The sequence below is a fragment of the Nicotiana tomentosiformis genome, chromosome 5 (genome assembly GCF_000390325.3).
Source record: "Nicotiana tomentosiformis chromosome 5, ASM39032v3, whole genome shotgun sequence".
NCBI classification, from domain to species: Eukaryota; Viridiplantae; Streptophyta; class Magnoliopsida; order Solanales; family Solanaceae; genus Nicotiana; species Nicotiana tomentosiformis.
Window position 1 is genome coordinate 100,438,473 of NC_090816.1, and position 72,089 is coordinate 100,510,561.

The window sequence follows — 72,089 nt, forward strand, 5'->3', positions numbered from 1 at the left end:
ATGAAAACAAACATAATTTAAAATTATGACTAATAAGTACTATTATTTACATGACTAACCACTAAAAGAAAAATTAGTTATACATTTTATCTAAATCGTGGAAAAACTAAAAAATAGATATTCAACACTATTTTCATTCATAGTACAATTGAATTGAATGTCTTTTATTAGCATTAGTATTGATTTGATTTTGGTTTAGGATTTATTTGAGTTACTAACATTTATGGGCTGTAAAACTTATTGGAGCATACAAAAATTATATGCTCAAGCTTGAAATAATACGTTAAATGATAAAACTATGAAAAAGCTTAAGAAATATTTATAAACTACACTACTATAAATATTTTTATGTATAAAATTTCTATACATATAATGTCAGGTTGGTTTGGTTTTAATTTGACTTTTTTTAGTTAAAACCAAACCAAACCAAATATGGTCGGATTTTTTTTTCAACACCAAATCATAATCGGGTTTTTTTTTCTCGTTTTGACTCGAATTATCAGGTTGGTGCGATTTTATTTGTACACCCTACATGTTAGGTAGCTAACGTAGTAAACTAGGTAAAAGGTTAGAAGATTAACAAAATTTAGTACAATAAGTACATGAGCTATAATAAAAAAAAATTATATTGTCTTTTTCTTTTCCTTTGATCAGTTCACAATTAAGGCACGTGGCAATATGGAAAAAATCTGTTTTTCTTTCGTGGTGGGGGAAGAGGGCGGTGCGTTGATGAGAAAAATGAAATGGAAACACATGCGCTCTTCCGGCCTATGACCAATATATGCGGCATCGACATTCATTAGAAGGGTAACTTGTTTGTTTAATTCTTTTGTTTTCATCTTATAGACTAATTAATAATTAATGTTGTGCCACGTCCACATAAGACAAAAGATAGGCTGCTATTGACTATTGTTTAACAAACTTCCCTCGTTTTTCATCCTCCATAAGTGTACAATTTTAACCATATAATTGTAGGTCGTAAATACTACGTTACCCCGTTCCCAGGATGAAGAACTGAAAGAATAGTCGTGTATTGCGATTTGCTTGAGTGGGTTTGGTTTATTAGTTTATACTTTATACTGAGTTGTTGGGCTAGTTTAGTTACACGGAATACCTGTATATATAATATTGTTAGATTATATATCCATCTCATAGCTGATGTTCTCATCCTATATATGTATTCCTCCACCTATAAGTAACACTAGTGACAAGGCAATTGTCACGATCCGAAATTTTTACCTCCGGACCGTGATGATGTCTAATATTTTACTTGCTAGGCAAACCAACGTTAGAATAACATTATTCATTTTTAAAATAATTTTTAAATTTATCAATAACAAGGAAGCAAATGCGAAAGCAATTTTGAAATAATTCATAATAATAACGATGTCTAAATAACATCCCAGAATTGGTGTCATAAGTGCACGAGTTTCTAGAATAAATACAAATAAAGGTCTGAATAATATAAAGCTGTCTGAAAATAAACACACAGCTAAAGTACAATAGACGGGGACTTCAAAACTGCAGACGCCATACAGTTATACCTCAAGTCTCCTCCGAGTAGCTGAAATCCGAGCAAAATTATGGCACGCGCTGGGACCATCTCCAAAATCTGTACAAGAAGTGCAAAGTGTAGTATCAGTACAACCGACCCCATGTACTGGTAAGTGCTGAGCCTAACCTTGACGAAGTAGTGACGAGGCTAAGGCGGATCACTTACATTACCTGTACGCAATATTAGATACAACAACAATAATAGAAATAAATCAAGTAACTCATTTATAATAATTGAAGCCAACTCATCAGTCATAACCAATTATCATTTCCATCAATTCAGTTTGCAGCGTGCAACCCGCTCTCACCATATATTCACATTCAATTTTGTTGCAACGTGCAACCCGCTCTCACAATATATTCACATTCAATCAAGTCTGTTGCGGCGTGCAACCCGATCCTCCAACATGAACTTTTTAATAAGTCTGTTGCGGGGTGCAACCTGATCCTCCAATATATTCATTATAATCAATCCTGTTACGGCGTGCAACCCGCTCCTCCAACATATTCATTTACCAATCAATTCTTATAGAAGAAATTTTCCAATAAATGCAACAATTAATATAAAATCATAAGATAACAAGCATACAATAATTATGATTTAATTATGAAGAAAATAATGACAAATAGCAAATTATTATGGAAATCAGGGAGCAAATAGGCAGTTTAATATTTAATATTATAAATGTCAAATAACAATTAAGGCACATAATTCAAATAACACGTAACAATTAATGCAGGAATTCAAGAATTAATATTTGACAAAGAATAAGAGAGAAATAATTATTATAATAATTAATTTATGATTAAAAATAATTTATGATTTTTCAAATATGCAGGCAAACATTTAATTTGACGACGTATAGACACTCGTCACCTCGCCTATACGTCGTTTACATGCAATTCACATAATAAATAATTTAAGGGTTCTATTCCCTCAAGTCAAGGTTAACCACAACACTTACCTCGCTTTGCAAATTCCAATCAATTATTCAACCACAACTTTTCCTTTTAAATTTGCCTCCGAAAGCTTCAAATCTATTCACAAATAATTCAATATATTCAAAACTAATCATAGAAATTAATTCCATATGAATTTATAAAATTTTCGGATAAAATCTAAAATTTATTAAAATATTCGACAGTGGGACCCACGTCTCAAATCCCAGAAAAACTCGCGAAATCCGAACACCCGTTCCGATACGAGTTCAACCATACCAAATTTGTCCAATTCCGATATCAAATGGACCATCAAATCTTAAATTTTTGTTTTTGAAAAGTTTTACAAAAATTTCAATTTCTTCCATCTAAATCCGAAATAAATGATGAATATAGACATGGATTTGTGAAATACAATCACTTTATGATAAAGAACACTTATCGAGTTCAAAGTCGTGAAAATCCCCCTTGAAATCGCCCAAATCCGAGATTTAAAACTCAAAAATGAGTAAAAATCGCTAAGACCCGATTTTATGTATTCTGCCCAGCATTTTTGCATCTGCAGTGCCTGGGCTCGCACATGCGTGCTTGCATCTGCGAGAAAAATCTCGCATCTGTGAAAAGGGGTTGCCAGGCGAGGTTCCGCATCTGCGGACAAAATATCGCACCTGCGACGTCCGCTTCTGCACACAAGGGCCGCACCTGTGAAGGCCGCATCTGCGATGGATGTCTCGCTTTTGCGAGCTCGCACCTGCGGTCAAAATTCCGCAGGTGTGATTATACCAGAACCCAAATTTCAGATTTTTGTTTAAGTTGAATTCTTGTTCCGATTTTAATCCGTTTCACTCTCGGGGTACTCGGGACCCCGCTCGAATATACCAACAACTCCCGTAACATAATACGGACTGACTCGAGGTCTAAAATCACATCAAACAACACTGAAATTATAATTTACACCCCGATTCAAACTTTGAGTTTTAAACTTTTAATTTACAAATCTCGTTCCAAAACATATTAAATGAATCCGGAATGACTTCAAATTTGGCACACAAGTCATAAATGACATAACAGAGCTGTTCAAATTTCCAGAATCGGATTCCGGCTCCGATATTAAAAAGTCAACCCCGTGGTCAAACTTGAAATATTTAGCCTTTAAATTGCTAGTTCCGTTAAATGGTCATAACTTGAGCTAGGGACCTCCAAATTAAATTTCGGGCATACGCCCAAGTCCCAAATCACGATACGGAGCTACCGGAACTTTCAAAATACTGATCCGGATTCGTTTGCTCAAAATATTAACTAAAGTCAACTTAGTTGAGTTTTAAAGCTCTATTTCCCATTTTAATCCATTTTTTCACATGAAAACTTTTCGTAAAATTTTACGGACTGCGCACGCAAGTCGAGGAATGATAAGTGGTGCTTTTCGAGGTCTTAGAACACAGAATTACTTATGAAATTTAAAGATGATATTTTGGGTCATCACATTCTCCACCTCTAAAACAAAACGTTCGTCCTCGAACGGAGTTAGAAAAAATACCTGAGCTGGAGAAAATGTGTGGATATTTACTCCGTATGTCCGACTCGGACTCCTAGGTAGATGACTCTACCGGCTGACCTCTCCATTGTACCTGAACTGAAGGATAACTCTTTGACCTCAACTGTCGGACCTTCCGGGCTAGAATAGCCACCGGCTCCTCCTCGTAAGTCAAATCTTTGTCCAATTGGACTGAGTTGAAATCTAACACATGGGACGGATCACCATGATATTTTCAGAGCATAGACACATGGAACACCGGATGAATCGCTGATAAACTAGGTGGTAATGCAAGCCTGTAGGCTACTTCACCCACCCTTTCAAGAATTTCAAAGGGTCCGATATACCTAGGGCTCAACTTTCCCTTCTTTCCGAACCTCATTACACCTTTCATAGATGAAACCCGAAGCAATATTCGTTCTCCAACCATGAATGCAATATCACGAACTTTACGGTCGGCATAACTCTTTTGCCTAGATTGAGTTGTGCGAAGTCGATCCTGAATAATCTTGACCTTATCCAAGGCATCCTGTACCAAATCGGTACCCAACAACCGAGCCTCTCCCAGTTCAAACCAACCAACTGGTGATGGGCATCGCCTTCCGTATAGTGCCTCATATGGAGCCATCTGAATGCTCGACTGGTAGCTATTATTATAAGCAAACTCCGCAAGTGGCAAGAAATGATCCCAAGAACCTCCAAAGTCTATAACACAAGCGCGAAGCATATCTTCCAATATCTGAATAGTGCGCTCTAACTGTCCGTCTGTCTGTGGATGAAATGCTGTACGCAACTCCACCTGCGTGCCTAACTCACGTTGTACAGCCCTCCAGAAACGTAAGGTAAACTGCGTAACTCGATCTGAAATAATAGACACGGGCACACCATGAAGGCGGACAATCTTACGAATGTAAATTTCAGCTAAGCTCTCTGAAGAATAGGTAACTGCCACTGGAATGAAATGGGCTGACTTGGTCAACCTGTCCACAATGACCCAAACTGCGTCAAATTTTCTCTGAGTCTGTGGGAGCCCAACAACAAAATCCATAGTGATACGCTCCCACTTCCACTTAGGAATTTCTATCTTCTGAAGCAAACCACCAGGTCTCTGATGCTCGTACTTAACTTGCTGACAATTCAGACACTGAGCTACATGTGCAACTATATCCTTTTTCATTCTCCTCCACCAATAATGTTGCCGCAAATCTTGATACATTTTAGCGGTACCTGGATGAATAGAATACCTGGAACTGTGTGCCTCTTCGAGAATTAATTCACGAAACCCATCCACATTAGGCACACAAATACGGCCCTGAATTCACAGAACTCCATCTTCCCCCATAGCAACCTGTTTGGCATCACCGTGCCGCACCGTGTCCTTAAGGACAAGTAAGTGAGGATCATCATACTGCCTTTCTCTGATGCGCTCATATAAAGAAGACCAAGCGACTGTACAAGCTAGAACCCGACTGGGTTCTGAAATATCTAACCTCACGAACTGATTAGCCAAAGTCCGAACATTTGCAGCTAATGGCTTCTCACCAACCGGAATATACGCAAGACTGTCCATACTCACAGCCTTTCTACTCAAAGTATCGGCCACTACATTGGCCTTTACGGGATGATAAAAAAAATGGTGATATCATAGTCTTTCAATAACTCCATCCATCTTTTTTGCCTCAAATTAAGATCCTTTTGTTTGAACAGGTACTGGAGGCTACGATGATCATTAAATACCTCACACGAGACACCGTAAAGGTAATTCCTCCAAATCTTCAGCGCATGAATAACGACTGCCAATTCTAGGTCATGAACAGGATAATTCTTCTCGTGAACTTTCAACTGCCGCGACGCATATGCAATTACCTTGCCATTTTGTATTAATACTGCACCAAGCCCAATGTGAGATGCGTCATAATATGCCGTATACGATCCTGAGCTTGTGGGTAATACCAATACTGGTGCCGTAGTCAAAGCGGTCTTGAGCTTCTGAAAGCTCAACTCATACTCGCCTGACCATCTGAATGGAACACCCTTCTGGGTTAGTCTTGTCAATGTGCTTGCTATAGATGAAAATCCTTCCACGAACCGACGATAATAACCTGCCAAACCCAGGAAACTCCGGATCTATGTAACCGAAGTAGGTCTAGGCCAATTCTGAACAGCCTCAATCTTCTTAGGATCCACCTTTATGCCTTCTGCCGATACAACATGTCCCAAAAAGGAAACTGAGTCTAACCAAAACTCACATTTTGAAAATTTGGCATATAACTGATTATTCTTCAAGGTGTGAAGCACACTTCGAAGATGCTGCTCATGCTCCTCTTGACTGCTGGAGTAAATCAAGATATCATCAATGAATACAACCACAAAAGAATCCAAATAAGACTTGAACACCCGATTCATCAAATTCATAAATGCTACTGGAGCATTTGTCAACACAAATGATATCACTAGGAACTCGTAATGCCCATACCGAGTCCGAATAGCTATCTTAGGGACATCAGATGCCCTAATCTTCAACTGATGGTAACCAGATCTCAAATCAATTTTCGAAAATACTTTGGCACCCTGAAGCTGATCAAATAAGTCATCAATTCTTGGCAGCGGATATTTGTTTTTGATAGTGGTCTTGTTCAACTACCGATAATCTATACACATCCGCATCGAGCCATCTTTCTTCTTTACAAATCATACTGGTGTACCCCAGGGCGAGACACTGGGTCTAATGAATCCTTGATTAAGCAAGTCTTGTAACTGCTCTTTCAATTCTTTCAACTCTGGCGAGGCCATACGGTATGGTGGAATAGAAATAGGCTGAGTACCCGGAGCCAAATCAATACAAAAGTCAATATCTCTGTCGGGTGGCATCCCTGGCAGATCTGTGGGAAATACTTCTGAAAATTCATGAACAACTGGTACTGAGTCCATAGAAGGGACATCTGCACTGGGATCGCGAATATAAGCCAAATAGGCTAGACACCCTTTCTCTACCATACGCCGAGCTTTCATATAAGAAATAACCCTTCTGGCAGAATGGCCAGGAGTTCCTTTCCACTCTAATAGAGGTAACCCCGGCATAGCTAGGGTCACTGTCTTGGCATGACAGTCCAATATAGCATGATAAGGAGACAGCCAATCCATACCCAAGATGACATCAAAATCTACCATATCAAGAAGTAGAAGATCCACACTAGTTTCAAGATTACCAATAGTAACCACACACGAACGGTAGACATGATCTACTACCACAGAGTCTCCCACCGGTGTAGATACACATACAGAAGCACTCAGATAAACACAAGGCACAACCAAATATGAAGCAAAATAGGAGGACACATAGGAATAAGTAGATCCTGGATCAAATAGAACTGAAGCATCCCTATGGAAAACTGGAATAATACCTGTGATCACAGCATCAGATGACTCAGCCTCAGGCCTAGCTGGAAAAGCATAAAATCGGGGCTGGGCCCCACCACTCTGAACTGCATCTCTAGGACGGCCTCTAACTGGCTGGCCTCCACCTCTAACGGTCTGACCTCCACCTCTAATGGCCTGACCTCCACCTCTAATGGCCTGACCTCCACCTCTAACTGCCTGACCCCTACCAAAATTACCCCTGCCTCCAGACTAGGCACCACTATAACCACCGAACTGACGAGACCTCTTATCAGACCTCTGCCCTCTTTCCTGTACAAGAACCATCTCAATCCTCCTTGCAACATTAGCAGCCGCCTGAAAAGAAATCTCACTTCCGGTCTCCTTGGTCATCTGAAGTCTGATAGGGTGAGTGAGTCCCTCAATAAACCTCCTTACTCTCTCTCTCTCTGTAGGTAGTAAAAGGAGAGCATGACGGGTGAAATCCACAAAACGGGACTCATACTAAGTAACAGTCATACTGCCCTGCTGTAGACGCTCAAATTGCTTGCGGAATTCCTCTCTTAGTGTGGTAGGGAGGAACTTCTCCATAAATAGCTAAGAGAACTGCTCCCAGGTAAGTGTAGGTGATCCGACTGGTCGGGTCAATGTATAATCTCTCCACCACCTCTTGGCAGAACCCGTCATCTGAAATACAACAAAATCAATACCATTGGTCTCAACTATACCCATGTTCCACAACACCTCATGGCAGCGTTCAAGATAATCTTGTGGGTCTTCAGAAGGCGTACCACTAAAGTGAACTGGAAAGAGCTTAGTGAACTTATTCAGTCTCAATAAGGCCTCAAAAGACATGGCGGGCCTATCGTCGGTCTGTACTGCAACAACTGGCGGGGCTGCTGGAGCCTGATTCTGGGGAGCCATCTGCTCCGGGGCGGGAGTAGTGGGAGTTTGTTCTCCTCCCCCAGCCTGTGAGACGGCTGGTGCCATTGAAAATGTACCATTCTGGGCCACACCCTCCATAAGACTCACCAATCGGACTAGAGCGTCCTGAAGCACTGGAGTGGCTATGAATCCTTCCGGGACCTGAACTAGTCCAACTGGTACATTCTGAACTGGGACCTCCTCCTGAAGGTCTACCTGAGGTTCTTCAACAGGTGCAGCTACTCGAGCTCTGGACTGAGCTCTACCTCGGCCTCAGCCTCGGCCTCTAGCACGACCTCAGCCTCGACCTCTACCCCTAGCCATAGTTGCCACCGGGGGTTTTGGTCCCTCTCTATCGGTAGAAGTATTACGTGTTCTCACCATCTGCGAGAGAATAAGAGTAGAATGGTTCAATCATCGATGATAAAATAAAATCGCATGACAAAATAAGAAAGAAGTGATATTGTTCCTAAACTTCATAGCCTATGAGAGATAAGTACAGACGTCTCCGTACCGATCCTTCAGACTCTACTAAGCTTGCTCGTGACTCGTGAGACCTATGTAACCTAGTGCTCTGATACCAATTGTCATGACCCGAAGTTTTCACCTCCGGACCATGATGGCGCCTAACATTTCACTTGCTAGGCAAGCCAACGTTAGAATAACATTATCCATTTTTAAAATAATTTTTAAATTTATCAATAACAAGGAAGCAAATGCGGAAGCAATGTTGAAATAATCCATAATAATAACGATGTTTAAATACCATCCCAGAATTAGTGTCACAAGTGCACGAGCTTTTAGAATAAATACAAATAAAGGTCTGAATAATATAAAACTGTCTGAAAATAAACACACAGCTAAAGTACAATAGACGGGGACTTCAGAACTGCGGACGCCATGCAGTTATACTTCAAGTCTCCTCCGAGTAGCTGAAATCCGAGCAAAATTATGGCACGCGCTGGGACCAACTCCAAAATCTGCACAAGAAGTGCAGAGTGTAGTATTAGTACAACCGACCCCATGTACTGGTAAGTGCTGAGCCTAACCTCGACGAAGTAGTGACGAGGCTAAGGCGGGTCACTTACATTACCTGTACGCAATATTAGATACAACACAATAATAGAAATAAATCAAGTAACTCATTTATAATAATTGAAGCCAACTGAGCAGTCATAACCAATTATCATTTCCATCAATTCAGTTTGCAGCGTGCAACCCGCTCTCACCATATATTCACATTCAATTCTGTTGCAGCGTGCAACCCGCTCTCACAATATATTCACATTCAATCAAGTCTGTTGCGGCGTGCAACCCGATCCTCCAATATTGACTTTTAATAAGTCTGTTGCGGCGTGCAACCCGATCCTCCAATATTGACTTTTTAATAAGTCTGTTGCGGCGTGCAACCCGATCCTCCAATATTGACTTTTAATAAGTCTGTTGCGGCGTGCAACCCGATCCTCCAATATTGACTTTTTAATAAGTCTATTGCGGTGTACAACCCGATCCTCCAATATTGACTTTTAATAAGTCTGTTGCGGCGTGTAACCCGATCCTCCAATATGGACTTTTTAATAAGTCTGTTGCGGGATGCAACCCGATCCTCAAATATATTCATTATAATCAATTCTGTTGCGACGTACAACCCGCTCCTCCAACATAATCATTTACCAATCAATTCTTATAGAAGAAATTCCCCAATAAATACAACAATTAATATAAAATCATAAGACAATAAGCATACAATAATTATAATTTAATTATAAAGCAAACAATGATAAATAGCAAATTATTATGGAAATCAGGGAGCAAATAGGCAATTTAATATTTAATATGCTAAATATCAAATAACAATTAAGGCACATAATTCAAATAACATGTAACAATTAATGCAGGAATTCAAGAATTAATATTTGACAAAGAATAAGAAAGAAATAATTATTATAATAATTAATTTATAATTTTTCAAATATGCAGGCAAACATTTAATTTGATGACGTATAGATACTCGTCACCTCGCCTATACGTCGTTTACATGCAATTCGCATAACAAACAATTTAAGGGTTTTATTCCCTCAAGTCAAGGTTAACCCCGACACTTACCTCGATTTGTAAATTCCAATCAATTATTCAACCACAACTTTTCCTTTTAAATTTGCCTCCGAAAGTTTCAAATCTATTCACAAATAATTCAATATATTCAATACTAATCATAGGAATTAATTCCATATGAATTTATAAATTTTTGGATAAAAATCCAAAATTTATTAAAATATTCGATAGTGGGACCCACGTCTCAAATCCTGAAAAAACTCGCGAAATCCGAACACCCGTTCTGATACGAGTTCAACCATACCAAATTTGTCCAATTCCGATATCAAATGAACCTTCAAATCTTAAATTTTCGTTTTTGGAAAGTTTTATAAAAATTTTCAATTTCTTCCATCTAAATCCGAAATAAATGATGAATATAGACATGGATTTGTGAAATACAATCACTTTATGATAAAGAACACTTATCCAGTTCAAGTCGTGAAAATCCCCCTTGAAATCGCCCAAATCCGAGACTTAAAACTCAAAAATGAGTAAAAATCGCTAAGACCCGATTTTATGTATTCTGCCCAGCATTTTCGCATCTGCGGTGCCTGGGCTCGCACATGCGAGCTTGCGTCTGCGAGAAAAATCTCGCATCTGCGAAACGGGGCTGCCAGGCGAGGTTTCGCATCTGCGGACAAAATATCGCACCTGCGACGTCCGCTTCTGCGCACAAAGGCCGCACCTGTGAAGGCCGCATCTGCGATGGATGTCTCGCTTCTGCGAGCTCGCACCTGCGGTCAAAATTCCGCAGGTGCGATTATACTAGAACCCAAATTTCAGGTTTTTGCTTAAGTCCAATTCTTGTTCCGATTTCAATCCGTTTCACTCTCGGGGTACTCGGAATCCCACTCGAATATACCAACAAGTCCTGTAACATAATACGGACTGACTTGGGGTCTAAAATCACATCAAACAACACTGAAATTACAATTCACACCCCGATTCGAACTTTGAGTTTTAAACTTTTAATTTGCAAATCTCGTGCCAAAACATATTAAATAAATACGGAATGACTTCAAATTTGGCACACAAGTCATAAATGACATAACAGAGCTGTTCAAATTTCCAGAATCGAATTCCGGCTCCGATATCAAAAAGTCAACCCCGTGGTCAAACTTGAAATATTTAGCCTTTAAATTGCTAGTTCCGTTAAATGGTCATAACTTGAGTTAGGGACCTCCAAATTAAATTTCGGGCATACACCCAAGTCCCAAATCACGATACGGATCTATCGGAATTTTTAAAACACTGATCCGGATCCGTTTGCTTAAAATGTTGACCAAAGTCAACTTAGTTGAGTTTTAAAGCTCTATTTCCCATTTTAATCCATTTTTTCACATGAAAACTTTTCGAAAAATTTTACGGACTGCGCACGCAAGTCGATAAATGATAAATGGTGCTTTTCGAGGTCTTAGAACATAGAATTACTTATTAAATTTAAAAATGATATTTTGGGTCATCACAACAATACTGGTTTTAAGGATCATAATTGCGTCATTAATTGCTCATGGTTGTATTATTGTATTTAGTATTGATATTCTAATGGGATTAAGACTGATCTCCATATTTTCCCATTTTCTCTTTTCCCGTTTCTGGGTAAAGAAAAACCGTAAAATCTCTTGCACGGCAAAGAGTACCGACAAGTCTACAATCACATAAAACCTCACTTAAGAGAAACTGGGGAAATTAAATGGCCCCTAGAGACTTTTGAAATTAAAATATAATATCTTTTTGCGGAACTGATATATATAAATATAAAATTTTGACTGAAATGGTTTTGCTTATTGGGAAAAAAATTAATTGCCCAAGTACAACAGAATTTCCTTTTATAGTAGCTTTTAAGTTTATCCGAACTATTATGAGTTGCAATAATGCTTTCAATTGACTGAGTACACACTACATATTCAGCCATACACGAATTAGTTTGGCATATTAAGTATATATATAAGGATTGGAAAATGTTCAAATTTTCCGTTGTACTGATCGCATTATTCATTTTAAGTTTATCTTATGTTACACTTTTGATTTATTCATATATAGTCTTACTTTTAGCAAATTATCTCACATTTACCCTTGCTATTAATGAAGCTCTAGCATAAAATGAGTGTCTTCATTTTTTTGGAGATAAAAATATACAATTTTATCCTTCAACTTTTCATTAAGGTTTAAAATAACTTAGGTAGGAGCTCTGTCAGCAGTGGCGTAGGCAAGATCTCCACGAAGGGGGTTCAAAAAAAAAAAATTAAAAAAATATTATAGCTAATGAAAATTGAAACTATGACTTTACAAAGGTTTTAAACCCACTTTTGGTTGTGTCAAGGGGACTCAAAACTATATATATATAGGTAAAAATTAAATTTTTCCTTATATATACAGTGTAATTTTTGAGCGAAGTGGGTTCGTAAACCCCTTCCGTCCCCTAAATCCGCCCTTGTCGGTTAGGGATTAGGGTAAAAACGATATCTATTTCTAAACGATTGAAAAATATTAGATTGAAAGTTTAACCATGGTCAAAATGGTTCAAATTCTAACGGTGCATGAACAATTGAACCTTTTTCCTATACAAAGATAAATTTTAAAATAAAGGTTTTAGATGGTCAATCGCACGTGATTTATTATGTAGCATGTAGAGGAGCTTGCCCCTTTTCTGTGACCAAACTTTTCAAAAAAGCCATTATTTAGCAGTATATATGTGCAAAATGCCAAAATCCAACTCTTATTTCCACAGATGGATCCAAAGCAGTAATTGCAGATAATGATGCTTATCTGCCAAAAACATTTTTGCTAAGTCCACATGACATTGCCCTCTTCAGTCCACCCCTTTTTACGACGAAAAAGACGTTAGCAAATATTTACATTTTTGGTTTGGTCTATGGTGAGGTTGTCTTTCAAATGAAAATGACTAGGCGTTTGGACATAAAGAATTGTAAAATTCGAAAATATTGCGAATTTTTTTTCAAGTGAAAATATTATTTAAAATTTAGAGTTGTATTTGAACATAAATTTTATTTTGGTTATTTTTGAAGTTTTGTGAGTGATTTGAGTGAAAATTTTGAAAAATAGTTTTTTGGAGTTTTTCAAATTTCTTTAAGTGAAAATTAAAAATTTTATGAACAAATGCTGATTTCGAAAAAAAATGAATTTTTTTTGGAAAAAACTTCAACCAAATTTTATGTTCAAACGGGCCCACTCTTTGTGGTCCATTTATCTTTTTAGGGAAGTTAATATCATTTTTCGGATAAAGAAAACCTAGATATTTAACCAAATACAGAAAAATAAATGTATATTTTTAGCCGCTTCCAAAAATAATATAAAATATATATTTTTTGTATATATATATATATATATATATATTATTTTTTGGCTCGCAAATATAATTAGTTTCGACCGACCGACTAATTTTGTGTAAAGAAAATCACCATCAAGTTACAGGAAATTGCATGATGTGATTCCATAACTTCAGATAAATATTTACCATGTGAAAATACCTATATGCTCCATCAATAGGTAATAATTCACCACTTTAATTTAATCTTCTTTTATATACTTTATATAGTTACTCGTCCTTAACAAGTTTGTCAATGGTGATGAGACCAAAAAAAAGGAACCAATACCAATCTCTTGAAGTAGATATATATTTAATCGAAGCTAAAAATCTAAATTAAGTTGCCTTTTAATTTGTCACATTTAACACCAGATGAAACAAAAACCATATATATTAATCACCTCTTATATACCTGTAACTGCAGATGCACATATAGCAGCCACAATGTTTGATAATTCGATAAAAATAAGGTAGACGTTGAATACCTCACAACTAACGTATTGTGTTTCAAAGCTCATTTATTGCAAATAGATTATCAACACTCGTATCTTCAAGACCATTGGTTAACTCATGCTTTAGGAATACAATCACATATATACGTTTACAAACACAATATCGATAACATAACATATAAATATATAAAAGTCGACTTAATTAGTATATAAATGTGACACTGAAAACACAAATCTACTGTAAGTTACACGAAGCAAACTCTAGAAGGTAAGTATAATTCAATTGTATCGAAATAGAGGCAAACCATAAAAAGTTACACATCCACGTTCCACGAGATAAATAAGAAGCTAACCATAAATGGACTACACAATCAACTCTCTGACTTTAACAAAACTTCAAATCGTGGCACTATCTATTCAATAACCTTATTATTGCAGCGAAAGATTATTTGGAATAGTCTATTAATTAAGACTACAGTCAGCTCCCCCATTGATTTATAACGTTAATGACGCTTGTCACTAGGGTGTACATGGACCGGATTGTTTCGGGTTTTATCAAAATCAAACCAAACAAATTATATTGGTTTGAATTGGTTCGATTTCGTCGGATTTTTCGGGATTTTCGGATTTTTTTATTAAATGAATATTATTCATCTTGCTTTATTAAAGTTATAGATAAAAATTTTATAAGTGAATATATGTTTAATAAAAATTAAAAAAAAATAACAAACACATGATCTATTAAAGTATTCTCATAGTTGAATTTTCTTAGTAACACAAAATAGTTTATTTTCTTAGTCGTCTAACAATAATTTTTGGTTGATGTACTCTTTCAAGGTTAACCGAATTTAATAATTAAACATAAAAATCAATATGACACCTAAATAATGATGTGTTTTATGTAATTTTAGATTATCGAAATACCACTTCAAACTCGAAAAAGATATAAGAATTTTTGACATATGAATATGAAAAAATAAAGAGATGATTGATGAATTTCAATAATACTTAATAAGAAAGTGATACAATCCATTATTTAAAGTAAAAAAAAAAATGAATGCACTTTATAGTTCTATTAAGTATTACATCCCAAAAGAGGATCTCAAATATTTCTAGACATCTTTTAAATAAAATTCTACATAAAGTCTTAAAAGTATATATAAAAAATTATATATTTATATGTCGGTTTGGTTCGATTTTTTTTAAACTAAATACCAAATCAAACTAAACCTAAACGGATTTTTAATCGGTTTGGTTTGACTTTCGGTTTGGTGCGGTTTTTTGGTTCGATTTGAACACCCCTGCTTGTGACTATTAGAATTACCACGATCTTGCAAATACTTTTTAATTACTAGTTGGACAATCTTGGTTTTACTTTAACATTTTAATTGTACGCATGGTAATAATTTACCCAAATTTAATATTTATATCAATCAAATAAATATATGATATATATTTTCACTTGTCAATGAGAATAATTTTCAAGTACTTGGTTTTACCTTTGAAAATTGAATAGAAGTATTCTATACACCATAGATGAAACTGAAAAATAGGCCATACATTGGGATCAATTGTGGACACTGTCATTAGACCATTAGTGGGTCAAGCGGTAGAGAGTCTAATTGGCAAATTTTTGGGGCAAGTGCATAGATAGTTATTCCGATGGATGCTATTTAGAAATTAGCTAATACTTGTTTTATTCAGAATCTCAATTTTTGGACAACTCAAGACATTTTTGTCCTGAAAATTTGAACTGAAAAACTAAAATTAAAGATGCACTAACTAATTTCTAAATAACAGCCCTTTAGAGTGGTTACGTGGTGTCATTTCTACCAAATTTTCCAATGCTATATTTTAGACCGTGGCCTATAAAATAGACTAGCAAATGAGGTTGACAATGAAGAGAAAACAGTAAAAAACTTGTGCTCTTAATTTATGTGACATAATTTTATTAACAACAATAATAACAAATCGGTGCAATCCCATAAGTAGGGTGTGAAAAGGGTAGAGTGTACGCTGATCTTATCCCTACCTTGCGAGGGTAAAGAGCTTGTTTCCGATAGACCTTCGGTTTAAGAAAAATGAGAAAGAAGCAATAGTAAAAGCAACAAGAAGTGAACAATAACACGATAGTAGATCAACCGAAGCGAAAGAAACAAGAATGAAAATAAGAAAGAGATACCGAAACACCAGGTAGTAAAAGAGAATGAAGGATAAGAAAATACAGAGCAATGTTAATACTACAAGTATGGGAAAGAAATAAGGGCTACTACCAACTATCCTTCTACCCTAATCCTTGACCTCCGCATCCTCCAGGGCTAACTTCTCACATCCCCCCACTTGGTGCAGTTGTATCCCTCCGCTTCACATGCCGAACCATTTTAACCTCACTTCTCGCATCTTGTCCTCCACAGAGCCACTCCCACTTCCAGAGCCTGTCTCCAAACCTCCAGTCTCGCATTAACACCACCTCACATTTTGTCAATCAGTATTATGTCATCAGCAAATAAGATGTACCACGATACCTCCCCTTGAATGTGACGCGTCAAAACGTCCATCGCCAAGGCAAATAATGTGACATAATTTGATTAAGTTAAAAAAAGATTGAAACTTGTGGTCATATATACGTCATAACAATTGAGTGAATATAAAACTTTTGAAACATGTGATCTTAAATATGCTATAATATTTGCGTGGCTATAAAAGTCTCTTAATATGAGGAGATTAAATTAAAGTATTTTCAAATATAAAAATATATCATTCTTTTTAAAACAGACCAATAAATACATAAACCGAAACAGAGAGAGTAATAAACAAAGGAGGACTGTGCAACAAGACTCAAATCCTTATAGTACTTGAAGAATCACAGTAACACACGGACAAGGGAGGGGCTACAGTATGACTTATTTGTTCCACGAAGCCTAGTAGTTGTGGTCCCAATTATGTATTATGTTAAAATCCACTTAATATATATATAAATAATTTATTCAGAAGCCAACAAGCTACTTTTCTAAGAATGTAGAACCATTCCTCAGAGATTTTTGTGTCTTTGCACCACACTTGTAACATAATCAAAACATGTATTTGAGCTGTCGAAAACATGGCATTAATAATAGGAACTACGTTGTTACCGGTGGCTATTATTTCCATAGGGATCATATTTCTTAAATCCTTATGATCAACATGTACAATTTTACGCTTAATGCAGCACAAAACAAAGTCCTCTTGCTTATTGTAAACGTACTAATAAGCATTACATTATAATCTAAGATTTTCAAACCTAGAGGATGCATAGTTATTCCGATTTAATTAACCCTCTAGTAGCAAGCTCAAGTTAATCTCCTCTTAAGTTGGTTAAGAGTGTAGACAGTAAGTGGGAATAACAAGCAAATTTTGAGCTCTTGGAGCTGCAAACCCAAACTTCTCAGTCATGTCCAAATCACCAGGTAATATACCTTCAGGCAAATCCCAATTGAAGCAATGCACTAATTGTGCAACTATCAACTTCACAGTGATCAACCCCAGATTCATACCTGGACAACTTCTTCTTCCATATCCAAATGGCAACAAATGAAAATCATGTCCACGAAGATCAAAGTTCTTGCCAATAAACCTCTCAGGAACAAATTCCTCAACATTGTCCGACCATATCTTAGGATCATGTCCTAACGCCCAACAATTTATCATAACTCGTGATTTTCTAGGTATATAATACCCGTTTATGACAACGTCTTCCATTGATTCTCGAGGAACTAAAAGAGTCGCCACAGGATGTAATCGGAAAGTTTCCTTGAGCACCAGTTCTAAGTATTCCAACTTAGGCAAATCTTGTTCCTCAACCATTCTGTCCAGTCCTACTACAGATATCAACTCTTCCTGGAGTTTGTTCATTACTCTTGAATGCTTAACAATTTCTGCAAACACCCATTCAATCCAAGTGTGGGAAGTATCAATAGCTGCAACAATCATATCAGAAAGGATGGCTTTCATGGTTGCACGATCAATCGAGTAGGATTTCGGACAATTTTGATGTGATAACATGACATCAACAAGATCCTTGCTACCTTTGTGACTACCATCCCTTGCATCTTCTTCATGCTCATTGATTATGGTATCAAATACTTTCTGAACAGCCTTTCCAGTTTCCTTCAATTGCTTATTCAAGCCCTGAACATTCATTGTTTCAGAAATCATATATCACGAACAATTTTTTAGTCCAAAATAGAATCCACCAATTCATCTCTTGGATATCAAAAGGTAAATCTTATTCATCGCATGTTGAGTATTAATAACACGTCAGTTTAACCATGACGATTTTTTTTCTAAAAACGGAACTAGCTACTATGTACCATACAATCATACAGTACTACTTCACAAGTATATCCAACCATTACGTCGATAGGAAAAGCACAAACTTCACTGTAATTTGTCGAATAATCAAAAGCATAAATTGCGTGTAAGTAAATGTTGAATATCAAATTTGATACCACATAGCATTGGTAGAATGTAAATAGCAATTGACTACTACTTAAATCCAATCTGACGCAAAAAAGAAAGAAAAAGAATATGCTGATAATGTTCCTCACACGTACCCTTGACTAATCATGCCCCCTACACCTTAAAAAAAAGTAAAAATGCATTGCGTTCTTTTGGGTCTGGGATTTTATACGCCAGAACATAGTATATTTAAGTTTTCTTTTTAAATATATTATAGCGTCTGTATTTTTCTCTACTTAAAAACTTTGATAACATAAATGTTATTCCGAAAGTGGTTCAAATATGCCCCTTAACTATTGGAAATAAAGCAATTATGCCCTCCGTTTGCATTTGGGTACAAAATTGTCCTTGATGTGCAGTCTGTTAGTGGGGAGGGGCAAAAGTGAACCACTTTATTAACGGCAAGGACATTTTTGTACCCAAATACAAACGGAGGGCATAATTGCTCTATTTTCAATAGTTCAGGATTATATTTGACCTTTTTTCGTATAAAATAATATTTTTTTGCTGAGTTGAAAATCCATGATGGAGAAAATGTCTTCTTTGTAAAAATAAAAATTAAAAAAATTAAAAAAACAAAAAAGAGGGAAAGGAATGTCTTGCCATATCTTTTACATAGTAATTAATACGATAACGAGAAATCTCACCGGAAAATCCCTCCGGCCAGCTGATCATAACATCCTCCTTCACATTTTTTACTTATTATTTTCTTACTGGATCAAATTCGTGTGATTTGATTTTTATATTCTTTGAACACCTAAATACTAGCATGTAAGATAACCAAAGAATACCCCATTAGAGGGACTCAAATCCGGATCTGCTCAAATGATACAATGACATTAGTCATCATTGATATATCCGTAATAAAATGACCTTTTACATTGTAATATCAATTCTTAATGCAAAATCTTATTATTAGAGTACCAAGTAATTAATTATGAAATTTTTTTCGTTTCGTCTTTCCTATTTTAATTTGCAACCACATATCGATAAACCCATAAGTTACTATCACAAATTTCACTTTTACATTTCTCTGATGTGGGTATTTGAGTACAAAATTGTGCCATCCTTTTGCACCCAAATACAAACGGAGGGCATAATTGCTCTATTTTTAATAGTTTAGGGATATATTTGGACTTTTTCAACTCAGCAAAAAAGTATTATTTTACGGAAAAGGTTCAAATATGCCCCTGAACTATTGAAAATAGAGTAATTATACCCTCCGTTTGTATTTGGGTACAAAATTGTCCTTGATGTGGAGTCTGTTAGTGGGGAGGGGCAAAAGTGAACCACTTTATTAACGGCAAGGGCAATTTTGTACCAAAATGCAAACGAATAGCATAATTGCTCTATTTTCAATAGTTTAGGAGCATATTTGACCCTTTTCCGTTAAATATATTATAGCGTCTGTATTTTCTCTACTTAAAAACTTTAATAACATAAATGTTATTCTGAAAATCTATTGTTATGCTCATAGTTAATCGACTTTGTACTTTACTTTTTGAACCATATACATTTTGGATATATTTTCTACATGTTTGAACATTGTGGGTCTGAGGAAGGGAAGGGGCATGCCTAAGAAGTATTGGGGAGAGACAGTTAGGCAGGATATGTCATTGTTCCAACTTACCGAGGATATGACCCACGATAGAAAAATATGGAGGTCGAGGATTAGAGTTGTAGGTTGACATATAGTAGTGTATTCCTCCTAGGCTTACCGGTAGTACTATGAATATTTTTGTGTTATCTTATTCATGTTTCTTTACTATTACATGTTGTGTCATTCGTGTCCGTTACCTTAATATATTGTTGTTACTATTATTTGCTACCTGTTACCTTTTCTCCACTGTTCCTTGAGCCGATGGTCTATCGAAAACAACATCTCTATCTTTATAAGGTAGGGATAAGGTCTACGTACACACTACCCTCTCCACACCCCGTTTATGAAAATACATTGGGTTGGTTGTTGTTGTTGTTATTCGTTTGTTTCTTCATGTTTAAACAATACGAACAATCATATGTTTATTATAAGAAAAATCAAATTATGGTGGATGTCTACTCTTCCTCCATGATCTTCTCAAATGCTTAATGACATATTCAATGACATATTTTTATGTGTAATGACATATTCAATGACATATTTTTATTCACATTTCATGCCTATATAAAGGCCTTGTAATAGATAGGAAAATACACACAATTGAAGAAGAAAATCTCTTCCTTCTCTCTATCTCCATTTCTTGTTCATATTTTACTAAATTGCTTTTATTTCATAACAACATTTCTTATTCATGTTTTACTAAATTACTTTTATTTTATAACACGTTATCAGCACGACTGTGCTCCCATTTTCGTACACCTCCATATAGTCATAGACTGTGCTTTGTGTTTGCTATCCCTATACCAACAATTTTGTGGCTATCAAACAAAATAAAGATAGAAGCCAATGGGCTAGATACTAATACAAGATAAGTTTTCATCTTTCTAGCTTATTCATATTTTTATTTTTATCTTCCACTAATCTCAAAATTTTTCTATTTTGCCATGATAACTCACAATAAGCTTTCAGTATTTTATTTCCATTTTGTTATAGCTTGAAAGTGTGCGAGCCCTGCATTGGCAAGTATAGTTTTTGCTTATTCTTTCTTGACGTCTGATATGAATTTTTAGTTATCGTTTGACTATCCTTCAAGGGATCTATTCATGATCCAAATCAAAATGCATGAATATATATTTTGTAATTAAGTTTTGAAACAGGTACTCTCTACTCAATTCTTTAACTTATATTTAACGTGCTGAATAGTGCTTACATATATGTGCGCAGATATCAGACAAACAATGTGCCTTTTACCCTTTTCACGCTAAGATAAATGTTACTATGGTAATATTTAATGAATAGAACTAAACTGGTACTATTCCTGCATAGTTGGTTAAATGCATGCATAAATAAGTATAATATTGTGGCAGGATAGTTGTAAGCATAATAGATATTCTGATTTACAGTCAATCTTAGCCTTTGACTATCATCCCTAATCCATATATTATGATGTGAATTGGATCGCATATGTAGATACTGGAAGTACTACATGAATTACATATATGCTTCCAAGTCCTAGTCTTTATTCTTACTTTATTGATTTGGTTTGTCGTTTACAAAATTGGTAAGTATTCTAACAGATTATCTAGTATTTATTTGAATGTACTTCTATTTGAATTCACGTAAATCTAAAAGTGATAACACTTAGAAGGAATGAAACGTTTTCGTCCTACAACCTTAAAAAGTAGTTATATTTTTAAATCTTGTTATAATTAATTTTGTTTATGTTTCTGACCACAAGATTGATAATTTAATCTTGTACTTTGGCCTATTATGCAACTAGTTAAGACATATTTAAGTTCTGGTGCACTATAATGATAAGAGTTGGGTTTGAGTCCCAACATATTTTGCCTAACATGCATTTATATGGGTAAGGCATTGGATTTGAGTCACAATGCACAATATCGATGAAAGAATCATGAAGCCCGCCCTACTTGATATGCTACATTCAGTGAAGCGAATATGGCAATAATATATGATAAGTTTGAAAGACAACAAAATAATTTTTCATGACTGTATGAATGTACGAAGACATGGCAAGGGACGAAATAATAATTTGTCTTCATTATGGTAACTATAAAAGGAGAACAATAAGGGTTCTTGATGTAATCCTTCAAAAAGGTGAAGGAAATATTTACCATCAAAATGGTATGAAAAGTTTATAAAGCATGTCACAATAATTATACTCCATTTTTTTTTAAGAGAATGTGATTTGTGATAAGCATTGAGAATGCAGACTCATTCCTGAAGGTGAATGTAGCAGTATGTAATAAAAGTAATAAATAAAGACGTGCAATGCATGATTGGATACATACCACAACTCCCCTCTAAGGGAGGTTTGAGACAAAGAAAGATAATGAATAATACTGTGTAGTTACATGAATATATCATTGGTCGCATACAGGTGATACGCCAAAAATATTTTGTCACGCCTTATGAAAGTTGTTAAAAGCAAAATTAAAGCAAGAAATTATTTTGCTTATGATGATTTTGAACATGACAATTATTATGATATGATTCTCTTTGTGAAGGAGACATTCATTATATGGATGGTGTGACAAAAGATCTTGTAGTACAAAAGCAGTTAAGAGCTCTGAAAGAACTAATTTGTTACTACCAAGATGAATCAAATTGTTTATGACATTAATATTGTAGTAAGTCTCAAAAGAAACACTTTGATTTACAAATATATTAGCCAAAGTGGTTGGCATATTGAAACTATAAATGAAAAGAAGATTGAATATCTTTATATTACTATAATCATACCGGGTAAATATGAAAGGTTACTTGACTTTTCTTCTATTTGTACTACACAAGTATAAGCATGATGATGCAATCACAAGCCACAAGTAAACTAGAGGTTTACTGAAATAAATATTAGTTGGCATGACCGGTTGACCATCTCGGTTCAATTATGATGCGAAAAATTAATTAAAAATTATATTGGCATATATTGAAGAAATATAAGATTCTTCAATAATTGTGCTTCTTATTCTCATGATATACCAGTTAAGGTTGGGATTGAATCCCTTGATTTCTGGAACGAATAAAAAGTAATAAATATATGGGCCTAGTCACCTTCCATGTGGACCGTTTACTATTATATGATTTTAATAGATATATCTATTCTATGGTAATATGTGCATTTGTTATCAACTTGCAGTTTGGCTTTTGCAAGATTGATTGCTCAAATTATTAGAGCACAGTTCCGGAATATAAATCATGATGATTTATCTTGATAATACTGGTTTAAATCCAAGTTGGTTTAGCAGAAATTGTATGCCTCCAATTATATCTAAACCATTGGTTATGAGAACAAAACTGCCAAAATAAAATTTGGTATGTGATGTATTATTTAATATACAACAGCACTTGTATGAATCTAGCCAAGTTATGATAAGTTCTCCGTATCACAATCGGTTCAGGATCAGAAATCAAATAATTTCCATCTAGAAATATGAATGTGCTATATGATTTAATTGTTCCACCACAGTGCACAAAGATGGATCCCCAAATAAGGCTAGGGATATGTGTTGGTGATCCCAAGAATAGGGGAGAAAATGGGCAGCTGAAAAGTAATGCATGTAATGAATTATTATGAGTACATCTAGATCCTCGTACGAGAAAATGTGAACTTGAAGTTCAAGTGATAATTCATTTACAAAATATTGCTAGACGTATTTGCTGACCCAAAGCTAAATGTCATATTCAGCTGCTAATGCTCCAAATAAAATAAAGTTCATAATGAATAGAGTCTATGGCATGCATTAAGCATAATAGACTAATCGGTTCCAAAGATAAAACTCCTTGAAGAAGGAGAGGAGCAAATATTCAAGATGGTCATAATAAGGAGGCAAGTGCTCTAAAAGAGCACCACGATATAAAACTTCATAAGACCTCATGGGAGAGGCTCAGGTACCTGAAAATAATAAGATAAAAATATCTCAATAAGTTATGTCTTTATTGGGTAATAGTAAAATCGATATAAAATGATCGTCGACGATATTGTTAATATAATGTAGCGCTCAATATTATTAATATTGACGAGGATCTTGAGCTCAAATATGTCATGAAATTTGGACAGTTTGGCCAAATGAAAAATACGTAATGAAAATTAATTTCACCTGAAAAATATGAAGTTGGACGGATAGTACCAACACCTGAAAGTATAAAGCCAGTGGAGGTATAAATGTGTTTTTGTGCGAAAAAAAAGGTCAAGTAGATAGACATAAAGACGACTTGTGTCACAAGAAGATTTGTAAATATCATGGCGTTGATTATATCGAGACATGTTCTCTTGTGGTGGATGTCGCCATTTCAGGTTTTAATCTGTCAATACAAGAAAAACGTGATACGCGTATAATGAAAATCATTGAAGGATTTAAATTGTTCTGAAGCATATTAAGGTTTCCAAGAAATTTATTAAATAAAGCTTCAAAAATCCTTATACGGATTGAAACAATCAGGGCGCATGTGGTATAATCCCCTAAGTGAGTACCTATTGAAAGAAAGGTACAAGAATGATTCAATTTGTCCTTGTGTCTTTATAAAAAGATATGGATCTAAATTTGTTATAATCATCGTGTATGTTGATGATTTAAATATCATTGGAACTTCTAGGGAGCTTCCTAAAGCAGTAGAGCTTCCTAAAGCAGTAGACTATTTAAAGAAAGAATTTGAAATGAAAGATCTTGGAAAGACAAAATTTTGTCTTGGTCTACAAATTGAGTATATGAAAGATGGAATTTTTGTTCTTCAATAAGCATACACTAAAAAGATTTCAAAGCGATTCTATATGGATAAAGCACATCCATTCCGACCTCATGAAAATAATGAAGAGCCTCTTGGTCCCAAAGTACCATATCTTAGTGCAATTGGTGCACTAATATATTTTTCTAACATTACAAGGTTTGACATAACTTTTTCAGTTAATGTCTTAACAAGATATAGCTCTACTCCTACAAGGAGACATTGGAATTGAATCAAACACATATTGCGGTATCTAAAAGGGACTACCGATATGAGATTATTTTATGGAAATGATTGCAGTCCCGATCTTGTTGGTTATGTCGATGCTGGATATTTATCTGACCCACACAAGGCTCGATCTCAAACAGGCTATGTGTTTACATATGGAGGCACTGCCATATCTTGGCGATCGACTAAGTAATCAATCGTGGCTACGTCATCTAATCATGTTGAGATAATTGCTATTCATGAAGCAAGTCGAGAATGTGTATGGTTGAGGTCTATAATACACCTTATTCGAGACAAATGTGGTTTGAAGTGTGACAAATTACCCACAATTTTTTATGAAGACAATGCAGCATGCATAGCCCAATTGAAAGCAGGATTCATAAAAGGGGATAGGACAAAATAAATTTTACCGGAGTTATTTTTCACGCATAATCTTCAAAAGAATGGTGATATCAATGTGTAACATATCCGTTCAAGCGATAATATGACTGATTTGTTCGCCAAATCTCTACCGACGTCAACCTTCAAGAAACTAGTGTACAAGATTGGGATGCGAATGCTCAAGGATGTGAATTGATGCTCTCATCAGGGGGAGTTTATACGTGTTGTACTCTTTTTTCCTTACAAGGTTTTGTCCCACTGGGTTTTCCTTGCAAGTTTTTTAACGAGGCAACCATAAGACGTATTTCTAAACATGTGTACTCTTTTTCCTTCATTAGGATTTTTTTTCCCCTAGGATTTTTTCCTAATAAGGTTTTAACGAGGCACATTATCTATGCACATCCAAGGGGGAATATTATAAGAAAAATCAAATTATGATGGATGTCTACTCTTCCTCCATGATCTTCTCAAATGCTTAATGACATATTCAATGACATATTTTTATACTTAATGATATATTCAATGACATATTTTTCTTCACTTTTCATGCCTATATAAATGCCTTGTAATAGAAAGGAAAATACACACAATTGAGGAAAAAAATCTCTTCCTTCTCTCTATCTCCATTTCTTGTTCATGTTTTACTAAATTATTTTTATTTCATAACAACATTTCTCATTCATATTTTACTAAATTACTTTTATTTTATAACAATGTTCAAATTTTGTCCTGGTATCAAATCCAACTGAGACAAGCAAATTAAGCCCAATAACAGTATTAGTACTAGATAAGAACAATACCTGAATATCAAATGGCTCCAGAAAAGGCACATAATCAGCAATATTAAATGCTCCAACCAATCGCACCATTTCCTGTACAATGTTCAAATCAAATCTATCGCTATTGCAAAAATCCCCAAAAAACATTCTATACGTCATATTCGCAATCAATTCCCCAACCTTCTCTCCAAGTTCCACCACCTCACAGCCATCAGCTGCCACCTTCAGCCGCCGCACCAAAACCCCAATTTCCTCTTTCCTCATCCCAGCAAAAGACTCTAATTTTCTCCGCCGTGAGCTGCTCTTGCGTGCAGAATTTTCGAGCGTTTCGCCACTGCGGACCGTACGGAGCAAAAGCCACACCCTTAGCACCGTCGCTTACGTACTCCACTGCCTTAAGCTTTGGGCGGCTGGCGAAAACGGCGTCGTGTGTCTTGAGTATTAGCTCGGCGGTTTCCGGCGATGAAACCACCACCGTTGGAACATTTTTGAGCTTTAGGAACATTATTGGACCGTATTTTTTGGATAGATCGTATAGGGTACGATGAGGGAGGGTACCTAGCATGTGGAGATTGCGGATTATCGGAAGACCTCGTGGTCCCGGTGGAAGTTTCCGATAAACAAATCCTCCTTGATGTGGTGAGAGTTTGACTTGGATCCCTGCCTTATATATTAAAATTTAAAAGGAGAATATATACAGGAGAGGAGAGACATAAAATCTAACCCCCATAAAACCAAGAGATGAATTGGACATTCCCAATTCTGAAAAATATGAAAATTTAAAAGGAGAATATATACCGGAGGGGACATAAAATCTAACCCCCATAAAACCAAGAGATGAATTGGACATTCCCAATTCTGAAAAATATGAGTGTCATTGCTCTAAACTATGATAAGGGATAGAGATAGACAATGGCATTTTCACACGTGAATAAAAGGACTCCTCTCTTTACAGCATTGTTAGTCTATTCATAATATCATGTACAAAATATATTCTTGTACCTTCTAATTCTGAAGTTTGAAACCCGCACTTTGGCCATGCAAATTACTTGCTTGAGTTATAGTATGTTTGGTCAAAAAACATTAATGATTACAATTACAAGAATATCCAACATATAATTTACTTACGAAGGGTAGAGAAGACGAACGATATTTTGATAAGGTTTTCGTGCTTTTAATATAATATAGATTAAGTATTACCAAAAATATTTATTGACATATACATCTAATAAGACTAAGTAGGATTTGAATTCACGATTATTTTGATATATTTGAGTCAGTGAGAAGGTAGTAGTTTGAGTTATAAGACTCTTACCTTCTAGCACGCGAAGCCTTTTTCACTGCAAAAATCATTCTCTCCTCGCAAAAAAGGTTTCCCAAACTCATGAACTTGCCTTATGTGATAGTGGTACCGTTTTTCCATTCCACCAAAGAGCCGTAACTTTATTTAAATATGACTTAACTGATAATATACATGTATCTTTTACCATGTTAGCCTTGGAGTTGTATATTACCCTTCTAAATAAGGGTATTCTTATCTCTTACACTTATGTACTGCTTTATAAATACAATGACAAACCTAAACATTACTATGGGACATTATTATATCATGGTATCAGAGGCCTAAAGATCCTACCCTAACCCTACCTAGCGTGTCATGTGTTCTCCACGTTTTTCCTTCCCTCTTACTTCATTGTCTTTCTTTTGGCTATCAAGCAGTTTTTTTAATTAATCGTTTCCACTATTACTTTGTAGATTTTTTATACTCTTTTAACTTTCTTGTGTGCCCCATATTACATACCATAGTTCTTTACCTTTTGACTTTTTATAGCGTTAGCTATGAGTTTGGATCGAAGAGAGCTCAAAGAGCAATAAAAAGAAACAAACAAATAAGAAATAATTTAGATTTTTCAATATTGAATGCCTTCTCTGTTAATGACAGACTACAATTATAGGAAAATGGCAGAGAGGACAGTCGTCGATTGCTGGACCCAAAAGATAACCACTAATAGTACTAATGGACACATGTCCTTGATTTACTAGCTATCCGTTCCCAGGACTGGAAATAGTAATTATCTAACTTAGGGACTAAAAGTGTCACTCTTATATACTATCTAATATTATATAATTAGGTCCTAAGAAGATAGTCACGACTAAGTTCGTGACATTCCATCCCCCTTCTGTCCTTTCTTCTGCATTACTGATCAAAATCTGAAAACTAGGATACGAGGAAAGTGTAATCTTCCCATGTAGCCTTATCTTTGGAAAGATTTGCTCACTGAACTAGGACTTGGGTAACAGCTTTGTTGCCCTTCTTTACAATTTGGCGGTCTAAGATGGCTACTAGTTCAGTCAAGACTTGACCATCATCAGTGCAAATTGGTGGCTCCTTCGATGGTTGCACATGTTTCCACTGCCTTCTTTAACTGAGATACGTGGAAAACAGGGTAAATTTTTATCCCAATGGAATATTAAGCTCATAAGCGACCCCAATTTTGCGGAGCACTTCAAAAGGCCCATAGAATTTAGCTGCCAACTTCAAATTCCGACGGATTGCCACTGATGTTTGATGATAGGGTTGTAATTTCAAAAACACCATTTCTCCAACTGCGAAATTTCTATCACTTCTCTTGGAATCAGCGTATTGATAGATCCTATTTTGTGCCTTGGTCATATTGTCCTCGAGAATCTTGTTGAGTAACTATCTCTCTCAAGATTTGATCTAGTAACTCCAATCGTGTCTGTGCCACTAGTTCAAAAAAGGGCTGAGGAGGGTCGAAGCCTTAAAGAGCCTTGAATGGTGTCATTCCTATTGCCGACTGATAGTTCGTGTTGTACCAAAATTCTGCTATGGGAAGCCACTTACTCCAATCACGTGGTTTGTGTCCTGTTATACATCTCAAATATATTTTTACACATTGATTTAATCTCTCTGATTGCCCATCGATTTGTGGGTGATATGCCGAGATCAAACGTTGTTCCACGTGTATCCCCTTGAGAAGCTCCTTCCAAAACAAGCTAGTAAAGATGGGATCTCTATCTGAAAGGACAAAGCTTGGAATCCCATGTAATTTGTAAATGTTGTCTAGGAACAACTGAGTTATTTGTGCTGCATCATAAGGATGTGTCAGGGAAAATAGATGAGCATACTTGGTGTACCTGTCTATGACCACTAAGATTGAGTCCTTCCAGTGTGACTTAGGTAGGCCTTCGATGAAATCCATGATGAGGTGTTCCCAAGCCTTCGAGGGTATTGGTAGTGGCTGTAAAAGCCCTGGATAAGGCACATGCCCCCCTTTGTTTCTTTGGCATATCATACAATTTTGCACCACTTCCTTCACGTCCTTCCCTAGAGTAGGCCAAAAGAAAATGAGCTTTAATCTTTTTTTGTTGCGGTAATACCAGAATGCCCTCCCCATGGTGTAGCGTGCAATTTCTCAATGATGAACTTGCTCAATCCTTTGATGCTGCCCACCCAAATTAAACCATTGATCCTAATGATCCATTTTTGCAATGTTATATTTGGAATTGCGCTTGCATCCAAACTTAGTTGTTTAATGATGTCTTGGGCTTCAGCAACTTCACAGTAACTTTCCAACACCTCTTGTATCCATTTGGGTTGAACTACAGTAAGACCATTGCATTCCTCCATAAACTCTTATTTTCTCGACAGAGCATCAACCACTACATTATCTGCACCTTTCATGTAATGGATCTCATAATTCAAGCCCATTAGTTTGGAAATCCCTTTATGCTGTAGTGCTGAGGTTATTCGTTGATCCTTTAGAAACTTCAAGCTAAAATGGTCTGTCCTAATGATAAAATGATTGGGTTGGAGATAATGCCTCCACTTCTCGACTGCTATCAACATGGCCAACAACTCTTTTTCATATGTTGAGCGACCTAAATGTCTTGGACTGAGCCCTTGACTGATGAAAGCAATTGCTCTATGGATCTGCATTAGTACTGCTCCTAATCTTGTTCCACTGGCGTCCACCTCAACAAAAAAAGGAATTGTGAAATCTGGTAGTGCTAAAACTGGAGCATGCACCATTGCATTCTTCAATTCTTCAAATGCAACAGTAGCACTGTCATTCCATGAAAAAGCTCCATTTTTGAGTAAATCTACTAAAGGTTTACTAAAGTAACGACCCAACGGTCGTTTTGAGCATTTACGCTCCTTTCAACTATTTGAAGTCTTGAATAACTTCCTACGAGGTATTATGACTTGTGTGAATTGTTGGGTTTGGTTTTAAGGTATTTCGGAGTTAGCTTGGAAGAATAAATTTCATGTTGGAAGCTTAAGTTGAAATAGTTGATCGGATGGTGACTTATGTGTAAACGACTCGGGAATAGAGTTTTGATGATTCCAATAACACCGTAGGTAATTTTTGACTTAGGAGCATGTCTGAAAAATTATTTGGAGGTCCGTAGTGGAATTAGGCTTGAAATGTCGAAAGTTGAATTTTTGGGAAGTTTGTCCGGGAGGTTAACTTTTTGATATCAAGGTCGGAATCTGATTCTGGAAATTGGAATAGCTTCGTTATGTCATTTATGACTTGTGTGAAAAATTTGAAGTCATTCTGGATTGATTCGATGTATTTCGGCACAAGATATAGACTTTGATAGTTCAAAGTTCATTAGGCTTGAATTGAGGTGCAATTCATTATTTTAGCATTGTTTGATATGATTTGAGGCCTCGATTAGGTCCGTGTTATGTTATGGAACGTGTTGGTATATTTGATTGAGGTCCCGAGGGGCTTGGGTATATTTTTGGATCATTGGTTGAGAGATTAGTAAAGTTAAGAAATTTGAGAGTATGACCATGGTTAATATCGGGTCAAGACGACCTCTTTTAAGTGTTTTGAGTGCGCGATCAGGTTCGTACCGTATTTTATGATTGAAATTCATGTCTGGTTTGTGTCCGGGAGGTTTCGGATGAGTTTCGGGGTGAGTTTTGAGCGAGTCCGGACATTTCGGCACTCTAATATTATTCTGGCACTTTTGAGGGCGCGGACCACGCATTTTGGGGTGCTGAGGTAAAGGAGAGGCGCAGACCGCATATAGGAGTGCAGACCGCAGCAGAAAAATACGGACTCAGAGGAGGGGCGTGGACCGCACAATTCTGTCCGCGGCCGCACTCCAGGGAGTTCTGCAGATTCACCGGTTCGACTTCGGAAGCTTATATCTTTTGATCTACAAAGAATTTTGAGATGATTCAAAAGGAAAGTTGTAGATCTTCGTGTCTAGTTTCGAGAAAGGTAAAGAAATCATCATTTAGACATATGTAGAGAAAGTTATGGCCAATTTACCGAAGCCTGGTAGAGGAGAAGGCTGTGAAGTGCGGCCGTACCATTTTTGTGCGACCGCAGGAGCTAGGGATGTGCGGCCGCGCCATTTTTATGTGGACCGCACATTGGAAGTTCAGAGGATGTACTATATATCCGTGGTTTAGGTTATTATTTTATTTTTGGACTTTGGGAGCTTAGTTTGAGACGGTTTTTCGTGGGGTTTTCAAGAAATTCATCGGGGTAAGTGATTCTAACTCGGATTTGGTTAATATACATGAATATATCACTGATTTCATCATTTACTAAGTACTTTGAGATGGAAAGTTGGAAAAAATTGTAGAAATTTCTTAAAACGAATTTTTGGGATTTGAACACCTATTCGGAGTCGGATTTGAGTGAAATTAGTATGGTTGAACTCGTAATTGAATGGATTGTCGTATTTTATAACTTTTGTCGAGTTACGAGACGTGGGCCTCACGGGCGATTTTTGAGCTAAATTTTGGATTTTTATGGAAAATTAGCATTTTCTTATGGAATTAATTCCAATGAATTTTATTGACTGAAACGAGTTAATTGTGGCTAGATTTGAGGAGTTTGGAGGACAATTCACAAGGCAAAGACATAGCGGAGTAAAGAATTACACGGTTGAAGGTAAGTAACACTTTTAAACTTGGCTCTGAGGGTATGAATTCCCGAATTTGGTATGATATGAATTGTTTGGAGGTGACACACACGATAGATGACGAACATGTAGACGTGCACCACAGAAAGTGTGTCTTGAATAAATCCTGTGAAGTAGAAAAATTAAAGAATCATGTTATTATCTGAACATGTGGCACGTGTTAGAGAAATTTAGCTGAGGCTAGTAATAAAGATCATGTGTAGGCTATATGCCGATATTTTAGGACCCATGGGGTCATGATACTGTTGAATTAATTATTCTAAAATATACATTTCACACTCGGTAATAATTGTCCATTGTGAGAATATTTATGGGACTGAGCTGCCAACGCAGCAGGCCATTTGACTTTATATATGTTATTATTAAATAGATCGAGCTTGCCCGCCTGTAGTAGGCCAGAATGGCTTTATACATTATTATTGTTCTGGATCGGGTTTGCCCACCTACAGCAGGCCTTATTGGCTTTACTATTTTCTGGATCGAGGCTGCCCGCCTGCAGCAGGCCTTATTGGCTTTACTATTTTCTGGATATGGGTTGCCCGCATGTAGCAGGCCTTAATGGCTTTACTATTTTCTGGATCGGGGCTGCCCGCCTACAGCAGGCCTTATTGGCTTTACTATTTTCTGGATCGAGGCTGCCTGCCTGCAGCAAGCCTTATTGGCTTTACTATTTTATGGATCGGGGCTACTCACCTGCAGCAGGCCTTATTGGCTTTATTTTCATACTTGGGCTGAAGGAGCCTCTCCGAGAGTCTGCACACACCCCCAGTGAGCGCGGTCAACTTATAACGCTTTGGTTAAAGGACCCCCTTCGGAGTCTGTACACCCCCAGTGAGCATAGATGACCATATATATTCGGGATGGACTTCCTAGGGCATGGACTTGCCTTACTTACTGATTATATATATATATTTGGGATGGAGTTTCCCAGGGTATGGACATGCCTTACTTATTTATGTTGTAATGAATTTACCTGGACATGGATCTTGTCCTTATCATTTGCATTTGGGGATAAATTATCTCAGGGCTGGATTGGCCTTATACGGTACTTGGTGACTGACTATCAATCGATGTGTATTTATATACGAGTTGGAACACCTTGGGCTAGATTGGCCATAAACAGTACTGAGTGACCGGATAATTTGTGACCAGTATTTACATGACGTCTTTCTACTGAGATGTCATATTCCTCATATCATGCAGTATTGAGCTATTTCAATTGTACTGAGTTTAACTGTTAAATTTGAAAGCATGCCTACATTTTATACCATTATTTATACTTGACTATACCTGCGGAGCTCGTCATTGCTTTCAGCCCAGAGGTTAGTCTTGTTACTTATTGAGTTAGTTCTACTCATACTACACTCTGCACCTCGTGTGCAGATCCAGGTGCTCCCAGATACGACGACTACTAGAATTCAGAGTTATTTCTATTGGAGACTATCAAGGTAGCTGCTTGACGATCGCATACTTGATTCCCTTCCTGTTTAGTTATTGTACTGTTCTATATTTCAAACAGTGATATTTATTAGTCAGACTTTGTATTCATTTAGATGCTCATGTACTCAGTGACACCGGGTTTTGGGAGTGTTATATTTGAAATTGTGAGATTTTTTTCGCTGAATTTAATTATTATATTTTCAAACTTAAAAGATATGGTGGTTTATTGAGATTTTCGGCTTGCCTAGTATTGAGATAGGCGCCATCACGACTGATGAGATTTTAAGTCGTGACAAGTTGGTATTAGAGCTTTAGGTGACATAGGTCTCACGAGTCATGAGCAGGTTTAGTAGAGTCTTGCGGATCGGTACAGAGACGTCTGTACTTATCTTCGAGAGGCTGCCGAAACCTTAGGAAAATTTCACTTTCTTGTATTCTACCGTGCAGAATTGATTCAGCTTGAAACATAACTCTTTGATTTCCTTCCATGCATTCGTATGCGCACATGAGCGCTCGATATCAGATTTGTATCGCCGGCTTGTGTGTTTTGGTGATGGGCCAGTCTGGAGGACTTGAGGGCAGGTTTAGACCGCAGCTTAGGCTCGGTAGCTTCAGTTGTAACATGTACATTTGGGCTCATATGTCCGGTAATGTCCCTACGAATGGAATTTGTGGCTCGATGAGCGGTAGAATGACTTTGTGATGAGTATGATGTAACTGCGGGATGTGTTAAGATGATTTGAATGTGACGAGAAGTGTTTCCTTGAAATGTAAAGGAAGGCCATTGGGTGCTTTATTTTTGTTTTGATGTGACATACAATCTCGAGCGTGAATGTTTTGAAAGATCTTTCACGTTGTTAAATTGTGGGAAAAATTAAATTCTCGTGTCTGGTTAATGAGTTGGACTCAGAAAGATTAAGTGATTTCATAGTAATTGTGGTTGCGAAAGGGTATAACAAGATGCCAATTTGAGAGTAAGCAGGTTGGTTGGTTGCGAAAGGGTATAAGAAGATGCCAATTTGAGAGTAAGCAGGTTGGTTATCTCATGCGGAGTAATCTATGTAGGTTTGTTCCTTATGATGTGAATAGAGAGTTTCTTTTCTGCCAGCGGGGCGTATGTGTTGAGACTTGAATTTGAATCTAGTTGAGAAAGCTGACTTGAGTGTTAAGAGAATGAATGCGAGATTAACGGATGATAGGGGTATTTTATGGTTGGTGTGTCTTGAGCTTGAGAAGAATTTTTATTGAACTGACTATGGTATTAAGGCAGCAATAAAGCATGGATATTGTGAGTTATCAAATATTTTAATCTATAGCTTTGAGCCAAGTGGGGGAGCCTGCTATTGACAATTCAATTCATGGTTATGTGTCAAATTTTTTGTTTGGTCTGAAGTATACTTGGGAATCAGAGATGACTTGCAGAGGTGGAGTTCAAGAATGACTCGAGTGGGGAAATTTCTGGATACGAGTTATATTGTGCTTTATGAGTATATGAAAATCGTGGGATGAGTGAGTTGTTATTTGTGAATGATGTAGTGCGCACGGAGTATGAATTTGATAGGTGATATTAAAGTAGAGTTACTTCTTTGAGTGTTGTTATACTGATGGGGCACGTGTCTTTTGTCCCATTTGGGCAGTGTAATGTGGATTTGAACAAAGGGGGGTAACTATCGAGAAAGTTCTAATAGATTCGAGATTAATATGTAACAATTGAGAATTTTTGGCGGATTTGTTTATGGATAAAATATGAGATTTAAGTTGGATGGTGTTGAGACTTGTGGCATTTTTGTATATCATTATGGATTTTATATTTCGGTATCAGGAAGGTGAATGAAACGGCCTTAGACTAAAATAAGGTATTTTCAGAGTGGGTGTTTCGGTTGTGGTATTTATAGGGGTAATTATGATGTGGTGAGACTCTACAGATGTTTTGATGGCAATATTCTTGGGTTTTGGTTACCTACGTGGTTTGGTCGAGTTAGAGGAATTTAGTTATGATAGTTTAGTTATGTGCAAATGGATTTCAAAGTGTTCTTGATGGTTTCTACCATGGTTTGAGCCAGATATTTCCTACCGGTGTGGGGAACGTGTTGTGTATTGTGGCTTCCTCCTGGAAAGAAGCAAGAGAAAGGTTTCTAACTAATAGGGTATGTACTATGTAAATTGTTGGTGACTCAAAGATGATAATGAGATTCTTGTGCTTGTCACATGATGGCATAATAGATGTGGTGTGTTGTGCGGGATTTAGATTTATATGTACGAGGTGGCAGTTCATTCTTGAAAGAAAGATCACAAATTCTGGATGGAGTGGTCAGAGTTATATATTTAGATGAATGTTATAGTTTCTCAGTAATCCCTGATAAGGGTGTGCGGTTTAAAGGGGCATTGTGTTTTGATTTACGGAGGTGCATTGGTATTACAGTACTCTCCTAGTTAATAGACTAATGATATACAAGTTATTGATATGTGGCACGGAGGAATTATGGGAATACTCCTAGTGGGATGATCGTGCATGAAGGATGTGATAGCCATGTGAGTGCTGGAGTTGTGATCAGTTACGATGATTCATGTGTACTTATTTGATTGATCCTGTATGATATGCTTGAATTAAAGGCCTATGACCATGCCAGGTGGATTATGTTACTGGCACGTGAGTTGTCCGTGCAGATCCATGTACTGATATTATTGGCACGTGAGTTGTCCGTGCGGGTCCAAATATTTATATTATTGGCACGTGAGTTGTCCGTGTGGGTCCAGATATTGATACTATAGCATGTGAGTTGTCCGTGCGAATGATGTTAGTGTGAGCTCTAGAAGAGCTGGTTACTGTTATTAAACTTGTGTGTCTTGGTTCTACTATATATATAAAGAGCTTATAGCATTACATTTGTGGTTGTGCTTGTTGAACTTACAATACAGTTCTCTACTTTGAGACATCTTCCATTTTGGCTACACGGATTACGCAGTGGTGGCTGGAGTTATACTGATGTGGCGTGTCTGTGGGATAGTTATGTTTAATAATATAAGGTCATTGGATCTAGAATGGGTACCATCAGGTTTGATTATGGTATATTGGGAGGATAATATTGAAAGTCGGCTTAGAAAGTGATTTTGGTTCTGGGTGGGGCGGGAGAGCTCCATGACTTGTCGATCTGATAAGAGGTTATGAGTTTTTGATTGTTTCTTTCATCATTGGCAGTGTACGAAGGTTTTGGAATGAGATTCTGTTGAATGCGGGGTTTTAATACTTGTACTTTGTTGGTTTGGAGTAATTACTGTGATTGTGATCGGGAATGGTGTTGCGGGCATGTGAGTTGTGTAGTATGTAATATGATTATATATGAGGATATGGCTATGGCTTGATAGAGCTTGTTCAGACTTATACGGTGTGTGAGATTTAGATCTTGGAAAGAATTTTGGGTGTTAGAAATTGGGCTCCAAGTTTTGGGCTAAGGTTAAATTAATGATTTTCAGTTGTGTTATGTTGTCAGGACTTTATAGAATAGGGTGACGTGGGATCACCCCAGATATGTGCATGGTAAGGAGGAACGGAGATTTAAAGGCTTAGGAACAATTCTTGGCACATTCGAGGACGAACGTATGTTTAAGTGGGGGAGATTATAACGACCCGATCGGTCATTTTGAGCATTTACGCTCCTTTCAACTATTTGAAGTCTTGAATAACTTCCTACGAGGTATTATGACTTGTGTGAATTGTCGGTTTTGGTTTTAAGGTATTTCGGAGTTAGCTTGAAAGAATAAATTTCATGTTAGAAGCTTAAGTTGAAATAGTTGACCGGATGGTGACTTATGTGTAAACGACCCTGTAATAGAGTTTTGATAATTCCAATAGCTCTGTATGGTGATTTTGGACTTAGGAGCGTGTCCGAAAAATTATTTGGAGGTCCGTAGTGGAATTAGGCTTGAAATGTTAAATTTTTGGGAAGTTTGATCGGGGGGTTGACTTTTTGATATCGAGGTCGGAATCCGATTCTGGAAATTGGAATAGCTTCGTTATGTCATTTATGACTTGTGTGCAAAAATTGAAGTCATTCCGGATTGATTCGATGTATTTCGGCACAAGATATAAAATTTGAAAGTTCAATGTTCATTAGGCTTGAATTGAGGTGCGGTTCGTGGTTTTAGCATTGTTTGATGTGATTTGAGGCCTCGAGTAGGTCCGTGTTATGTTATGGAACGTGTTGGTATATTTGGTTGAGGTCCCGAGGGGCTTGGGTGTATGTTTGGATCATTGGTTGAGAGATTAGTAAAGTTAAGAAATTTTAGAGTTTGACCACGGTCAATATCGCATCAAGATGACCTCTTTTCTGTGGTTTGAGTGTGCGATCAGGTCCGTAGCGTGTTTTATAATTGAAATTCATATATGGTTTGTGTCTGGGAGGTTCCAGATGAGTTTTGAGAGAGTCCGGACATTTCGGCACTCTAATATTGTTCTGGCACTTTTAGGGGCGCGGACCGCGCATTTTGGGGTGCTGAGGTGAAGGAGAGGCATGGACCACACATAAGAGTGCGGACCGCAGCATAAAAATGCGGACCTCATAGGAGAGGCGTGGACCGCACAATTCTGTCCGCGGCCACACTGCAGGGAGTTCTGCAGATTCGCTCGTCCGATTTCGGAAGCTTATATCTTTTGATCTACAAAGAATTTTGAGATGATTCAAAAGCTAATTTATGGCCAATTTACCGAAGTCTGGTATAGGAGAAGGTTGTGATGTGCGGCTGCACCATTTTTGTGCGACCGCAGGAGCTGGGGATGTGTGGCCGCGCCATTTTTGTGCGGACCGCACATTGGAAGTTCAGAGGGGTACTATATATCCGAGGTTTAGGTTATTATTTTATTTTTGGACTTTGGGAGCTCGGTTTGACACGAAGTTTTGTGGGTTTTGCAAGAAATTCATCGGTGTAAGTGATTCTAACTCGGATTTGGTTAATATACATGAATATATCACTGATTTCATCATTTAATTAGTACTTTGAAATGGAAATTTGGGGAAAATTTGTATAAATTTCATAAAAATAAATTTTTGGGATTCGAACACCGATTCAGAGTCGAATTTGAGTGAAATTAGTATGGTTGAACTCTTAATTGAATGGGTTGTCGGATTTTGTAACTTTTATCGGGTTCCGAGACGTGGGCCCCACGGCCAATTTTTGAGCTAATTTTTGGATTTTAATGAAAAATTAGCGTTTTCTTATGGAACTAATTCCAATAAATTTTATTGACTGAAACGAGTTAATTGTGGCTAGATTCAAGGTGTTTGGAGGCCAATTCACAAGGCAAAGGCATAGCGGAGTAAAGAATTACACGGTTGGAGGTAAGTAACACTTCTAAACTTGGTTCTGAGGGTATGAATTCCCGAATTTGGTATGATATGAATTGTTTGGAGGTGACACACACGATAGGTGACGAACATGTAGACGTGCACCACAGAAAGTGTGTCTTAAATAAATCCTGTGAAGTAGTAAAATTAAAGAATCATGTTATTATCTGAACGTGTGGCACGTGTTAGAGGAATTAGCTAAGGCTTGTAATAAAGATCATGTGTAACCTATGTGCTGATATTTTAGGACCCATGGGGTCGTGATACTGTTGAATTAATTGTTCTAAAATATACATTTCACACTCGGTAATAATTGTCCATTGTGAGTATATTTATGGGATTGAGCTGCGCAACGCATCAGGCCATTTGGCTTTGTATATGTTATTATTAAATGGATCGGGGTTGCCCGCCTGTAGTAGGCCAGAATGGCTTTATACATTATTATTGTTCTGGATCGGGGTTGCTCGCCTACAGCAGGCCTTATTGGCTTTACTATTTTCTGGATCGAGGCTGCCTGCCTGCAGCATGCATTATTGGCTTTACTATTTTTTGGATCAAGGCTGCCCGCCTGCAGCATGCCTTATTAGCTTTACTATTTTCTGGATCGGGGCTGCCCGCCTGCAGCATGCCTTATTGGCTTTACTATTTTCTGGATTGGGGCTGCCCGCCTGCAGCAGACCTTACTGGCTTTACTATTTTATGGATTAGGGATGCCCGCCTGTAGTAGGCCTTATTGTCTTTATTATCACGCTTGGGCTGAAGGAGCCCCTCCGAGAGTCCGCTTGGGCTGAAGGAGCCCCTCCGGAGTCTGTACACCCCCAGTGAGCGTAGATGACCATATATATTCGGGATGGACTTCCCAGGGAATGGACTTGCCTTACTTACTGATTATATATATATTTGGGATGGAGTTTCCCAGGGCATGGACTTGCCTTACTTATTTATGTTGTAATGAATTTACCTGGACATGGATTTTGTCCTTATCATTTGCATTTGGGGATAAATTACCCCAGGGCTGGATTGGCCTTATATAGTACTGGGTGACTGACTATCAATCGATGTGTATTTATATACGGGTTGGAACACCCTGGGCTAGATTGGCCATAAACAGTACCGAGTGACCGGATAATTTGTGACCAGTATTTACATGAAGTCTTTCTACTGAGATGTCTTATTCCTTATATCATGCAGTATTGAGCTATTTCAATTGTATTGAGTTTAACTGTTAAATTTGAAAGCATGCCTATATTTTGTACCATTATTTATACTTGACTATACCTGCGGAGCTCGTCATTGCTTTCAGCCCAGAGGTTAGTCTTGTTACTTATTGAGTTAGTTCTACTCATACTACACTCTGCACCTCGTGTGCAGATCCAGGTGCTCCCAGATACGACGACTGCTAGAATTCAGAGTTATTTCTATTAGAGACTATCAATGTAGCTGCTTGACGATCGCATACTTGATTCCCTTCCTGTTTAGTTATTGTATTGTTCTATATTTCAAACAGTGATATTTATTAGTCAGACTTTGTATTCATTTAGATGCTCATGTACTCAGTGACACCGGGTTTTGGGAGTGTTATATTTGAAATTGTGAGATTTTTTTCGCTGAATTTAATTATTATATTTTCAAGCTTAAAAGATATGGTGGTTTATTGAGATTTTCGGCTTGCCTAGTATTGAGATAGGCACCATCACGACTGATGAGATTTCAGGTCGTGACAAGTTGGTATCAGAGCTTTAGGTGACATAGGTCTCACGAGTCATGAGCAGGTTTAGTAAAGTCTTGCGGATCGGTACAGAGACGTCTGTACTTATCTTTGAGAGGCTGCCGAAACCTTAGGAAAATTTCACTTTCTTGTATTCTATCGTGCGGAATTGATTCATCTTGAAACATAAATCTTTGAATTCCTTCCACGCATTCGTATGCACACATGAGTGCATGGTATGAGCTTTGTATTACTTTTGATTACTTTGCAAACAACTTGTTCTCTTTGAGAACTTCAAACACTATTCTCAAGTGTATAACATGATCCTCCAGGGTAACACTGAAGATGAGGATGTCGTCAAAAAATACTAGGATAAATTTTCTAAGATAGGAACCGAAAACCTTATGCATGAGTGCTTGAAAGGTTGTTTGTGCATTGGTTAATCCAAAAGGCATTACTCAAAATTCCCAAAGGCCATGATGAGTTTTGAATGCCGTTTTGTGTTCATCCCCTTGTTTTATACGAATCTGATGATACCCCGAGCGTAAATCTGTTTTTGAGAAAAACTGAGCTCCATGTAGTTCATCAATGTTACACCCTATATTTTCATACGTAAACGTGCATCGTGAGCAAACTAATGTAGGACCAAAAATGAGATATTCTTTGAAAATATATAAATTAAGTTAACCATGTTACTTCGGAGGTTACAAATATTGAATATCGTGAACAACAAGTACAAAGAGGGTTGGAAGGTTCATAAGCTAAAGGAATTGAAGAAAATAATGTTTCGTCGAAAGTCGACAAGTTGGGAATGTTATAGCACTTGTGGGGTGAGACCAGTGTATTTGACATGATAAGGAGGTTATGTTATGAGTTATGTTAGTCGTATGATACTCGTGTGTTATGTTTTGAAGTAAAGCGAGTGGTGGAACAAAAGTCGATGAAAGTCATCACAAGTTACGTTCATAAGTTTTACTGAAACTTTGGGTCAAATATAACTGCGATTTTTTGCAATATACTTAGCGTTATGGGGTGTTCCACCCATAAAATTAAAGATCTATGAGTCTATTTTCTAATGCATTAAACCGTTTGTCAATATGATATTGGAGTGGAGAGATATGGGCATTTTTGAGAGACTGCACAGATTATCACCTACTTGCTTAAACGAGAATCCAAAAATGGGCCAGTTCGGGTCGTCCAAAAATGGGCCAGTTCGGGTCGTCCAAAGAGGCCTTTTTAAAGTCCTATCTCCTTCATATATTATACTGATAATAGGGCATAATAACCAGACAGAAGCTCTGCAAAAATCCTCCCAAATATTTTCCACAAACCCCAATTGATTTTCATTCCCTTTCAAGTTCTAATTGGAGGTAAAAACGTAGAGTTTAAAGAACCAAGATAGGAGCTGAGTTATCCAACAAATAAGGTAAGTTTACTGCTCTCTTTCATCCATATTTTTCCGCTTTAAATTCATAGTAAGTAATTCTATATTTGTAAGAACTCACGGGACGGTGATCGGAAGCCGTGAGTTCGAGTTATTCACTTGTAGCGGACTGTTTTGTGGACTGTTTTGTGTTGCTGTTGAGCTGCGTGTTTTACTACTGTTTTGTGCCATTTTGGAGGAGGAATGGTGTGGAGAAACACCACATAAATGCAGGGTGTTGGGCTGGTCGTTCGTCGTAACATTTTCGGGTTGTTAGACACTACTCCGGTGGTCATTTTGATGTATGAAGAGATTAGGGTGTGTTGGGCTGTTTTGTAGTTCGTATAAAGAGAAGTTCATATTCTTGAATTTATTCACATTATCCTAGTCTCAGAAGTTACAGTATTTTCCTTTATCGGGACTTTATATTTAATTGAGTATTGTCTTCTTCCAGTCAAGAGAGCAGAGGGTCTATATATATATATATATATATATATATATATATATATATATATATATATATATATATATATATATACACAGTATTACAGTATTTTCCCCTCCATCGAGCTATAATCGGTGGGCGGACCCCTATTGGGCAACCTCTGATCAGATGGTAAGTTATATATGCCAAGCCTACTATGGCCGAGCGCCTACGAACGAGCCCAGGATGGCCGAGATACAAAGCCTAGTATGGCCGAGCGCCTATGAGCGAGCCTACTACGGCCGAGCAGTTACCCATACCGAGCCTTATAGGGCTTTTACTTACTATATTAAAGGAGTTGAGTCGGTATCAGCAGGTAAGTATATCTCCATATCATCTTTGACTCCCAGTTACTTTCAGTTATTATATTATCAGTTCAGTTTCAACTTTCAGTAATGTTATTGCCTTATATACTCGGTACATTATTTTGTACTGACGTCCCTTTTCTGGGGACGCTGCATTTCATGTGTACATGTTCATATAGACAGACGGGTAGACATCCTCAGTAGGTGTTTCCAGAGCTCAGCCTGATCGGTGAGCTCCACTTCCTTCGGAGTTATCGGTTTTAGGTTTTTGTGTACATCTTCTGTATGTATGTATATATGTTATGGGTAGATCGGGGGCCTGTTTCGATCATAATACATACATTAGTAGAGGCTTGTAGACATATCCTATCAGTTAGTGTAGTATGTTTGGATTGTAGGCCTAGTATGTATATTTTGGTGGTTTGTTAGTTGTAATAGTTATGATGGCCTTGTCGGCCCAGTTTTATATTGATGTTTAGTCAGCGCTAGTTTCCGTTCAGTTTTATATTTTACTTCGCAAATTGGCTTGCAATGTGGCCCCATGGCTAGATTATGATATTATATGTTCAGATTCCCTTAGTTGCAATTTGGTACGCTAGGTTAGGTAAGGCACCGGGTGTCGGTCTCGCCCCCAGGTTCGGGGCGTGACAAACTTGGTATCAGAAAAGTTCTGTCCTAGGGAGTCTACAAGACATGTCTAGTAGGGTCTTGTTTATAGTTGTGTTGTGCACCACATTATATAAGCAGGGAACTACAAGGCATTTAGGAGTTGGTTACCCTTCTTTCAAATCTAAATCGTGCTGTAGAACTAAGTTATAGGAAAATTGAGTTAAACTTACGTGTTGGTGTTTGCATACACAGATGACGGTGACTAGAAAGACTATGGTTAGCTAGAGGGGAGATACAGCAGCAGGTGAGAGGACCAGCAAGGTACCCCCAGTAGATGGGTCCCAGTCTGAGGCCCAAGGCGAGACCCCCACTCAGCCATTACCGGCTCCTCCACCACCTGAGGAGATTCCTAGGGATACCGCACTCCCAGTTCCCCCTCCACTTCCATCAGATCAAGACTTGAGGAGTGTTGTGCATTTGTTTACACAATTGGTAGCTACCTAACAACAAGCTAGGGCATCAGCTAGTATAGGATTTGATGAGGGGTCTAGGAGTTCAAGGGTCCGAGAATTTATTGCTTTGAGTCCCCCAGAGTTCACGGGGACAGATCAGAGGGAGGACCCGCAGGATTTCATAGATCAGCTTCACAAGATCTTTCGGGTTATGAATGCCACAGAGAAAGAGGCAGTTGAGCTAGCAGCTTTTCAACTCCGAGATATAACCATCCTTTGGTACGAGGGATGGGAGAGGTCCAGGGCACGTGATGCACCTCCAGCTAGTTGGGAGAATTTTTCAGATGCCTTCCTTGACCAGTACTTACCGCGGGAAATCCGACAGGCTCGGGCCGATCAGTTTCTAGCCCTCAAGCAGGGCAATATAAGTGTTCGAGAGTATAGTCTTCGTTTTGACTCATTGGCTGGATATGCACCATCCATAGTTTCCACTATGCGGGACAGGATCCACAGGTTTATAGCAGGGTTAGCCCTAGAGTTGACCGAGGCATGTGCCACTGCTGCATTGCAGGATAGTATGGATATCTCCCAGATTCAGGCATTCTCTCAGAAAATAAAGGGGTAGGCATCGGCAGCAGGGTACAGAGAGGACTAAGCAAGGGCAGCGTAAGAGGATGATATTTCCCAGGTTTCAGAAGCAGTCTCAGGGTAATTATAGGCCCCAGTACTTTGGACGGCTACCTAGGCCTCTGCCAACTCAGTTACAGGGTTACAGGTATGACCGCTATACGCAGTCAGGACCAGGTGAGAGCTCATGGGCGTTGGGTTTGCAGCGACAACAAGGTTCAAGGCAGACATGGTCATTTTTATCGCGGTGTGACATCTGTGGTAGAGGACACTTGGGCCAATGACGAGCAGGTTCTGATGTTTGTTATACATGTGGGCGTCCGGGGCATATGGTGCGAGATTTCCCAAATAGAGATTCTGGGGTATGGCACAACCAGCAAGTTCAGCAACAGGATTATTTATGTCCGTGCATCCTTCAGGGCGCGAGTCTCAGTCTTCGGCTGGTAGAGGTCGAGGCAGAGGTAGAGGTTCTAGTTCAGGTATTAATCAGAACCGTATCTATGCTCTAGTGGGTCGACAGTACCATGAGTCTTTACTAGACGTTGTGACAGGTATATTGACCATTTGCTCTCACGATGCTTATTCCTTGATAGACCCAGGATCTATGTTATCATATATTACCCCATTTGTCGCGGGGAAGTTTGGTATAGTGCCTAAAATACTAAGTGATCCTTTTGCGGTATCTACACTGGTCGGAGAACCGATTATTGCTATACGGGTTTACCGAGGTTGTACGGTGATAGTTTGTAGTAGTCAGACCTCAGCCGACCTAGTTGAGCTAGAGATGATGTATTTTGATGCTATCATGGGCATGGACTGTTGGCAGCTTGCTATGCCACAGTTGATTGCCGAGCAAAGGCAACCAGATTTCATTTTTTGGGTGAGCCAGTCCTTAAATGGGTAGGTAATACAGCGACACCCAGAGGTAGGTTTGTTTCATATCTGAAGGCGAGGAAAATGATCGCAAAAGGGTACATTTATCATATTGTGCGAGTTAGAGATGCAGATGCTGAGATACCTACACTTCAGTCTATTCCCGTAGTGAAAGAGTATGCAGATATGTTTCTAGATGAGCTTCCAGGTATTCCTCTAGAGCGAGAGATTAATTTTAGCATCGATTTTCTTCCAGGAACTCAACCAATATCCATCCCTCCGTATAGAATGGCACATGTCGAATTGAAGGAGCAGTTAAAAGATTTGTTAGAGAAAGGTTTCATCAGGCCCAATACCTCACCTTGGGGTGCATCGGTGCTATTTGTACGGAAGAAAGATGGCTCGCTAAGGATGTGTATCAATTATAGGCAGCTAAACAAGGTAATATTAAGAATAAGTATCCACTTTCAAGGATCGATGACTTATTTGATCAGTTGCAGGGGGCTAGATTCTTTTCAAAGATAGATTTGAGGTCGGGATACCACCAGGTCAGAGTTCGGGAGAAAGATATTTCGAAGACAGCCTTCAGGACCCGATATGGCCACTTCAAGTTCCTTGTCATGTCCTTCAGGTTGACGAATGCACCCGTCGTATTTATGGATTTGATGAATAGCCTATTCCGGCCATTTTTAGCTATGTTCGTGATAGTATTTATTGATGATATTCTGGTTTATTCAAGTTCAGAGGATGAGCATACGGACCACCTGTGAGCGGTACTCCAAACCCTCAGTGATCGTAAGTTGTATGCTAAGTTTTCTAAATGTGAGTTTTGGTTGAAGTCTGTAGCATTCTTGGGGCATATTGTATCCGATGAAGGTATAAAGGTAGACACTCAGAAGATTGAGGCCGTGAAATCTTGGCCTAGACCTACCACTCCGAAGAGGTTCGTAGCTTTCTAGGCTTAGTTGGATACTATCGGAGGTTCGTAGAGGGTTTTCCTTCCCTTTCGGCACTATTGACAAAGTTGACGCAGAAAGCAACTAAGTTTCAGTGGACGGAGGCTTGCGAGCGGAGTTTCCAAGAGCTTAAGAACAGGTTGACCTCAGCGCCAGTTCTAACACTTCCAGAGGGTCCGGAGGGTTATGCCGTGTATTGTGATGCCTCAGGTGTCGGGTTAGGATGTTTCCTGATGCAACATGGGAAGGCAATTGCGTATGCTTCAAGGCAGTTAAGGAAGTACGAGAATAATTATCCAACCCACGACCTCGAGTTAGCTAAGGTTGTCCATACACTTAAGATATGGAGGCATTATTTATATGGTGTTCATGTTGATGTATTTATAGATCATAAAAGTCTACAATATATCTTCAAGAAAAAAGAGTTGAATTTGAGATAGAGGCGATGGCTTGAGTTATTGAAAGATTACGATGTTAACATTCTCCACTATCCAGGGAAAGCTAATGTTGTAGCAGATGCCTTAAGTCGCCAATCTATGGATAGCTTAGCACATGTAGAGGCCGAGAAAATACAATTAACTAGAGAGATTCATCAATTGGCTTATTTGGGGGTTCGGTTAATAGATTCCGACGATGGTGGAGTTGTACTCCAAAACACTGCAAAATCATCTCTCATAGCTGAAGTCAAGGAAAGGCAGTGCGAGGACCCAAAGTTGGTCGAGTTGAGAGAGCGAGTTCCGCAACAGAAGAAGCTGTTGTTAGAGCTCAAGAGAGATGGGGTTCTCAGACACAAGGGTCGTCTGTGTGTTCCAGATGTAGCAGGGCTACGATACAGGATTATGTCAGAGGCACATTATTCGTGGTACTTCATTCATCCTAGGTCGACGGAGATGTATCATGGCATTAAAGATGTATATTGGTGGAACGATATGAAGAAGAACATTGATGAGTTTGTCGCCCAGTGTCCTAGTTACCAGCAGGTGAAGGCAGAGCATCAGAAGCCCGGAGGGCTAATGCAGACTATAGAGATCCCGATGTGGAAATGGGAGGCGATAAACATGGACTTTGTCACAGGTTTAACTCGTTCTCATCGTAAGTTCGATTATATATAGGAGATAGTCGATAGGCTAACAAAATCATCTTATTTCCTACCGGTCAGATCTACATATACAGCAGAAGATTATGCAAAGTTATATATTAAGGAAATAGTGCGGCTACACAGAGTACCAGTATCTATTATATCTGACCGTAGGCCCCAGTTTATAGCACATTTTTGGAGGTCATTTCAGAGAGGTTTAGGGACTCAGGTGAATCTCAGCACAGCTTTTCATCCACAGACTGATGGACAGGCCGAGCGCACAATTGAGACGCTCGAGGATATGTTACGAGCATGTGTGTTGGATTTTAAAAGAAGTTGGGATGAACATCTACCTCTTGTCGAGTTTGCATATAATAACAGTTACCACTCCAGTATCCAGATGGCTCCATACGAGGCTTTGTATGGGCGTAAGTGCAGATCTCCTATAGGGTGGTTTGATGTTGGAGAATCTGGGTTACATGGGCCAGACCTTGTTCAGCAGACCGTAGAGAAAGTAAAGCTTATCCGGGAGCGACTGTTGACAGCTCAGAGTCGTCAAAAGTCATATTCTGACGTGCGGCGATAAGACTTAGAGTTCGGGATTAATGACTGGGTATTCTTAAAGGTATCACCTATGAAGGGCGTGATGAGGTTTGGAAAGAAAGGCAGCTTAGCCCACAGTATATTGGGCCTTATAGGATCATTCGGAGAGTGGGCCAAGTAGCTTATGAGCTAGAATTGCCCTCAGAATTGGAGTCAGTCCATCTAGTTTTCACGTATCTATGCTACGTAAGTGCATTGGCGATCCTACCAGAGTGGTGCCCATAGATGATGTACAGATTACGGAGGACTTTTCATACGAGGAAATTCCAGTTGTCATCCTAGACCGACAAATCCGCAAGTTACGAAATAAGGAGGTAGCCTCCGTGAAGGTTTTATGGAGAAGCAAGAATGTGGAAGCGATGACATAGGAAGCGGAGGAAGAAATGAAGTCTAAATATACCCCCACATATTTCAAACTGAAGATATGGCTCGAGATGGGATGCTACAGCATAACTCTATTCAAGCTAATAGGTCATCAGGTAAGCTCTTATTTCTTGACTTTCAGTATTTATAATTTACGACTGTGTGAGGAAAAGTGTTGCTATTTATAGAAATTGGCCATGTGTGGCATGCATAGTATATTTTATGGCTGCATGCAGGTTGATTTTAGTCTAGTGTACGGAGGAGACTCTGGCAAAATTTTTTATACAAAGTCTCTAAGAGTAAACATTTGAGGACGAATATTCCCAAGGGGGGAATAATGTTACACCCTATATTTTCGTACGTAAAAGTGCGTCGTGAGCAAACTAATGTAGGACCAAAAATGAGATATTCTTTGAAAATATATAAAGTAAGTTAATCATGTTACCTATGAGGTTACAAATATTGAAGATCGTGAACAACAAGTACAAATAGGGTTGGAAGGTTCAGAAGCTAAAGGAATTGAAGAAAATAATGTTTCGTCGAAAGTCGACAAGTTGAGAATGTTATAACATGTACTTGTGGGGTGATACCAAGGTATTTAACATGATAAGGAGGTTATGTTATAAGTTATGTTAGTCGTATGATAGTCGTGTGTTATGTTTTGAAGTCAAGCGAGTGGTGGAACAAAAGTCGATAAAAGTCATCACAAGTTACGTTCATAAGTTTTACTGAAACTTTTGGTCAAATATAACTGCGATTTGTCTCACAATATACTTAGTGTTATGGGTGTTCCACCTATCAAATTAAAGATCTATGAGTCTATTTTCTAATGCATTAAACCGTTTGTCAATACGATATCGGAGTAGAGAGATATGGGCATTTTTGAGAGACTGCACAGACTATCACCTACTTGCTTAAACGAGAATCCAAAAATGGGCCAGTTCGGGCCGTCCAAAAATGGGCCAGTTGGGGTCGTCCAAAGAGGCCTTTTTAAAGTCCTATCTCTTTCATATATTATACTGATAATAGGGCATAATAACCAGACATAAGCTCTGCAAAAATCCTCCCAAAAAGTTTCTACAAACCCCAATTGATTTTCATTCCCTTTCAAGTTCTAATTGGAGGTAAAAACGTAGAGTTTGAAGAACCAAGATAGGAGCCGAGTTATCCAAAAAATAAGGTAAGTTTACTGCTCTCTTTTATCCATCTTTTTCAGCTTTAAATTCATAGTAAGTCGTTCTATATTTGTAAGAACTCACGGGACGGTGATCGGAAGCCGTGAATTCGAGTTATTCACTTGTAGCGGACTGTTTTGTGGACTCTTTTGTGTTGCTGTTGAGCTGCGTGTTTTTCTACTGTTTTGTGCCGTTTTGGAGGAGGAAGGTTGTGGAGAAACACCACATAAATGCAGGGTGTTGGGCTGGTCATTCGTCGTAACATTTTCGGGTTGTTTGACACTACTCCGGTGGTCGTTTTGATGTATGAAGAGATTAGGGTGTGTTGGGCTGTTTTGTAGTATTTTGTGGTGTACATAAGGTTGAAAAATAATGTATATATGTTTTTATTTTTGTTTTTGGTGTTGTTGGTGTTATCTTGAATTTGGAGGAAGTAAGGATTATAGGGGAGATGTTATCCGTTTTAATACAAAATAAGCTTGTTGTTCATTGTGCGATAGTTGTACCTTTCGTAACTTAATGATAGTATTATTATCGTTGTTGTAGATTAAGGTGAGAAGAGGCGAGTTCAACTTGGTAATTGAAAAGATTGTGATAAGCTATGTTAAGGCTAAACCTTTCCTTCATTTTGGCATGATCCCGTAACTACATATGCTTAATAACGCAACATAAAGAGAAGTTCGTATTCTTGAATTTATTCACATTATCCTAGTCTCAGAAGTTACATTATTTTCCCTTATCGGGACTTTATATTCAATTGTGTATTGTCTTCTTCTAGTCAAGAGAGCAGATGGTGTGTGTGTGTGTGTGTGTGTGTGTATATATATATATATATATATATATATATATATATATATAGTATTACAGTATTTTCACTACCATCTAGCTATAATCGGTGGGCAGGCCCCTATTGGGAAACCTCTGATTAGATGGTAAGTTATATATACCGAGCCTACTGTGGCCGAGCGCCTATGAGCGAGCCTAGGATGGCCGAGATACAAAGCCTAGTATGCCGAGCGCCTATGAGTGAGCCTACTACAGCCAAGAAGTTAACGTACTGAGCCTTATAGGGCCAGACATTTATTTTACTTACTATATTAAAGGATTTGAGTCAGTATCAGCAGGTAAGTATATCTCCATATCATCTTTGACTCCCAGTTACTTTCAGTTATTATATTATCAGTTCAGTTTCAGCTTTCAGTAATGTTATTGCCTTATATACTCGGTACATTATTTTGTACTAACGTCCCTTTTCTAGGGACGCTACATTTCATGCGTACATGTTCAGATAGATAGACGGGTAGATATCCTCAGTAGGTGTTTCCAGAGTTCAGCCTGATAGGTGAGCTCCACTTCCTTTAGAGTTATCAGGTCTAGGTTTTCGTGTACATCTTCTGTATATATGTATATATGTTATGGGTAGGTCGGGGCCCTGTTTCGATCACAATACATCCATTAGTAGAGGCTTGTAGACATATCTTGTCAGCTAGTGTAGTATGTTTGGCTTGTAGGCCTAGTATGTATATTATGGTGATTTGTCAGTTGTAGTAGTTATGATGGCCTTGTCGGCCCAACTTTATATTGATGTTTAGTCAGCGCTAGTTTTCGTTCAGTTTTATATTTTACTTCGCAAATTGGCTTGCAATGTGTCCCTATTGACAAATTATGACATTATATGTTCAGATTCCCTTAGTTACAATTTGGTACTCTAGGTTAGGTGAGGCACTGGGTGCCGGTCTTGCCCCCAGGTTCGGGGCGTGAAAAATAAGTATATCCTCAACCACTGAAATTGGGTATTTGTTATTCACTATTACGTCATTCAACCTTCGATAGTCCACACAAAATCGCCAAGTTGAATCTTTCTTTTTAGCGAGGATGACTGGTAATGCAAAGAGAGATGTATTGGTTGTCACAATTTAGGCTTCAAGCATTTCCCTTACCATTCTTTCAATTATATTCTTCTGCTCATAAGAATAACGATAAGGTCGTTAATTTACTGGCTTGGATCCATGCAACAATTCTATGGCTTGATCACACCCTCTACCTGGAGAAAGTCCTTTTGGTTCTTGAAAACTCTCAGCAAATTGCTCTATTAGTTTTTGAACTGGGCCCAGACTTTGTTGTTGCTCCTGTCCTCCATCCAAGCTTAATAAATGGCCTGACAAGCAGCCTTGGCCCATTCATAATATCTTGACAATGGATCTTGCATCCCTCTCGGCCAATATACCTTCAGTGTCACTACCCATTATAATAATGAGTCTTTTATCCTTAAAAAATGAGATACTACGGGGTCGTGTATGCAACATGATTGGTGTCACACAATCCACCTAATCCATGCCCAATATGATGTCACTCCCCCTGCTTTAAGTAGTACCATGTTTAAGGTGAAAAACTCGTTTCCCATGGTCCAAGAAAATTCTGGGCAAATATAGTTGTATGGCATTAGTTGCCCGTTTGCCACCCTCACCTTCATAACCTTGTGAACTGGTTCTATCGTTAACCGAAATTGCTTCACAATCTTAGGGTCAACGAAACTATGGGTAGCCCCGCTATCAATTAGTATGGACACCTTATGCTTCTTGACCCACCCTTGAATTCAGATTGTGGTGGGTGTATGTGACAAATCCATTAGCATAGCTAATGTCACCTCACCTCCTTCCTCTGTTTCACCTAAAGCCTCTTCGAACACCTCTTCTTCCTCCTTGCCTTCTACAGGAGTCTCAATTCCCTCTATGGCATTTAAGGCTCGTGGTTTTCACCCATGTCCAGGGAAATAGTGATCATGACATTTGTAACACAATTTACGTTTTCTTAGAGACTCAATGATGGGGTTCTTTTGGGCTAACTACTTTGTGTGGATATTTTTCGGGTTGGGCTTGGGATTTGTAAATGTTGGACCTTGACTGGGAGGAGGAAATTAGGGCCTTAGGCTAGAAGAATAATAAATGGGCTTTTGAAAAGTCTTTGGGTTGTGGGGTTTGGCCTGTTCATTCAAAGATTGCTCGTACAACTTGGCTGTAGCATTTAGCAGTTAAGAGTGTTTGGGGGTTAGACACCTTAACCATTGGGCCTAAATCTGTTGTTAGCCCACCAATAAAACAAGTAATGAAATAGGCCTCGTCCAAATGTGTTCTGGCTAATAGAACTGGTCCCCTCAGCTCCTCAAAACGACGTTGATAACTAGTAACGTATGTTACTTGTTGAAGCCTATTAAATTAAATAACCACATCTAAAGGTTGGGCTTGACCATATCGTAGGCAAATGTCCGCACATAATTCAGCCCAAGAGACTTGTCCCCCATTATCGATCAAATATGAATAAAACCAATGGTCAATATGGTCTTTAATGTTGATGGCCACATAAGTCATTTTCTCTTCCTCCGGAACCTTGTATAATGCAAAGAAATTATCACACCTTCTAATCCACCCTAGTGGATTAATTCCATCAAAATTTGGGAAAGCTAGTTTAGCTTTAGGCATACGGTTAGGTCGACTATTGGAGGGGTATGAGTTGTGGTATGGAGAAAAATGGGTGGTTGGAATAGGTTGAGTAAAGTGACTATTAAAGTAATGCTCTGTAGGTATGGGATGGGAATAATGGGCTTGTGAATAATGGCCCGGGGGCAAGGGTTATGGTTACATGTGTGCCAAGGTGGTGTAAATTGGTACATTAAGAGGGGTGGTATAAGTAGGAAAATAAGACTGTGGGTGTGCTCGAGCAGAAGTGGACCCAAACGTTCCAAACAAGGTGGATGTATTGATAATGGGTTGAGACAGTGTGGTTTGGACATAGGGTAAGAAAACGAACGGGCTGGTTGAAATGTTGGTTGGGCGAGGAAATGTTATTGTGGGTGGAGGGGGTACGAGTGAGGATCGCGAGAAAAAAATGGGTTCATCAACACTAAGGACATGGTTTCATTTAGGGATAGGGGTAATGGGGTACGAGCTATGAGTACAGTAACGGGTGGAAGGGGTAAGACCTGGATTGGTACCCTTGGATATCGGCGTGGCCGGAGTCACCGGCGTAGATCATGTACGATGACGCCCGCTCACAAATGATTGGTTGCTCTCTACCAGCGATACTCCTAATGCAGCCAAATAAGACCTCCCTGTGCTGTGAGGATCTTCTCGCCGGCTTAGCTATGTCATCATCGTATCCATCCTTCTTTGTGTTTCAACATTCATCCTTTTCTGCATGTCCTCGATAGATTCCAGTCTCCGGTTGGATGCTTCCATGAAGGTTTGCATCTGAAGTTCCAGGTTGGAGGAACCTACAACGCCGTCACCAGCGCCATCAGTGCCAAGAATACCGTTCTGATGCCAAATGTAGCGTTAGCTACGAGTTTGGATCACAGTGACCTTATTCCTCTATTATATCATTGTTCTACAGTTGTAGATGCTTGGACCACATTAAAAATTCACTTTCTCCATCAATCCACAGCGAGAGAAATGCAGTACAAGCATCAATTACATACTATTAAAAAGGGAGATCTCTCTAAGATTCAGGAATTGGCTGATTGCCTCCACTCTATTGGTCGTAATGTTAATGACTCTGAGTTGGTTCGATGTGCTCTGAATGAGCTTCCGTTGTCTTATGACTCTTTTGTGATCATGGCCTCGCACATGCGTCCTGCTCCTCGATTTTCTGAGTTGTGGACGATGCTTCATACTCATGAGGCTCGTACTTTGCCTTCTCCTGATCTAGTATCACCTACTACAACGTTGGTTTCTACAGTTACTGATCATCTTTCCTCTGCTTCCTCGGGATATCGTGGACGTGGTCATGGTCGCGGAGGTGGACATGGTCGTGGCTCAAGATTATGTTCGTGGCAATATTTCATAGTTTCATTATAGTCTGTCACTTTCCCCAGTTTCTCGTGGTGGTCCTTTCAAGCATTCTACCTCTGGTCGTGGTGTCTTGGCTCCCTCACCTTATCACTTTGCCTGCATGTGTGGCTCGTACTCCCACTTCTACTACTGTGATTTGTCAGATTTGTGATCTTACTGGTCATTCGACACTTGCTTGTCCTCAGTGCCATAACCTTTAATATCATTAACACACCTTGCCTTCTATTTAATAGTAAAGGACCTTTAGACTTAATTTTACAAATATATTACTAAAGTCAGTAGATACCGAGCTTGAAAGTAGCAACTCTAATTTAGAAAGAAAGAAAATGAGCGAATAGGCTTGACGAAATTCAGGAAAAAAATTGCAATAATAATGTAGTTAGAAAAAATTCAAGTATAGTTAAACAGAAGAACATTCGTTGTTCAATAAAGTTGAAGCGTGTCAAGATGAATTTTCCAGATGCATGTCACCTCCTTAGATTCAACTTGCAAATGTAAATTAATTGGCCTCCAAATGTGACATATATATATATATATATATATATGTTCTTGGTGCATTCTGGTTGGCTTTGAGATTACAGGAGGTCTAATTTGAATATTAGGCCAACATTACATGACACACCCCTTTGGCGTCTAAAGTTCCTTTTAATTAGTGTAGTTGTAATAACTTTGTCAAGATTTTGTAATAATGAAAGGAGGAGTACTAACTTTTAATTAGTGTAGTTGTAATAACTTCTTCTTTATCCTAGTAGTGATAGGATTTGGCTTCGGTTTTTAATCTCAACTCTTAGATACTATGTCTATAGGGGTTAATTAAGTGTAATCAGATTATCGTGTGTTATTCACTTGATAACGAGTGGTGATATATATAATTTTTTTGAAATAGCTAATTACTTTCTATAATTTGGTACTCGGTTTTTAGTAAAAAGAAAATATTGTGACTTTTACTTTCAAATAAACATCCCAAGTGCTTAAAGTCTTGGTCTACTTTTCGAAGATAAACAGAACCTATTTATGTTGGTGAACTTTATTATTATTATTATTATTATTATTATTATTATTATTATTATTATTATTATTATTATTTTATTTTTTATTTTTATTTTTTATTTTTTTAAAAAAAATTTAGTACCCAGCTTGAATACATCTTTGGATATTGGCAACAATTTCTTTTTTTCTTTTAATGTCTAAGCACGATACTCTAGTGCTTTTTTCAATGATCAGTTCCTCCAATTTAAATGGTCTGGACTATCTCTTCGAATAAGCTTTGATTTATCTCATTTTACTACTCTTGCATCTATCCATTTGCTATATTTGAGTTGACTGTTATTCCATTTTTGAATATTAAATAGAGGAGCGCATATTTTAAGAGCCTATTTCACTGACTTAATTAATTCGGAGGTCAATATAAGCTTCATTCCTGTATTATATGTACTTATTGTCTATGTCCCTACATGTTTATCTTATTTGACGCTTGGCTAAATCAAAAGTAAAAAACTAGTTTTATTTGAGTTTACAACTTTCCTTTAGATAGTCTCCAATGTCTCATGTACTATAGAAATGGGACGAGTAGGTTTATTAAGGGATGAATTTAGAAATAACTAGTGCCCTTTAGGTGACAATTTAAAAATAGTAACGAGGGTAGCGGATAATACACATATTGCACAAATAGCCATTGCATTTTGACTACAAAAGTCTTAACAGACTTTACACGGGATTTGATCTATTAAGCTTAAAATTTAGTTCCCCAATATAGTTAATTAATAATCTTGTTTACTTTGTTGTCTCCATATCGTGTGTATTGTTTTGCGGGAAAATTTGTATTTAATATTTACGTTACAATACTTTTAAAGTTGTGTAGTTATCATGTTTTAAAAAGTGTATTCGAATGCCTTGGTGTAATAATAATTGGTTACTTTCCAGATTCATTTCTTTAGCCTTTGTCTCGTTGAATTTTATAATGTGTCCGACATTTTGTAATCCAAACTAAGATGTTGTGTTCCTTCCTTTTCTTTTATATATATATATATATATATATATATATATATATATATATATATATATATATATATATATAAATGGACTAATATATCTGATCACGTAAGTCATATAGGTTAATAATAATCATCAGTTTAATTAGTGAATTAAATAATCCCCCTTGTTTATGAGATCGGGACGGGATTCACAATTGTGGACCTCGAAAAGTGATCAATACTATTTTTTCAAGGTAATTTGAACTCTTACCCAATCTTTGGTGGTGCGGACTAATTTAACCGGAGTTATTTGCACCTAGGTACCCGAACACACCTTATAATCATTAGTTGGCGACTCTTCTCTTCTAATCTCGTTTAAAAGATTTGTCAATGTCGAAACTGGTTTTTTAAAAAAAACATGGGGCGCGATAGTACACCCTATTAAAGTTCATGTCATCACGTGTGTGATATTCTTTTTGTTGATCCATAAAAGCCAGATTCTAAAAGGAGACACATTTACCTAGTTAAGATGATAGTTAATTGAAAGAGTTCTTTGGCATTTATTTTAATATACTAAGTGTTTTTACTCGTAAAACGGTACAGTTAAATTTATACGTGATTTCTAAACAAGTAAATTAATTTGATCTTGAAATAATATAATAAACGAAAAAAATACACAATACTTAACCTTAGAATGTAGATGAAATAACAAAGATAATGATTCCGTGAGCACGATTTCCGGACATATCAATGATGAGATCAAAAAGCAAGAGAGTGAAATTGTATAAAGCTTTGTAAAATATAGTATATGTTCTTGCCAGAAATTTTGTGTCCTTTACAATGGTAACTAAGATCACTATTTATAGCTATGCCTAGGGAAAGAGATCCTAGGATCGTGCCCTCTTTTAGTGTCAATTATGAGGGTTATTGATGAAGATATAACGTTGAGCATAAATGCCAAATTCTCTATAACAGACCGTTGTTCTTAATGATGTAGAATATTCCTTAGTAAATGCTACCGGCCGAAGGGCATTTAATACACTTTACGTTCCGGTGACAAGCGCAGTGACTATGTTCGGTCCTCAGCCATTCCATCTTGGATTCCACGTGTCCTCATTTTAGTCAGCCACGTGTCATATCATATTTTACCCTATACAGATAGTTTTCCTATTTTCCAGTGACATAACTTTGTGTTACCAGAAAGTTGGTAGAAATACCCTTTTGGCGAGAATTACTATAATTCCCTCTAAAGGTCTATGACAGTTGATTAGACGCACGTCTTTCCGCATTTAATGCTCCGAACACACGCCATCCTATGATTCAACACAACTTTTGCCGATTATCGAGGTAATTATGGCCATGAATTTAGCCGCCAAAATTTTACTTTTACGCAACTTTCTTTTCCTTAGCGTTTCACAATTGCTTGAGCTTCTGATTTGCATCCTTGTTTTCCATTCTTTTTCTAATTTTCTCCCAACATAAACTCTTTACCTTCTTCTTTTCCGATGGCTTCTTCCTCCAAACGTGGTGGTTCTATAAAGAATAAGAACAAAATCGAGGATTCCGTTCTTCCAATAATGGATTCCATCATCCCAAGAAGGCTTAGCATTTCGAAGGATTTTGAAGAGAAATTTCCTACTGCTAACCCTCGTACATGAGCTGTTAGTAGGTACCATTCTTCCATTCGTCCTTCCAATATTCCTGCTCTGAAGGAGGACTGTCGCTGCAATGAGTTGGAAATTACCGCTCCTGATCTATCGGAGCGAGTGACCCTTCCCACGGTAGATTTTACATTCTTTTTCACGTATCCCTTTACTTTGGGTGATTTTTCTTTGAGTGGAGAGCTTGATTCCATGATTGCGGAGTTTTTCCTTCCCTACCTGTCACGACCAAAAAACCCATTAAAGGCAAGCCAGTAATAATTTATTAACTTAATTACTCATTTTAGTATTTGAAAACACGATTTCTTTCAATTTAATAATAAAAGATGGACTTTTCAGAGTAAATAAAAATATTTTTATAATTTCAATACCAAACAACCCATAATCACCCCAAAATCCGGTGTCACATGTGCATGAACATCAACTAGGAAGTAAAATAAAATACAGCATTTATCCGAAATACAAATTGGACAGGAAAAGTATAAATACTCTGAAGGAGACTCTGCTGGTTGCGGATCGTAGTATAGAGTGTAGCTCACCTAAGTCCCCGCAATAACCGCACCTCTGAGCCCACAAGGCCACCAGACATATATGTACCTGCATAAATTATGCAGCAAGTGTAGTATGAGTACGTAAATCAACGCGTACCCAGTAAGTATCCCGCCTAACCTTAAAGAAGTAGTAACGAGGGGTCGACTCCGACACTTACTATAGGCTATAAATAAAATGTCAATGATATAATAAGCATGGATTACGTAGAACGGGTGTAAGCTCAATATCGTGAAATAAGTAAACGATTCTTTTGTTAATAAGAAATTTTCCAATTTATTTTTCATCGTTTATCATTTTGTATCTCAGACCAATGAAGCAATATCAATTATCATAAATTTCAAAGCAAACAATTCAATCATGCGCAAATCATGCCGAGGTCGTACGACCCAATTCAACATAAATATTAAAATTGTGCACTGCCGAGGGTCGAACGACACGAACCATAGATGCATCTATCTGCTACCGAGGCGTTTGTGCCGCTCAACAAAAGAGAAAATACATTTAAAAACAACCAATTCAAGATTTATTAAGGGGCAATTATTCAAGGAATTTCCAATTCTCATTAACGGTCGAGAAAATGAAGTTTAACCTTTTACAGTTCCTTTACCAAGTTTCAATATGATTTAAGTAATTAAATTAATAAGTAGGTTGCAAACATCGCAAGTATGACATGATTTGGGTCCTATACTACCCGGACATAAGCTTAATAGTAGCTACGCACAGACTCTTATCACCTCGTGCGTACGTAGCCCTCACAAATAGAAGCACATATTAAATTAATTCACCTATCGGGTTAATTCCCTCTTACAAGGTTAGAAAGGAGACTTACCTCGCTCCGAATTTCCATAACCGGCTCCAAAGCCTTTCCAACAACTCATACTGATGCCCATTGCTCCAAAACTAGTCAAACAATGTGCAAACCAATAAGAATATACTCTAATACTCATAACAAATTAATTTAGACAAATTCCCAACTCCGCTCGAAATGACGATAAAAATCACCCTCGGTCCCATGTGCCCGGATTCCGAAAATTTTCGAAGATAACCATTACCCATAATCTCGCGAACTCGAATATATAATTTATTTCCAATTCCATGCCAAATTCGTGGTCAAAATCCAAACATACCAATTCTAGGTTTTCTACCAAAAATTTCACAATTTCTAAAAATTTCCATACTTCAATCCATATAAAAACCATGTATTTAACTCAAAATAGGCGAGGATAACTTACCTTGCCATTGATGATAAAAACCTCCACTTGAACCTCTCTAAGAATCGCCCAAACCAAGAGAGAATGAAAGAAAAATGGGCCAAATCCCGTTCTTAAGAGAGCACACTGCCCAGCGACCTCTCACACCTGCGGTCACTTGACCGCTTATGCGGTCCCGCAGGTGCGGCCGAAATACAGCTTTTGCGGTCCTCCTTCAGGCCCCTCAACTCCGCATCTGCGGCTCTATACGCGCTTCTGCGGCTCTACGTGCGCAGGTGCATTCCCGCTTCTGCGGAACTTGACTGCATCTGCGGTCCCAGCCAGAACCGCTTCTGCGACCCTCTTGGTCGCTTCTGCGGCTCCGCACCTGTGGCCAAAACCTCGCAGGTGCGGTTACACCAATAGACAGATGATTTAGCTTTCCTTCCAAGTCGAAACTCGATCCGTTAACCATCCGGAATCCACCCAAGGTCCTCGGGACCTCAACCAAATATACCAACATGTCCCAAAATACATTACGAACTTAGTCGAGGCCTTAGATCACACGAAACAACATCGTAACTACGAATTACCAGTCAATTCAAACTTAATGAACTTTAAAATTTCGAACTTCTACAATCGATGCCGAAGCCTATCAAATCACGTCTGATTAACCTCAAATTTTGCACACAAGTCATAATTGACATTACAGACCTACTCCAACTTTCGGAATCGGAATCCGACCCTGATATCAAAAAGTCCACTCCCGGTCAAACTTGCCAAAAACATTCAAATTCCAACTTTCGCCAAATGACCTCAAAATGACCTACGGACCTCCAAATCCACATCCGGACGCGCTCCCAAATTCCAAAATCACCATACGGAGCTATTCCCAGACTCGGAATCCCAAATGGACATTGACAACATTGAAATGCACTTCAACTCAAATTTATGAAATTCTTCCAAAATGCCAATTTCCATAATAGGTGCCGAAACGCTCCCGAATCATCCAAAATCCGCTCCGGATATACGCCCAAGTCCAAAATCATCATACGAACCTGTTGGAACATTCAAATCCCAATTCCGAGGTCGTTTACTCAAAAATAAACCCTGAGCCAACTCCTCCAACTTAAAGCTTTTAAAATTAGAATTTTCTCTCCAAATCAACTCCGAACTTCCCGAATTTCAATTCCGACCACACGTACAAGTCATAATACCCGAAGTGAAACTACTCATAGCCTTAAACTGCCAAACGACGTGCTAGGGCTCAAAACGACTGGTCGGGTCGTTACATTCTCTCACACTTAAACATACGTTCTTCCTCAAACATGCTAAAAACTATTCTGGAGTTGTCCAAAATTTCTGTTTAATACCTCATGCACCTAACCGTGCTATCACAACCCAGTTGAGCACATTAGCTTGAGCCAGTCTAGAGATCCTCCCTTTTTATTTAGTCAAATAAGCCTTAGAGCCAAATTCCAACATCCGGAATTCTCTACCAGGCCTATTTCCAACATATAAATACCGTATCAATCACTACGCGATGCACCAATACAGGATTGCATACCTTTGCTGAATTCACACCATGCACTGCATAAGTCACATGACCAAAGTAATATCCTCCGATAACAATAGCCGAAATTTCACGAATCTGATGCCCATAACATACATCAAGACACATATAAGTCTTGTTCCAACTCTTGCAATGCTGCCACGACGGAAGAGATGTGTAGAAATTCATAACCAACTGCCTAGTCAATAAATCATTGAGTTTCTCCTCTTGCCAAGAACCATTACCTCATTATGAACCAAATAACGATATTTGCTCTTTAATATGCTTCATATAAATCTGATCGCACTGATCCCAGGTCCAATAATCTCGTCTCACCCAACATAAGCTGCTCAGGCAATAAGCCACCTTAGATACTGCCAAAAATCTCATATGATGCCACAATGCGCCCACAAGCTACAAACTCGAATGTGATACATAAGGAAACGACTTTGGAAAGAACTACTCAACCCACGTAACTAATTAAACGCCGAAAGGATGTTATGAACCTTCCTCAGAAACGAGAAACAAAACACACAAGAATAGATATGGGGAACTGTACTCAACATCACACTGTTGCGGCGTGCAACCCGATCCACAGATGATACCGTTGCGGTGTGCAACCCGATCCAACCATGATGCCCGTGGCGGCGTGCCACCCGATCCACACATAATAATCTATAAGGAAATACTTACCGATCTAGAATGCTCATACCTACGAAATACCCGAATATCAACCATAAGCACGCCAAGTGCATAATACAAATCCTAGGGAGACGGGTAGCGTCATACGCTATAAACTCAAGCACAACTAAGGTGCAATATATGATCTGCATCTTGAGAGCCATCCTGCTCACATAACACCACAAACTACTACGAGTGCGAATAATAAAACCGTCTCACAACCCACATGGCACAATAGAGATTATGCGAAATGGCTGGCGACAGAAATAACATCCAAGGCCCGAAGACTCCTCTATAAACAACGCTATGCTGAAATGGACACATCCGGCCTGATATAGAGCCCACATTCACATTTTGATCTATCCACGAACCTCAAGTCGATTCTGATCGTGCCGCACTAGGCTAATAACCTTTCAAGGATCCACAATAACCCTTTTTTCCCATGACACACAAGAACATCCGTCAAATCCGGAACAAACTTTCACAGTCCACAACCAAATGAACCAATCGCCCTTCAGGCATAAATTCTCACATTAGCGATAGTACCACAATCTCCATACTTGGTTTTAAATCTTTAATCAATCGAGTGACTACCTGTCACACTTACACAACCTTCCCGTGGGATACACTCCCACAACCTTCCGCATCAGGTAACAAGTCTGCACGTCCATACCACTGGCCACACAAATGCTGTAAAGCAAATCAAAAATCCACAAATCAGTACACAAATCCTCTCACGCAGGACACCGATCCCAGGTGACGCTAAAGACGATACCAGCTTACTCTAAACATCTGAATCCTTCCCTACTCATCCGAGCTCGTGACATTCCTGTCAACGCTGAATTGCTACCTTGATCCTCAACTTTCAAATTTCATAGCGCTCACCGCACCCATCTTACCAATACGCGAGAGCGTTCATCATAACTCTTGGACCACTAATAGAATACACAACTTTATCATGTAGAAACCTTTCACTTTACTCGTTTCAGGAGAACCATTACAACGCGTAACTGAATTCTCAAACCGTAAAAAAATACAAACCTCAAGTCGTGATCTAAGCCGCCATAACTCTTCCGGGATCCATTTACACAACAAAGCCATTCGAATCAAATACCTCCTAAATCAACCAAGTGGTGGTGGCTCTCAAGCCCAAGTGTACAACCACAACTACATGTATAACTTCACGCTAAAGAAACTGATCACTGCCACAATCATGTTGATTCAACCATTACCAACCGACCTCGTTTCTTCCAATTTTCTCTCTACTTGCCTTATAAATAATAATAATATCTCCATTCAAATGTAACGAACCAAAATACGCACCCGTCCTGAGTGACCCCATTTCACGAGACCACATTGTCTCAAAATCCACGAACCACATCATACCCTCCTTGGGCGCACAATAGCATCGCCAACGGGTACACCCGTTCTGCAAGACCTTCCGCGAATCCGAAGCCACTTCTTTCCTTCCTCCAATACTGCACTGCATACCCAATGATGACATAAAACATTTGAAGTCTCTCTCATACTCCACTACAACAGCTCGATACTTAACTATACTATGGACTCGCAATCCTTAGACACCGCACTTTAACTTTGAATCCCCTAGGACCGTTGTTGAGAGCCACCCACTTTGACTTGGTCCCAAATATAATCAACCTCAAGGCTCCTTTAGCACATGAACGCCCTCTCAAAAAAGCACCCGGCCGGATCACTTTCCTTGTACATCACCTTCACACGAAGCATAAACCCTGAGTCTTACCAAAGCCTGAACATGAATCAATAAGGCCAATTATAGCACACATTCCTCAAATCATTTACTCAAATCACCACTGATGTTCTCTGTCCTTAGTCGTAATAACTCACCAATATGCCGATAACCAGAAACCTCACAAGTAGATAACAATGCAATCTAATTATAGGCGGTGGGGCTCTCCCACTTAGCTTGAAACTACCATTACATAACCCTGGAACCTACCAAGATTCCTTCTTCCTTACTGACATGACCTCGCGCAATCGCCCCGCCAAATTCCTCGAAATCTTCCTGTTAATCATTTCATGAACGCTCTGAATCACTAGCCACATTCACATGTTTGACCTCTTACCGGATAGCCAATAGAATTCTTTGCAGAAGCTTCGTCAACACCACGCAACCGTTAACCTGCTCACCGGAGATAACCCACCTGTGGAAATTCCATGCCGACATCTTCTAACAACGCTGCACTGAGTACAATTACCACGAAACTAATAAACCATCTGGAGCCCGTGCTCATTCACCAGCTGTAAAAGTGCGTTCACTCCTCATGGACATAAACTAAAGGTGCGACAATACCTTCCAATCCAAAGTCATGTTGTATCCTTCTTCATACCAAGAAACTCCTTCCCGTCGTATCCAACCTTCTTCCGTATATTGGCTAATATTTCCAAATTAATCCCGGAGACCTAGTCACTGTTCACCACGAATCCCAAATCACCCTAAACTTTTCTCAAGGCATGTAGTTATCCTACTACATAACCCATATGATACTGTGCCACTCTCCCACTTTGGTCAAACCTTCTCCTTTAAGCAACTATTCGACTTCTGTTTCTCACACTTGGACTTCTAGAATTTTAACTACCGCAAGACACCTCCCACATGTCCTTCCTCATCCTTCGCTGCCCAGTTGTTTCCTTAAATCAAAATCTATCTCTGTAGCACTTGAACCAATTGATCGCTACCAACTTTAAACCTTTTCGAAGATCATCATTCTCGAGCCATCAACACTAGAAACATCAATTCGATCCTGAAATTGCTATGCCTTGTTATTTCTGACAATCGCTTCTCTGACATTATTTCACAATACCTTGCCCCGAAGGAGAATTGAAGAAGACCATAACACCGGCGAACTTAACACATTCAATCAAGGACGATGACACCACTTCACGGATGGAGATTCCACCACGCTCGAAAATACCAAGTCTCGTTACTCCATCAACCCAAACCTGAACATTCTTAATCTGATTGCCTTTCCTCCGTTGGACATAAAACACTGGACCTCTGAATCATGCATTGAGGAAAACCCTCCTTTCAAATCATTCATTGCCCCGATGTGTAGACAAGTATCCTACCATTATATCAATACTGTTCGATAATAACTCATTAACATCATAGCAATTGGTGCATAGTCCCAAAACCATCAAAAATACAGCTACTGAGCTGAAATGACAGAACATCCTTCCGCAAGGCAATGACATTAGCACAATCGAATATGTAGGGAGAAACATCCGGCACAGCATCCGTAGTGCTGTTAAAATTTCTTGATTCCCAATTTAACAAGCGCTTCACGTCGCATAAGATTGAATAGGAAGGGAATGAAGGCATAAGCCTCAAAGGAATCAAATCGCACGATGAGGAATCAAGAAGGGAAGTGCTCCTAACAGTCTTGTAGCCTCTTGAAGATAGGTACAGACGTCTCCGTACCGATCCGCAAGACTCTACTAGACTCGCTCATGACTCATGAGACCTAAGTAAACCTAGTGCTCTGATACCATGTTGTCACGACCAAAAAATCCATTAAAGGTCGTGATGGCACCTAACACCGATGTCGGGCGAGCCAGTAATAATCTATTAACTTAATTACTCATTTTAGTATTTGAAAATATGATTTCCTTCAATTTAATAATAAAAGATAGACTTTACAGAGTAAATAAAAATATTTTTATAATTTCAATACAAAACAACCCATAATCACCCCAAAACCCGGTGTCACAAGTGTATGAATATCAACTAGGAAGTAAAATAAAATACAGCATCTGTCCGAAATACAAATTGGACAGGAAAAATATAAATACTCTGAAGGAGACTCTGCTCGTTGCGAATCGTAGTATAGAGTGCAGCTCACCTAAATCCCCGCAATAACCGCATCTCTGAGCCCACAAGGCCACCAGACATATATGTACCTGTACAAATTGTGCAGCAAGTGTAGTATGAGTATGTAAATCAACGCGTACCCAGTAAGTATCCCGCCTAACCTCGAAGAAGTAGTAACGAGGGGTCGACTCTGACACTTACTATGGGCTATAAATAAAATATCAATGATATAATAAGCATGGATTACGTAGAACGGGTGTAAGCTCAATATCGTGAAATAAGTAAACGATTCTTTTGTTAATAAGAAATTTCCCAATTTATTTTTCATCGTTTATCATTTTGTATCTCAGGCCAATGAAGCAATATCAATTATCATAAATTCCAAAGCAAACAATTCAATCATGCGCAAATCATGCCGAGATCGTACGACCCGATTCAACATAAATATTAAAATTGTGCACTGTCGAGGGTCGAACGACACGAACCATAGATGCATCTATCTGCTACCGAGGCGTTTGTGCCGCTCAACAAAAGAGAAAATACATTTAAAAACAACCAACTTAAAGCTTTTAAAATTAGAATTTTCTCTCCAAATCAACTCTGAACTTTTCGAATTTCAATTCCCACCACACGTACAAGTCATAATACCCAAAGTAAAGCTATTCATTGACTCAAACTATCGAATGACGTGCTAGGACGAAAAATAACCGGTCGGGTTGTTACACTACCAGGTGAGTTTGGCACAAGTAAGTTCTTCAGTGTGGAGGACGATCTCCTGCCTCCAACGCTTATGCCAAGAAACTAGAGAGGAGCTAACTTTAGCTCATGTGATGAATATTTATTCCCCCAAAATCATTCACGGGGGAATGATAAACCTTTACAAGCATGGCCACCATACTTTGTTGTCTAGCATGGATGATGACAACGACCGTGGGTGGATGGAACAAATCGTTGCAGTTGCCACCAATGACATTATTCCAACAACGGCTTCGTTCTTTTCGATTTTTTGGAACCACGCTCGTAAGTTCTTTGCATAATATTCCTCTAACTAGATATTCTTTTATGGTCGTATCATCTCTTCATCCTCCGTATGTTTCAGCAACTCGATGGCTCCCACCGGTGGTGGAAGGTTTGAACTGGTGGGTTCAAAAGATTTTGGACATCACAATGCCCGAAACTCGTTCGTGGAAAGGCCAAAAATCATGGTAACTCTAATTTACCTTGCTTCCATTTTTGTATAAGAAGAACTTGGTTGAACCCTTCTGACTTTGTTCATGGAATTAGGTCTACTTGCAGGCTTTATTGTTGTCATCGAGGAGGACGTTCTGGCTGATCGTGCTGATACAGCGAGGCTGCTTCAGGAAGCACTTACTCGAACAGGTATCTCCAGGCCTGTTTCGGGTGCAAATATTTCTTTACGGAGTACCCAGTCGGAGGATAAACAAAAAAAAAGTAGACGCTCCTCCAGGCCAGGGAAAAGAATAAAAGGGCAAAGACGGATGCCCCCGAATCATCTCCGGTGGTGATGATGACTGGTCCTCCTTCTGGGCCGGTCGGGGACACCGTGATGATTGATGATGGCAAAGAAGTTGTTGATGAGGGAGCTTCTTTACACAGAAGGCGATGATCCTCATCATCTTAACAGGATGCTCAACCTAATGAGATAGTTGCACCAACTGAAGACAACGTCTCAGCACTTTGGGAAGAATATGATTTAGTAGAATATGCCAACTCCTGCTTTCGGGCCCCAATTGCTGTAACCGGTGCTGCGAACTGAGTATCGTGTCCCTGCCGTCTTTGGTGTGCGAGCATCAAATAACCAGCACTGCATTGGATGCAACTGCTTCTCACTCTTCAACTCCATTAGCTTCATCTCCACCTTCACCAACACTAGCAACTGCTACATCATTTCCATCTTCATCCACTCTTCCACCAGCAGTTGCTACACCATCTCCATCGGCTGCACCTGACCATGAAGAAGGTGTTCCTCTTCCACAGTCCCCAGTTCAAAGGATTTTGGGGCAAAATTATGTTGCTTCTTCTGAAGATCCACAAAGGAGGAGGAACATCACTCTTTCGGTCTTTACCGGGTGCAACCTGCTATCACGACTGGTGGAGCTTGCTAATTACCTGAAGCCTTTGGCTTCAGAAAAAAACTGGGAAAAGATTCAGACTCTCTCGGGAGTGAACAATGCTATGCATAATGTCACAGCGGTACGTTCCTTCCTTCCTCTGTTATTTCTTCTACTTTGAACGAATGTATTTTAAAATTTACCTCTTCTTATTTTATAGGCTAACTTTCTTGTTTCTAAGGGCTTTCAAAGGTTGATTCGTGAGAAGGAAGAACTTACTTCTCAACGGGATCCGCTTTTGGCGGAACTGGACCAGACTGTCCTCCGCCTCTCGGAACAGGAAACCAGAGCTGCTGAGGCTGTTATTTTGGAGGCTCGTTTGTAGCAAATCTAGCAAGAAGTGGTAACCCTTAGCCAAGAAATTGGGCCGCTGAGGGTTAGATTTGATGAGCCCAAGGCCAAATGGGTAGAAGTCCAGAACACCGTTTTTACTGCAACCGACCGTGAGGCTGCTTCCGCTGAAAGAGTGATTAACTTGGTAGCAGCCTTGAACTCCAAAAGTGAAGAGCTTGCTGCAGTGGAGGCAAAACATGCCCAGCTGGAAGAGAAGAACAGGAAACTATTGAGCATAATAGGCTCTTTAGTTTAACTGTCCGGGAGCTCGACGCCAGCCTCCATTCTGCTAGATCCGCCCAAGATTACCTTTCTTTCCAGGTCACTCAAGGCAAAGAATAACTTAAGCACCGAGCGACTTCCCTCATTGTTGAAAAAACTTATTCCATATATAGCATGAGGAGAAAAACCTTGGAAGAGGCCAAAGCCAGTATCATCGATGTTGATGATGAAATTGCTGAGGCCCGAGAGCTTGAGTTGGATGCAAAAAATGGACTCGTGGAACAGTCTAATGCTCCAGGTTCTTCTGATTCCGGTTCCGAATTTTTGGAAACTAAAGAAGGATCGGAAGACGATGAGGCTGAAGTCCAAACTGGGGAAAGCTGAGCCATCGACGAAACCAACTACTCTTTCCGGCAATGTAGATACTTCTCTTCCTCCTGGTCCCGGAGGGGATGTAGTTTAGCTTTTCCTTTCTTTTCTCATTTCGTACTTGTAACGTTTTGGCCCGTTCTTGTACATAAAGACATTTTTTTTGTTTAAGTGTCGTTTGAGTCTTACTTTCATTTGAATATCAATGCAAGCCTTTAACTTTTGCATTTGCTCGAGCATTCTGCTCATGTTATTCAATTCGCACTTTACTATGTGTAGTCTCGTATGCCTTTTTTCAAAGCATTTTGGTTTCGAGTATTATCCCTTTTACGTGGGGATTTTTATGAATATTTGCGCAAGTTTCCCTTTTATATGAGGGTTTCTATGAATATTTGTGCATTTTTGTGTCCTTTTCATATTCGTCTTCGGGTGAATTTTTCTCCGTTGGTATATTGGATTCCAGGCATTGATTATTCCGGAACCAACTCTTTAACGTGAGGGTTCTTATAAGAGAGGGCCCTATTATGTTTACGATGCTCTTGAAGATGACGTCTCATGTTCATTACATCACCAACATTTGAAGTACTTATTTAACTTTTAAATGACAAAATCAGCTCATCGTTCAGACACGAAACAAGATAAAAGCAAAAGGATTTTATTTTATTCCTTCTATTTTCAAAAATTACATAAGCATTTTGCTATGCAGAAAAGAAATTGCCATTACTTGTTGCTATCTTGTACAACTTGTTTCTACGGGGCTGGTTGCGAAGTCTCCGATCCAAATGATGCATTTTGTTTTCGGATTTTTGTTCCCGGTTGACGTGGCAGTTATTGTTGCCGTATCCTCATATCATCCTCCCCCTAGTGTTTGAATGTGAAGAATGAGAATTGGAACACTGAAGTCTTGTGTCTTCGAAGGTCCCACCAATGAATTCCTAGGTAATCCTTCACTCTGCAACATATATTGTTTCCCCTTAAGAATCCATGCTATCGAGCGAAAGAATACCTAACAGTCCTATGGTGGTTTGTGCTCGTGAATGGTCGGGTAACCTCTGTTCGGTAGCAAACTTAACTTCCCGGTGGGAATTTGCTATCAAACCAATGATTACCTAATCCTTCCCGAGTGGAGGCTTGTTCGTTTACCTTGCTATCAAAGGTCTTATTGTTGATGTCTTCTTAGTATGCTTTCTGTTGCTGTCTTGTTAAAAACCTTGCCAGAAAAACCCAATTGGGACAAAAATTGAACGAATAGAAAAAGAGTGCAACACATACTTTCCGCTTGAGTGTTGTTCATCAGCAATAATATCTTTTGAGGTGTGCAACATTCTAGTTATTGGGCAACTTGTCCCCATTCTGGTTCTCCAACTCGTATGAACCTTTTCAGTGACATCTGAAATCCGGTAGCGACCTTCCCATGTTGGACCTAGATTTTTCGCGTTGCGCTCCCGGGGTAGTTTGTGTTACTTTTCTTAGAACTAAGTTGCCTACTTTGAAAAAATGGAAATTGGCTCTTCGATTGTAATATCGCTCCATCCTCTGCCTTTGAGCTGCCATTCTTACATGCGCCAAGTCCATGCGTCCCTCGGGCAGTTCCAAGTTGATTAGCATTTCTTCGTTATTCGATTCTTCATTTGTCTAAGAATATCTCAAAGTGGGTTCGCCCACTTCAACCGGGATTAAGGCTTCAACATCGTATACGAGGGAAAAAGGAGTTTCTCCTGTACTTGATTTGGTCGTTGTTCGGTAGGCCCATAAAACTCCGGGTAACTCTTCAGGCCATTTGCCTTTTGCTGTTTCAAACCTTTTCTTGAGGTTTTGAATGATCACTTTGTTTGTCGACTCCGCTTGACCGTTTGTGCTCGGGTGATAAGGCGAATATGTGATTCTCTTTATTTTCAAGTCTTCGAGGAACTTTGTAACTTTTGCACTAATAAAATATGGCCCATTGTCGCATGCTATCTCTTTTGGTATTCCAAACCTGCAAATTATAGTTTCCACAAGAAATCGACTACTTTACGTTGTCTGATCTTCTGATAAGAACCTGCTTCCACCCATTTAGAAAAATAATCAATCAAAATTAAAATAAACCTTACCTTTTCGAGAGCCGATGGCAGCGGATCGACGATGTCCATCCCCCATTTTATGAAAGGCCATGGGGACAGAACCGAATATAAGGGTTCTACCGGTTGATGTACTAGTGATGCGTAGCGTTGGCACTTATCACATTTTCGTACGAAATCTTTGACGTCTTATTCCATGCGAGGCCAGTAATATCCTGCCCGTATCAATTTCAGCACCAAAGACTCTACGACTGAGTGATTGCCGCATATCCCCTCATTGATTTCTCTCATGACATAGTCAGCTTCTGACGCTCCTAAACACCTGGCCAGCGGGCCTTGGAAAGATTTTCTATACAATTGGCCTTTCCTGAAGCTATAACGTGCAACTTTGGTGCGCAATGCCCGTGATGCTTTGGGATCGTCGGGAAACTTCCTGTGCTCTAGGTAGTTGATTATTTTGTTCCTCCAATCCCAAACCAGACTAGTCGAATTCACCTCGTAGTAACCATTCGTATCAATGACTGAGATCACATTTATAGCACCGTTCCGGACTCTGATCCCTTTATTTTCGTCGATGAGCCTATGTTTGCTAATGCATCCGCTTCTACATTATCCTCTCTCGGGATATGAGTTATTGACCACTCACAGAATCATGCCAAAAGAGCCTGGACCTTTATCACGTATTGTTGCATACGTTCTTCTTTGGTATCAAAGATCATGTAAACCTGATTTACCACCAGCCGTGAGTCGCATTTGATTTCTATAACCTCGTAATCAAGTCCCCGGGCCAATTCGAGCCCTGCAATCAAAGCTTCATAC

At 38.6% G+C, this 72,089-nt stretch overlaps 2 protein-coding genes across 2 annotated transcripts; one reads left to right on the top strand and one right to left on the bottom strand.

The window, feature by feature from the left end:
- Positions 1-17,346: 17,346 nt before the first annotated feature.
- Positions 17,347-27,334, bottom strand: LOC104085063 (cytochrome P450 CYP736A12-like). The gene is made up of 2 exons (XM_070175155.1): positions 26,459-27,334; positions 17,347-18,373 (listed from the first exon to the last, which is right to left on the bottom strand). Exons 1-2 carry the CDS (start codon positions 26,699-26,701, stop codon positions 17,561-17,563), a joined length of 1,056 nt encoding a protein of 351 aa, XP_070031256.1. The 5' UTR covers positions 26,702-27,334; the 3' UTR covers positions 17,347-17,560.
- A 17,513-nt stretch (positions 27,335-44,847) lies between these two features.
- LOC138892872 (uncharacterized) lies at positions 44,848-54,701 on the top strand. Its single transcript, XM_070176621.1, has 3 exons — positions 44,848-44,977; positions 47,125-47,721; positions 54,088-54,701. The coding sequence occupies exons 1-3, from the start codon at positions 44,848-44,850 to the stop codon at positions 54,699-54,701; spliced, it is 1,341 nt and encodes a 446-aa protein (XP_070032722.1).
- The last annotated feature ends 17,388 nt before the right edge of the window (positions 54,702-72,089 follow it).

What these genes read in the sequence shown, in the direction of transcription:
- LOC104085063 (XM_070175155.1), bottom strand. Translation starts at nt 26,701, where the DNA reads ATGAGGAAAGAGGAAATTGGGGTTTTGGTGCGGCGGCTGAAGGTGGCA. An exon ending in TGGAGCCATTTGATATTCAG is followed by an intron (nt 18,374 to 26,458) that starts GTATTGTTCTTA and finishes ATGAATGTTCAG; the next exon opens with GGCTTGAATAAGCAATTGAA.
- LOC138892872 (XM_070176621.1), top strand. Translation starts at nt 44,848, where the DNA reads ATGATATTTCCCAGGTTTCAGAAGCAGTCTCAGGGTAATTATAGGCCC. An exon ending in CTATACGCAGTCAGGACCAG is followed by an intron (nt 44,978 to 47,124) that starts GTGAGAGCTCAT and finishes TCCACTATCCAG; the next exon opens with GGAAAGCTAATGTTGTAGCA. An exon ending in AGGTTTAACTCGTTCTCATC is followed by an intron (nt 47,722 to 54,087) that starts GTAAGTTCGATT and finishes GCTTCCATGAAG; the next exon opens with GTTTGCATCTGAAGTTCCAG.